Source organism: Bos indicus x Bos taurus, chromosome X, assembly GCF_003369695.1.
Source record: "Bos indicus x Bos taurus breed Angus x Brahman F1 hybrid chromosome X, Bos_hybrid_MaternalHap_v2.0, whole genome shotgun sequence".
Lineage (NCBI taxonomy): Eukaryota > Metazoa > Chordata > Mammalia > Artiodactyla > Bovidae > Bos > Bos indicus x Bos taurus.
This window is the reverse complement of record NC_040105.1, coordinates 145,861,877-145,933,965: the sequence shown is the minus strand read 5'-3', so window position 1 is coordinate 145,933,965 and position 72,089 is coordinate 145,861,877. Positions and strand designations below refer to the sequence as shown.

The 72,089-nt window shown below is 42.6% G+C and overlaps 1 protein-coding gene and 1 long non-coding RNA gene across 2 annotated transcripts; one reads left to right on the top strand and one right to left on the bottom strand.

Annotated features, from left to right (window-relative positions):
* Positions 1–32,768: 32,768 nt before the first annotated feature.
* LOC113888216 (testis-specific Y-encoded protein 1-like) lies at positions 32,769–37,357 on the top strand. Its single transcript, XM_027535491.1, is given in 5 exon segments — positions 32,769–33,107; positions 33,275–33,316; positions 33,318–33,343; positions 33,345–33,379; positions 33,475–37,357. Coding segments are annotated over 5 exon segments (435 nt in total). The 5' UTR covers positions 32,769–32,984; the 3' UTR covers positions 33,684–37,357.
* A 21,582-nt stretch (positions 37,358–58,939) lies between these two features.
* Positions 58,940–64,187, bottom strand: LOC113887627. Its single transcript, XR_003509774.1, has 3 exons — positions 63,777–64,187; positions 61,679–61,868; positions 58,940–61,366 (listed from the first exon to the last, which is right to left on the bottom strand). It is a non-coding gene; the product is annotated as an uncharacterized LOC113887627 (long non-coding RNA).
* Between the last annotated feature and the right edge of the window lie 7,902 nt (positions 64,188–72,089).

The following is a 72,089-nucleotide window of genomic DNA, read 5'->3' as shown; positions in this document are numbered from 1 at the left end:
CGTGTCCTGCCCTTTTGGGATCCCTGTCCATTTCTTCCCCCAGCTGTTCACCAACCAGCCTTAAGTTGTCTCTGGCTTTGTGGTGGTGGTGAGAGGTGATTCCGTGGATGTGTAAATTCACAGAAGACCCCAAAGTCAGCACAACAGTGCCAAGGCACAGTGGAGAGAAACCCATTCCAACTCGTGGTGGTTTCCAGGAGGAAGCTTGGGACTTAAGTGCCCAGGGGAATCTCAAACTCAGTGAGCAGCAGGAGGCTTTGGGGTGGCTTTATCTGGGGAAAGATGATTATGACAAAGATGCTTGATTCACCCTGACTCTATCAGAATCATTTAGGACTCTCATCTTGTAATCACAGCTTCTTTGAGTGAGACTTGGACACACCAAAGTCCCCAAGCCTCCAGTTTCAACTTGTCACTTGCTACCAGTATGACCCAAATCCAGGCTCCACATCCAGCCTGCATGAGCCCAAGCATCCTCATTTGGGAAAGGAGAGTGTCCCAGCCTCTACATGGCTGTCCCTTCAGGGACCACCTTTGATCCCCTCACAACCTGTGTTTCTGTCAGTAACCTCTCATGGCAGAATCTACCTCTATGGGAAGTACTGCAGGAGGTCGAGCCACAGGTCTTCGCTGATTATCTGCTGGCAACATGAACAAGGTCAGCATGGAGCTCACCTGGACCCGAGTGCTTCATGAACAGCGAAGAACTCCAACACAAATCGTCAATTCTGCAGAGGCCCAGAGTAACCCCATCTCAGAAATTCTGTTTGATCCTGGGCTGTTGTGATCCAACAACCAGTTGAGGAAGTTAAGGCTGCTGGTTTCCAGCCTGCAGCTTGGAGCTCCCCTTTTATAAACCCAGAACTAGTGGACTGGAGTGGAGTAACACAGCATGTATCCTGGAGGAAGACAAGGGAGGCAGGGAAGGATCATGCAGGAGGAGCATCCACTCTCTTCCCCACCCACCCACACCACCCTGGGAGGCAGGTTGTACCAATGATGTCAAGGTAGTACTCCTTAACGATGACTGTGTTCATGAAGTAGAGTTTGCTCTGAAAAGAAACTTAGCAGCATGCAGCAGGACCAGGGATGCCTCAGTTCCTGCACCTGACAGGACCAGGAGGAGGGGAAATGTGCAAGTTTCTAGGGTCCATAGCTTGCCTGCAGGACAGGCATCAACAGCTTCTGCTTCTCCACTCCAAGTGCTCACACCACATAAGATGATCCCCCACTTCCCTGCCCAGCTCCCCTATCCACCTTTCCTCATTCTCCCTCACTGTCCTTCAAATTGATCATGTAGCTCAGCAAGACTTCAACTTGTTCACTGATCATGATGGATAGTTGGCGGTTGTTCACAATCTGCTGCAGGTCAAAGAGCCAGTCATGCCACATGCAGGGCCAGGTAGAGCCACAAGCAATAGGTCTAGTCTGGGAGGGAACAAGTGAAAGGGTAAGAGGCAGGAAGGCTAGGAGCCTGGAAACGGAGAAAATAGGCTGCAAGTGTCAGACATTTTTATCTCTCTCTTAAGCAGCAGGAGGAAACAAACTACCCGTGTTAGATATTTTTTCCCCTTCTCTATACAAAATTAAAAGGAGGCTTCTTTTAAAATTCTGTGTTGGCATGAAGACACCTGGTTCCACCTGAACTTAACTTTTCTCAAACCTTGAGCCAACCAATGCTTTTTTCTTATGGAAATGTTTTTCTTAAGCTATGCTAATGAACTATTTATTTACCCTAGACTTCGTCTTTCTTCAAGTCCATTCCACCTAAGACTCAGAACGGAGAATGCCTCAACAAACCAGTATGTTTTGCTCATTCGTTTCTTCTCCTATTCTATGTTATTAAAACTATGTATTTGCTTGGAAACCTGCCTTTCTTCAAGATTCTTGTCAATCATTTTATGGCACAGGATGACTCACCTTGTGCCAATGTTATCTCAAGATACATGTTGTGGGTGAGGGGTCTCGTGCCACTCTGAGTGTTGAGACATTTCCTTGCTCTAATTAGCAGCCTGCTAGTGGGTATATAATGGTCATCTGAGTTAAATTCACCCATTCCAGTCCATTTGAGTTCGCTGATTCCTAGAATGTCGACATTCACTCTTGCCATCTCTTGTTTGACCACTTCCAATTTGCCTTGATTCATGGACCTGACATTCCAGGTTCCTATGCAATATTGCTCTTTACAGCATTGGACCTTGCTTCTATCACCAGTAACATCCACAACTGGGTACTGTTTTTGCTTTGGCTCCATACCTTCATTCTTTCTGGAGTTATTTCTCCACTGATCTCCAGTAGCATATTGGGCACCTTCATGGAATCTGGTCCCATCACTTCATGGGAAATAGATGGGGAAACAGTGAAAACAGTGTCAGACTTTGTTTTTTGGGGCTCCGAAATCACTGCAGATGGTGACTACAGCCATGAAATTAAAAGACGCTTACTCCTTGGAAGAAAAGTTATGACCAACCTAGATAGCATATTGAAAAGCAGAGACATTACTTTGCCAACAAAGGTCTGTCTAGTCAAGGCTATGGTTTTTCCAGTGGCCATGTATGGATGTGAGAGTTGGACTGTGAAGAAAGCTGAGTGCCGAAGAATTGATGCTTTTGAACTGTGGTGTTGGAGAAGACTCTTGAGAGTCCCTTGGACTGCAAGGAGATCCAACCAGTCCATTCTGAAGGAGATCAGCCCTGGGATTTCTTTGGAAGGAATGACAATAAAGGTGAAACTCCAGTACTTTGGCCACCTCATGTGAAGACTTGACTCATTGGAAAAGACTCTGATGCTGGGAGGGATTAGGGGCATGAGGAGAATGGGACAACAGAGGATGAGATGGCTGGATGGCATCACTGACTCGATGGACATGAGTCTGAGTGAACTCTGGGAGCTGGTGATGGACAGGGAGGCCGGGCGTGCTGTGATTCATGGGGTCGAAAAGAGTCGGACATGACTGAGTGACTGAACTGAAGTGAACTGGACTGAGTGGGTATATAACTTCCTGCTAAAGACTAGCGGGGGGGGGGGGGCACTCTTTCTGCCCCCTTTTGATGTGTATGTCAGAATCTTTCTCTATCTCTTTTATACTTTAATAAAACTTGATTATACAAAAGCTGTGAGTGATCAGACCTTGTCAGTGGCCCCAGATTGAATTCCTCTCCTCCCCAGGCCAAGAATCCCAGTGTCTTTCACGGGTCAGCAACAGCCTTTCACAGGGACACTGGAACAGACATCTGCAAGCGCTCTGGGCACTCACACTTGCCTGCCCGCCCCACCGATGTCCCCAACCAGTGCCATAACATCAAACATGCTCACGGCTCTTGGTCCCTGTGGTCTTTGGCTTCTGAAGTTGTCTGCATTCACCACGGGAGGGTCTGTTTCTGACCAGTTTTGATCTGTGACTGGCTGGTGTGTGCTTAGTAGCAGCATATAACTGCTTAAAACGTCAGGAACTGCAGTCCCTTTGACACATCTTGTCTGCGGGCAAGCGTGTGTGTTATATATGGGCATTTGTGTGTGTCTTTCTGTATATGTGTGTGTGTGTGTGTGTGTGTGTCTTTAACAAGAAAGCAGGTCTCTGACCTGCTCCCTGTCTTCACAAGGATGTGTGTGGTGTCATCTGGCACTCACAGCATACCAGACAGCAGCCCCTTCCATCTCCACCTTGGGTGTGGAAAACCTCCTGCTTCTGCACTGCACTAGTGGGAACAACTACAGGGGTTCTGACTGACCGGGAGGGGTTGTGGGACTCACACTGTCTATGTTACTTCCTGGGATTTTCCACAAATACAGTAATAATTCTCTGGGAATGTTACTCTGGCCTAATGTTTCAGGTCACTTCTAATATAGAATCCCCACCCCTGGGTACTGCTCCTTTTCAGATGCAGGCCAAAAGGTGTCACCCAAAGCCATGGTTCAGACACCTACAGGTGTTTTGGCCATGTCCGAATTCTGCTGCTGCTGTATCTTTGGACCTCCACACCCCCAGCACCCAGTTCCCTCAGTCACCACTCACATTGACTGTGTCCTTATCCCCACTCCTATTCCTGCTCCTGGTCCTTCTCCTCCTGAGCAGCTGACTCCGAGGAATAGCAGTCAGGATAGGTTTTGGAACCCAGAAGCCTGCAGTGCCCTGGAAGATGGCACATCTCTGAGCCAAGTGACCCTCCTCTGTCGGTTGTTCCACCTGATACGAACATAGGCCCTGTGGTCTTCCACATTCCCAGAGCTAAACTCACTGTCTGAAGGGCCGCCAGTGACTCCAGGCCCTTCAGCATCGGCCGGTATATCACTTGGGTCTCCTGGCCTTGCACGTTCCTGGCTCTGCTCCTCCTGCTTCTCCTCTGGCTCCTGCGAGGACAACTGCTCCTGTTCCACATCCGCCACCAACTCCACCTCCACCTCTTCTGTGCTGTCTTCTTCCACCAGCAGCCAGACCTCTTGCCCGATTCCCACCATCTCTCCCTCTTCCAGGGCCACACCTTCCTTTCTTTGCCTCCACACTGAAGAGAGCCGCCTCCTTGTTTGGTGCACCACCTGGTGCCTACAAGGTCCCTGACACACACCCACCATGAGGGCAGGACCCAGGACCTCTGTCCCCTGAAAACTTGGCCTCACAGCTAAGAAGTTCCAGAGCCCTGGGGTGCGCCTGCCATCCTCTGGAAGCGTCTCACTCTGGACGTGGCCCTGGCTGTGGCTCGAGCTGGTGCAGCTGTGAAGGGGTTGGACATGACAGCACAGCAGGTGGCCTGCACAGCTGATGCAATTGCTGCCATCACCCAGTAGCTATAGCTGCCTCCTTCTGGGATGCCCTGAGACTGAAGAATGTGGTGGTAGACCACCTGGAGCAAGCTGCGCAGGCCGCCAGATTGCCCAGGCTAAAGGGCCCTCAAGGCTACTGGAGCTGTGAACCACTCCCAGGCTGCTGGGCCCAATCTCAGCCATTGGCAGAGAGGGTAGTGGGCATCACGCTCCACGGACAGGCCCCTAGCCCAAAGGGAGTCACCTCTGGCCTACCCCCAACCCCTTACCCCAGGCCCAGCCCCGCCCACCTCCCACACCCCCACCCCACGGCTGCCAGGGCTCCAGTGAGTAACATGATGCCTCTGTTTCGCTGAGTGTCCGTCTCCAGGCCATTGCCTGTCTTTCATCTGGCAAAACCCAGGTGCAAGCTGCCACTTCCTTGGCTTCCAGAAATTCAAAGCATGAATTCCCACTTCCATATCCGAAAAGGACACTCCTGTGTCCCACATGACCTTTAATCTCTGGATGCTCTCCCAAAGTGTCCCATGAAAGGCAGGGGGGCAATGTGGCTGAATAGTTTCCTTCATTGAGCAGAGGCCAATGTGGTCTGGATGATAGGAGCGTGGTACAAACTCAGTTTGATACAGTTGAGCTCCTTTGCTCAGGGGCACCAGGGCCACAGGGTACAGAGCTCTCTGTGTCTCTGTCTCTGCTTCTGGCACGCACTGTTTCTCTGTCCATCTTTGTGTGTAGTAGGGGCTTGTGTCTGTGTGTCTCTGTCTCTCGGACTGGTGCTGCTGCCCTCTGCCACTCTCTGGACACCAGCACTCATAAAAGACACTTAACCTAGGCATAAAGCCAAATCTCTCTTCCTGTGTGAGCTGCACACATGGGAGATCTGACTTTGTCAGTTCACACAGCTGGGGAATGCTTTCTCAAACTTAAAGGCAAACACAGGCGATCTCTGGTGAATCACAGAAGGAGACAGGCATCCCTCCCTCCCTCCCTCCCTCCTTCACCTGGTGGACATGAACACTGCACAGGACTACGGCGGCTTGGCCACACTTTGGACAGGGGGAGAAATGGGGCATGCTGTAGCTGGCATAAGGTAACTCCCTGAAACGAGCTTGAATGCCAGTCACTAAGGACAGCTCTCCATTAAGGGCCATGACTCACCAGTGTCAGAGGCATTGAAGTCTGCCCATTTAGCATATACAGGCCTTTTCAAAGTGGTGCTGTTCTCGTTCAGCCTCCACGATGAGAACACACTGTTGCCTACCCTGTCTCCCCAGGCCTGTGGGGACGGCAGCAGTGATGGATCAATTGAAGCCATCCTTTGCATACTCCTGATATCCAAGCGTTCTGTGAAGAGTATAAAGAGTGATATTTTAAACTGGCAAACTCTGCAGGGAGCAGCTGCTTATGCTACAGTCCCATCAGTCAACCAAAGCTTACATAAAAAGCATAAATGTGTGTTCATGCCCCTGGTCATTTTGGGGAAAGAATGCTGCTACAGTTGAGAAGGACAGAAAGATCTTTGTAGCTGGGTGTCCAAGGGGCTGTAGCCCTGCCCACCTTCTGAGCCTGGGAATCCACCCCATTCTGTTTCATGGCTCCTTTCCATCGTCACTGACTTCCCACTGGTCCTTTCTACCTGCCTATCCTTTTGGCAAGGGATCCAGGGTACAGCAGCACACTCGGAAAAAGGAAGAAATTCACGTCAGGACATCTTTAAATGAGCAATGTGGTGTCTTCCTCATGACGGTTATTCACTGATGCCTGGAGCCTAAATACAGAAGGCTCTGAACTGGAACCTGTCTCTCACTGTCCCAGGGTCCCTTCATGCAAACAGCCTGCCATCCTTGCTTCATCCCTCTTCCCTCCCTCACAGACAGACACTAGCAGTGGGGCACTCACACACACCCCACACCTGCGCTTTCCTCACCTTTCTGCACTGCCAGATAGCTGGAAATGCCCGTCGGATTCCACGCTCACACCCCGTCTCTGCTAGGATGCCTGGGGGTTCACTCTGAGAGCCTAGCTTAGCATGTCATTTGTCTCACATGGTGCCAATATGTAACACCCTTAGAGAGGGAGTGTGCTGGCTGACAGGCTGATCCTAGGCAGCACTAGCCCAGGACTTTCCCAAATCTCCTTCTCACATGTGTGGAACAATCTGCAGTGAAGCTGGCTCTCATTCCATCCTCCTCCTTCCACTCTGTTCCTTTTTCCAAAGGACCTTGGCCGCTTCAAAATCGGGGGTCCTGTCCTAGCCTCGTCCAGTATTTCCACAGGGTAGCCAATGCACCACAGACTGAGGGATCCACAGACAGTGGTTTTAAACCCCACATCACTTGATTTATTTCCTCTGGGTGACTCCTCAAAACCCCCCACCACTGCTTACTGATACAAACACACAACACAGCAGAAATTGTGAGCTTGGTTATGCCTCTTGATGTAACTGCAGATTTGAAGAGTCCCTGTCCAGAGCTGTCACCTGTCATTCTTTCCTCATTCCTGTCCTGGACAGGGGCATCACAGAGATGCATGGACCAGTCTCCCCTAGTCTGTGAATGCCTCGTGCCTCCTCTTCTGGTTGCTCCACATCTCAGGACTATCTCATCATCACATGAGGTGATGTCACCTTCATCTCTGTGTCTGCAGTGGGCAGGACCCATACGCACGCACACACACACACACACACACATATGCAACACAAGCACACACGTGTAAGGGACAGGGACACAAATGCAAACAGGGAACATGTGGCAGTACATGAAGAACCACTTTTTTCATACAAAATATAGAGATTTCCATATTTCTTATAGGAAAATCTCCATTCTGATCTTCAAATGTGAACTATACCAAAGTCCAACTTCCATGAAGGAGCATTAGCACCTAGTTTTGATATAGGGAATATAGAGAATTCCATATTTCATGGTGGAAAATCGTTGTCTTGATATATGTATGAGAAATGCAAAGAATTCCATATTTCATGAAGAAACAGTGGTGCCGATATTTTCACTTGTGAAATAGGGGCAATACCAATACCATACTGGACCTCCATACCTTAAGAAAAGCAATGCCTAGATGCTCATGTGTGAAATGTAGAGTATCCCATATTTAATGTAAGAAAATCACTACCCAGGTTTTCATCTAGGAAGTATAAAGAATTCCATGTTTCATGTAAAAAACTTGGCATACAGATTTTAATAAAGTGAAATACAAAAAAAAAAATTCAACATTTCATGTAGTAAAACCAGGATTGAGATTTTCATATGTAACATATAGAGAATTATATTTTTAATAGAGTGAAAATGTCACAATGATTTTCGTTTCTGAAATATACAGAATTCCATATTTTATGTGGTAAAATTGGTACACAGAATTTGATAGATATCTTAAGCATACTGAATTCCAGATTGCATGTGGGGAAATTGGCGCTCAGGTTTTCCTATGTGATTCACATAGTGTTCAGTACTTCCTCTAGGAAAATTTGAGCAGAGATGTTCATGTGTGATACATAGAAAATGGATGGCCCTATTTCAAATATGTTACATAGAGAATTCCATATTTCATATGGGAATATTGGCACTCATATTTTCACATATGAAGCATAAAGATTTCTTTTTGTACAAATATCTGGGCTGAGATTTCCTTATATTAAATGTGAAAAATCTCATATGACATGTATGAAAATCTGTTCACAGGTTTCTATTTGTGAAGTGTAGAAATGTCCTCATTCATGTAGGAAAATCAGTTCCCTGATTTTTATAACATGAAATATATAAAATTACACACTTATGTCAGAAAATCTCAATTAAGATTTTCATATATGAAATATACAGAATCCCATATGTCAATATAGCAGAAAAGTCTTTGTTCCAATTATCATCTGTAAAACATATGTGATTCCATATTTCATTTAAGAAAATCTGCACACTGATTGACATGTGTGAAACATACAGAATTCCGTGTTCCACATTTGAAAATCTATGCCCACAAAAGCCATGCTAATATTTTCATATGTTTTTTAGAGAGAATTTAATATCTAATGTAGGAAAATGAATGTCCACATATTCAAAGGTTTAACATGGAGAATTCCATATATTGTGTAGGAAAATGTGCTCACAGATATTCATAAATGTAACATAAAGAAGTCAGTATTTCCATCGGGAAACCTTTTTCCAGATTTTCATAGAGTGCATTCCATATATCATGCAGGAAAATCTGTGCCTAGATTTTCAAATGTGAACTATAGAGAATTACATATATTTAGTGCAGCAATAACAGCACTCATATATTCATATGTGAAATAATAGAGTATTGCATATGTAGATCAAGGAAATCTGCACCCAAATGTCTTTGGGTGAAGTATAAAAATACCAAATTTCAGGTAAGATACTGTGTACCTAGATTTTCATTTTTGAAATGTACAAAGTTTCTGTTTCATGAGTGAAAATTTGCATCATGTTTTCATATTTGAACTATTGAGAATATACTTCATGTCAGAAGATCTTAATGGAGATTTTCATATGGAAAATATATAAAATCCCATACTTCAAGCAGGAAAATGTATGCTCAAATTGTCCTATGTGAGATATACACAATTCCATATTCATGTAGGAAAAAGTGTGCACAGACATCCAGATGTGTAACATCCCATAAGCCATGTATCATGACCAAAAATATACAGCTAGATTTTCAAAAGTGAAATGCAGATTTCGTATTTCACATAGAAAACTCTGCACCCATATTTTCATATGTGAAACATACAGAAGTACATATTTCATGCAGGAAAATCATCCTTCACGCGTACATATGCATGAAGCAGAGCATCCAAAGCCAGTGATCTGGAAGAACCCAGAGGAATAGGGTGGGGAGGGATGTGGCGTGGGCTTAAGGATGTGTTGGACACATGTGTACCTGTGGCTCACTAAGCTTGATGTATGGCAAAAACCGTCACAATGTTGTAAAGTAATCATCCTCCAGTTAAAATAAAGAAATCAATTTAAGTTACTGACAAAATAAGAAAGAAAAGCACAAGGAACTCTACTCAGTGCTCTGTGGTGACACACATGGGAAGAGAATCCAACATGAAGGGATCTATGTAAGTATACAATTGATTCACACTGATGTACAGCAGAAACTAATACAACAATGTAAAGGAACTATACTCAAATAAAAAATTGATTTAAAAATATTGCAATGCAACTATACCTCCAGCAGTGAATAAATAAATGGTTTCCCCATGTGCAATGTCTTTAGGGACATTATGCTAAGTAAAATATTTCAGCCGGAGGAAGACAAAAACTTTATCATCACGTGATATTGTTAGTTAAAATACCTGAGTTATAGAAACAGAGAGCTGAATGCGGTTATCGAGGGCTGGTGGAAATGGACCATGGTGGTCCAAGGTACCAACTTTAGTCATACGTTGAATAATCTCACCAAAGATGATACTATAAGAGGGCAGGAGGGATATGGAGCTGCACACTTAGCTCAGGTCCATTAGTGGATTTCAAAATCCAGCTCCACCAGAGTCAGCCTCTCAGAAGAGTTTAGTTAAAGATATATTGCAGGCTGTGCCCAGGGCCCTCCAGGTCCTGAGCCAGGGCACCTGAGGACAGGCTAAAGGCGGTGTCTTGCAGTGGCCCAGAGCTGCTTGCTAGAGCCACTCACTGGCCTGGCCCCAGGTTCAGAGCAATAGCCAAGCTCTCCCATCCCCACCTCCATGACCGAACGGTTGTGGCTTCTGCATGGGTCAGTTTACAGGACCCAGTCCCCACCCACTGGGTAGACTGAGGAGACTGAGGGCCAGCTGCATGCTGGAAACCTGGCTCCCTCATTGAAGATGGTTGGGCAAGGTATGGGGACCTTGGTAAGAGGAGGGCCCAGAGACTGAGAGCTGCCTCTTCAGCTGGGACTGGCCACTGGTGGGAGGATCAAGACTGGGTGCTGGATGAATGCTCCCAGTCAGGATTACCAGCCTGCCCAGGGACCTCCTCCTCCTAAAAGTGACCTAGGAGTGTGAAAGTCAAGCTTGGAAGCATTTTTTTTTTTCAACATGGGAGATAATATTTGTTTTGCTAGAGGCTTACATGGGAGAAGGCAATGGCACCCCAATCCAGTACTCTTGCCTGGAAAACCCTATGGACGGAGGAGCCTGCTAGGCTGCAGTCCATGGGGTCACTAAGAGTGGGACACGACTGAGTGACTTCACTTTCACCTTTCACTTTCATGCATTAGAGAAGGAAATGCCAACCCATTCCAGTGTTCTTGCATGGAGAATCCCAGGAAGGGGGGAGCCTGGTGGGCTGCCATCTATGGGGTCGCACAGAGTCGGACACCGCTGAAGCGACTTATTTCAGGATCTGACAGGGAGACGTTCGCAGCAGTTAACCACACCTCTCCCTCACCTCTCCCAGAAGTGTGTTTTGCTGAAAACTCTTGGGGGAGTTCAGGATTTTTAAAGCCATATGCCTCCCATCTCCTTTCATAGCCCTGCAATAAAACCTTCTCCGCTTTAAGCTCCAACGTTCTGATATCACTTGGCCTAACTATATTGGGTACATGGGTATTCATTAACACTGGCCCCTAAAGACTCATTTCTGTAGAGGGTAACTCTCTGAGAGAATGCCTCATTCCAAAACCACATTCAGTCATTAAATTATGTGCAATTAAACATTCTTCCATGGAAAGCAAGTTACCAAAACTGATGGCTACAACAAATTACCAGGTGAATTTAGGACAAAATAACTGTGGCAAATGTTGTCATCAGGTCTTATTTGAGGACTACATATTATTTTGAAAACTTTGTAATGACTGTACTTAATAGGATCCTTTCAGTCGCTCAGTCATGTCTAATTTTTTTGTGACCCATGTGTTTTTTGTGACCCATGCACGCCAGGCTTTCCTGTCCTTCTCTATCTCCCGGAGCTTGCTGAAATTCATGTCCATTGAGTTGGTGATGCCAATCCAACTTTAACTCAGTGTTGGACGTAAACAGGATGCACATTTTACTAATGATAACATATTAAATAGAAAAAAATATTCATCAGGCACAGTACCAGACACTCGAAAACAAGTGTCTTAGGATTTCTCTTCTCTTGAAAATCAAAAGCATATGAACAGGTTGATTAAAATATCTTCCCCCCAAAGAGAACTAGCATATTCTCTTTGCTGACACGAAAACAAGACTGTGGATAACTGAACTATAACAAGACTGTAAGTTGAGCTAGTTAAAACAGAACATTAGATTTTCTGTAAATCTATGTTCTATTGAGGTGCTTGCTAATTTATCTTCTCTGTTTATAGACTATATGCAAGAACATTTGGGCTTTCATAGTTGCAAAATACACTGAGAGAAAATTAATTTTGCTATCAAATAGCAAACTGTTTCATTACTGTTCTTTTGGAAATACATTTTATTCAATAACTATACTGGCATATTTTGATTGCTCTCTGTTTCAAACATTATATAAATGGATTCATTTGAATCTCAATGAAGAAGAGGCACAGACTGTTAAAAACAGAAATAATGAGCATATAGTTTATCAAAAAAACATGAAGAACACACATAATAAAGTGAAGATTCATATAAAATACACATACGCTTGTAATAAAATTTCATGATAAATGCAAAACTGCAACTGCAACTGGTATGAATACAGATTTGCTTATCTTCTAGTAAGTATAGAAGAGAATCAAAACAAACCAAAAAAAGAAAAAAAAAAAAAAAACGGGGAGAAATTCATGCTGAACTTAAAGTTTTGTGTGGAAGCACTAAACAATAGTGGACAAAGCAATACTCAAGAAAAGAAAATGTGCTCAGTGTTGTTCAATTAAAAATATTTTGTTTTCTAATATGCATGATTTCAACGTATGAGTCCTTCGTGAAAAAAATTATTTGGGGAATAATTAAGGAAAGTAATCACTGATGGCATAAACAGGCAGAAGTTTTGCTGAGCAGAAGATCTTTTTAAACCTCAGGTCAAAGGTAAAACACCTGAAGAATTTATGGGAATAAAACACAATGGAATTATAGAAATAAGATAACTTTTCAGAGTAGACTGGTGAAATTAGAACAATGAGATACAACTACAGACTTATTGGAATGGTCAAATACAAAATCTGAAAAACCATTTACCAGCAAAGATGAGGGACAACAGGAACTCTCATTCGTTGTTAGTGGGAATGCAATTTGGAAGCAATATCTTACAGTGCTAAATGTTGTCATACCACATGATTTAATAATTATGCTCCTAGATAGTTCAGCAAATGATTTGATAGCTACTGCCCACGCAAAAACATGTACATGAGTTTTATTACAGCTTAACTCATACTCTGTCTCTCTCTCTCTCTCACACGCACACAAATTGGAAGCAATCAAAGTGTCCTTTAATAGAATGGATAAACAAACTATGGTCCATCAACATAACAGAATATTATTCAAGAATAAAATGAAATGAGCTATCAAATCGCAAAAAGAAATGGATGAAACCTGAATGAGTGTTATTAAGTAAAATAAGCTAGTCTGGAAAAGATTATACACTGCATGTTGCCAATTATATGACATTCTGGAAAAGGTAAAACTACAGAGCGAATAAAAAATATCAGAGGCTTTTTCCTTTTGCTTCAGAACAGTTTTACTAGTTTGGATACGGTATGTCAACGCTCAACAATTCCTCTCCTACTTTGACTCACAAATCCGCTCAGTCAGATTCTTCATTGCCCTGGAGCTCATAGATCTGCAGGAACCTCCTCACTGAGGGGGTTGAGGTTACCACCAGTCGACGTGGTGAGTTTCAGATTCCGCACACTGGACACAAATTTCACAAGGTACGTCTCGAGCAGGGTTAAGGTATGGAACGTGTAGTCTTCTTCAGAGGAATACTTTTCCTTTTTCCTTCTGAGAGAGCCAAATGAACGGCTCTGACGGCCTGCAGGAGTCTGCACTTAACTCTCACCACTCTCTCCTGCCAACTTCACTGTCACGTACATCAGCACAATGAAGAAAAGCCAGAGCAACGTGCTCTCAAGCCGGTCTCAGGCATGCTCTTGTAGATTCTGCCGAATTAAAAAGTGCCCTCTGCAGAGCATCTTCCCTTGGATTTCTTCCACTTTCTCTCTCAGAGTAGTAAGCATTAAGACGTAGACACAGGTAACACCCATGGAAATGCACAGGAACGATTTGAGGGACCACATGGCGAGCTGAGAGGAAATGGCTCCTGGTGTGCTGGTCTGCCGTGGCACCTGGAGACTGAGGACCAGCCAGGGCTGGGCCCTTGCTGATGTCACAGAGGGCCCTGCCCCAGCCAGAACCCATGGACGGAGGATAAGGAGGCTTGCAGGGGTCAACAGGTAGTAGGGCTTAAAGGAAGATGGCAACATTTCCAGCGGGTAGTTGCAAAAGAGTTGAGGGGTGACAGAATGCCACCTCCTTGCCAGTGTATTCTTTCTGAACCTGGTGTTCTACCGGGAGGATAGGTCCATCTTTCATTTTTATTTTTCCTTGTTAAATCCAGACACTGGGTGAGCAGAGCAGACCCATGGGCATGTGGCCCTGTGGAGCAGAGGGCCAAGTGGGAAAGAATGATAGTAAAGGAGAGGCCACACACTAGGAGCCACTGATGTGTTTTGTGTGGCCTTCACTGTTCCTAAAAATGACTATGCTCAGTTGCCAAGTTGTGAGTGACTCATTGAGACCCCATGGACTGTAACCCTTCAGGCTCCTCTGTCCCTGGGATTTCCCAGGCAAGAATACAGGAGTGGGTTGCCAATTTCTTCTCCAGGCATAGAGGATGTTTCAGGGCAGGGAAACTTTTCTGTAGGATGTTATGGTAAATAGATGACACTGCCTATTTGTCAAAAGCCTTAGAATCTTACAGCACATAAAGTGAATCAATGGATGCGTATTAAAAAAAAAAAGATTTAACATCAAAAATGGAATACAAAACTTGACTAAACAATCTAGTTATATTATTGCAAATATTTAAAACTACCTCAATCAGATTCCCTGACTTAAGTAACTTTGGAAATGAATGGAGTCTGCAAGACTGAAAGCAAAAGATAAAAACACTGTAATCTAGTTGATAGTGTCCTTTCTCGTAGGGGTACAGGTTAACAATCTTGATACAGTTACACATGCATATGTGAATTAAACTGTTAAATAGATGGCACATGAGTATACATACATGTATTTCTCTGTTTTGTGAGCTGAAAGACTCTAAGAGAAATGATACTCCCCAAATCTGAAAGAAACAATGATGTGGAAATAAGCACAGATTTTGATTCCCAATACTTTTTCCAAGCAAAGGAACCAGGCTTCTAGGAGAAATTGCTGATTATAGTGCTCAGAGAAGAAATATAGAAGAGGAGTTGGGGGATCTTATCGTATCAGAAGGGAAGTGGAAAAAAAAAAAAAAAAAGGCCCACAGTAACGGCCTTATGTCAAAGAAGACAGTAATGAGCTTCTGATGGCAAAAACTAGAACAGAATGAGCAATGCAGTAAATTAAGTAAGTCATCCTTTGGAATTATACCCCAAAGTATAAAGCAACTATTCAAAAAGCAGTCCAGTGAGGTCTCTCAAGACAGGCATCCAAGATAGGGGGTCATGGTGCCATAGTGGGCCAGATGAGATGGTAGGGGTGAAGAGGATATCCGCGCAGACAACGTAGCCTAGTATGAGGTGTCAGAACTCAAATAGGGTGAAACGATAAGATCCACAGGAACAGGGAAGGGAGGTGTGTAGTATGATATGTGAGAACTTGAACAGGGAAAAAAGGATATCCATCCCAGGACGTATCATGGGCAGTCAGTGCCAAAGTGGGATTAAAAGTGGGATTCACAGAGCAGAGAAGCCTGACACAAGAGTCAGTTTAGTGCAGAGGATATCAAATAGGAGGCTTGCCAGGCATGCAGAGTAAAAACCTAAGTCCAGAGAAGTGGAAATCCACATGGAGGAGGCAGATTTGTGTAGAAGATCAGAAGCTAAGCACGAGAAGGAGGGCATCCATGCATGGAAGTGGGCAGCCCTGTGTGGGCAGTTAGAGGCTGAGTGGAACAAGGGGAGTAACTGAACGTGGGGGTATCGGATTGCAGAGTATCAAAGCCCAAGCAGGGTAAGGGGAGTAGGTTTATAAAACGGTTGCCTGGAGTGGGTGTCAGAGTCTGAATATGTTGAGAAAGGCACATGGGTTGGGGACAATCCAGAGTTTTGTGCTATCAGAGCCAGAATTATGCAGGGAGGATACTCACACAAAGGCATGCACATGCACATGTACACTTCCCAGACTCTGTCCAATGAGAGGAACTGGGAAATAATGAGTCTCATATATTGGATTCTAAATTCCATTTTCCACTAAAACTTTTTGGGATTTCTGGGAGAAATTGTTAATTCCATGGCAAGGTCAGGGAAAGTACAAGATGAGCCTGGAATACCTCGTACCAAAAGCATCAAATTGTTCAAAGAATGATGGGAAGATGTCGAAAGGACAGAGAACCTGGCTTAAGGAAGTTCCCACTGTCCGAGGCTGGAACAATATGAACATCAATATAAACAATGATAGTGACAAGTCATGATTCCCTTAGTAAAACAAGAGGCTATTGATCAAATAGATTTAATTAAATTAATAAATCTAAATTGTGGTGAGGAATTATATATACCCTTTAAAACACAAAAGAATGTTTCAATTACAAGATAGGAGAGAGTAACTTGACAGCGGAGAAGCTGGACAGCAACCACTTTAATCAAGTGATCCAAGTGAACGTCATCAATATTGCGACACACTGAAATCATGAACCACTTGATAAAATGAGATGATATGAACACAGTATCATTTCCGTCATTTTCCTGTCAACGATGCAAAACATGATATTCTTCATGAGCGAACACTGGATGGAGCAAAGTTGAGGAGAATTTTATAAAATAACTGGCCTCTAGTATGGACATTCGAGTAATACTGCCTCACAAAATGAGCTGGGAAATGTTCCTTTCCACTTCTATGGATACATTTAGAATGTATGTGTGGAGAATTGGCATGACTTTTAGTTTAAATATTTGGTAGAATTCAGCAGTGAGGCTATCTGGGTCCAGGTATGGTCGGGGGACTTTTGTGAGGTGGGTTGGGCAAGAAGTTTAAAACTGAATAATTCTATCTCTTTGCTATTCAGGTTTTCAGTTTCTTCTTGAGTCAATCTCAGGCATTTGTGTATTTCTAGAAATTTGTCCATTTCATCTAAATTTTCTAAATAGTGCCATGGTATTCCTTTACAATTATGTTTATTCCTCTAAAGTTGGTAGTAATTTTTCCTTTTCTTTTCCTAATTTTAGTGATTTGAGTCTTCTTCCTCCCTTGAACAATATCGCAAAAGTTGTGTCAACTTACTGACCTTTCTAAACAATGAAATTTTCATTTGTTGAGTACCTCTGTGGTTTTTCTATTCTCTATTTCATTTATTATGCTGCAATATTGATTGTTTACTATGGCTGTCTATTTGAGTTTGGTTTGCTACATCCCCTACCTTTCATTCTTCTCAAAGTGAAAAAGCAAGAGAGTTCCAGTAAAATATCTACTTCTCTTTTATTGACTCTGCCAAAGTCTCTGACTGTGTGGACCACAACAAACTGGAAAATTCTTGATGAGATGGGAATACCAGACCACCTGACCTGCCTCTTGAGAAATCTGTATGCAGGTCAGGAAGAAACAGTTAGAACTGGACATGGAACAACAGACTGGTTCCAAATAGGAAAAGGAGTATGTCAAGGCTGTTATTGTCACCCTGCTTATTTAACTATATATATGCAGAGTACATCATGAGAAACTCTGGGCTGGATGAAGCACAAGCTGGAATCAAGATTGCCGGGAGAACTATCAATAACCTCAGATATGCAGATGACACCACCCTTATGGCAGAAAGCAAAGAACTAAAGAGCCTCTTGATGAAAGTGAAAGTCAATGTTCATTGCAGCACTGTTTATAATAGCCAGGACAAGGAAGCAACCTGGATGTCCATCAGCAGATGAATGGATAAGAAAGCTATGGTACATATACACAATGGAGCATTACTCAGCCATTAAAAAGAATACATTTGAATCAGTTCTAATGAGGTGGATGAAACTGGAGCCTATTATACAGAGTGAAGTAAGCCAGAAGGAAAAACACCAATACAGTATACTAATGCATATATATGGAATTTAGAAAGATGGTAACAATAACCCTGTGTACGAGACAGCAAAAGAGACACTGATGTATAGAACAGTCTTATGGACTCTGTGGGAGAGGGAGAGGGTGGGAAGATTTGGGAGAATGGCATTGAAACATGTAAAATATCATGTATGAAACGAGTTGCCATCCAGGTTCGATGCACGATACTGGATGCTTGGGGCTAGTGCACTGGGACGACCCAGAGGGATGGTATGGGGAGGGAGGAGGGAGGAGGGTTCAGGATGGGGAACACATGTATACCTGTGGTGGATTCATTTTGATATTTGGCAAAACTAATACAATCATGTAAAGTTTAAAAATAAAATAAAATAAAATAAAATAAACCCTCAACATTCAGGAAACTAAGATCATGGTATCTAGTCCCATCACTTCATGGCAAATCGATGGGGAAACAGTGGAAACAGTGACAGACTTTATTTTCCTGGGCTCCAAAATCACTGCACATGGTGACTGCAGCCATGAAATGAAAAGACACTTGTTCCTTGGAAGAAAAGTTATGATGAACATAGACAGCATATTAAAAAGCAGAGACATTACTTTGCCAACAAAGGTCCATCTAGTCAAAGCTATGGTTTTTCCAGTAGTCACGTATGGAAGTGAGTGTTGGACTATAGAGAAAGCTGAGCACTGAAGAATTGATGCTTTTGAACTGTGGTGTTGGAGAAGACTCTTCAGAGTCCATTGGACTGCAAGAAGATCCAACCAGTTCATCCTAAAGGAAATCAGTCCCAAATATTCATTGGAAGGACTGATGGTGAAGCTCAAACTTCAATACTTGGGCCACTTATTTTGAAGAACTGACTCATTTAAAAAGACCCTGATACTGGGAAAGATTGAAGGCATGAGGAGAAGGGGATGACAGAGGATGAGATGGTTGGATGGCATCACCAACTCAATGGAAGTGAGTTTGAGTAAACTCCGGGAGTTGGCGATGGACAGGGAGGCCTGTCATGCTGGAGTCCATAGGGTCGCAAAGAGTCAGGCGTGACTGAGTGACTAACGCTTACTTACTTACATTAATCTAGGGCTTTTTTTTTTTTTTTACTATTTCCTTTTTGATACAATAAAATCCACCCAACTCCTCTTCTATAGTTCCTCTCTGAACCCTACAATCAGTAATTTCTCCAAGAAGCCCGCTCCCTTTATTGGAAAAGAGTATTGGGAACCAAGACCTGTGCTTATTTCTACGTCATTGTTTCTTTCAGATTTTCAGAGTATCATTCCTCTTAGACCCTTTCAGCTAACAAGACAAAGAAATATATGTATGTAAGTTATGACCAACCTAGATATAGCATATTGAAAAGCAGAGACATTACGTTGCCAACAAAGGTCCGTCTAGTCAAGGCTATGGTTTTTCCTGGGGTCATGTATGGATGCGAGAGTTGGACTTTGAAGAAAGCTGAGTGCCGAAGAATTGATGCTTTTGAACTGTGGTGTCGGAGAAGACTCTTGAGAGTCCCTTGGACTACAAGGAGATCCAACCAGTCCATTCTGAAGGAGATCAGCCCTGGGATTTCTTTAGAAGGAATGATGCTAAAGCTGAAACTCCAGTACTTTGGCCACCTCATGCAAAGACTTGACTCATTGGAGAAGACTCTGATGCTGGGAGGGATTGGGGGCAGGAGGAGAAGGGGACGACAGAGGATGAGATGGCTGGATGGCATCACTGACTTGGTGGACATGAGTCTGGGTGAACTCCGGGGGTTGGTGATGGACAGGGAGGCCTGGCGTGCTGTGATTCTTGGGGTCGCAAAGAGTCGGACATGACTGAGTGACTGGACTGAACTGAACTGAACTGATACTCATGTGCCATCTATTTACCAGTTCAATTCAATTATGCGTGTGTAAGACTATCAGGATGGTTAACCTGTAACCCAAGAGAAAAACCACTATCAACTAGATTACAGTGCTTTTATCTTTGGTTTCAATCTTGCAAACTACATTCATTTCCAAAGTTACGTCAGCGGATCTTAGTTAGGTGGCTTCATACATTTGTAATATAATTAAATTGATTAGTCAAATTCTGCATTCCATTCTTGATGTCAAAATGTGTGTTTTTTTTCTTTTTTTTAGATATGCATACACTGATTCACTTTTTGTGTTGTAAGGGTTTACAGGTTTTGACAAATACATAGTGCCATGTATTTACCATAACATCATACCGAATAGTTCCACTGTCCTTAAACATCTACTATGCCTGGATAGGAAATGGCAACCCACTCCAGTATTCTTGCCTGGGAAATCCCAGGGACAGAGGAGCCTGGTGGGCTACAGTGCATGGGGTCTCATAGAGCCAGACACGAGTTAGACTGTGACTGAGCACAGTCATTTTTAGGAACAGTGTTGGCCACAGAAAGCACATCAGTGGCTCTTAGTTTGTGGCCTTTTGTTTAATATATTTTTCCCACTAGGCTTTCTGTTCCACAGTGGCACATGCTCAGTGGTCTGCTCTGCTCAACCCAGTGTCTGGATTCCTCAAGTGGAGTAATGAAAATAGAAGACAGAACCACCCTCCCAGTAGAGCATCAGGTTCAGAAAGAATACACTAGCAAAGAGATGGCATTTTGTCACTCCCACCTCTTTTTCAATTGCCCGCTGGAAATGTCCCCATTTCCCTTTAAGCCCTACTCCCAGTTGCCCCCGAAAGCCTCCTTACCCTCTGCCCTGAAGTCATCACAATGGCCACATGGGTTCTGGCTGGGGTGGGGCCCACTTTGGCATCACCAAGGGCCCAGCCCTGGCTGGTCCTCAGTCTCCAGGTGCCAGGGCAGACCAGAGCACCAGGGGCCATTTCCTCTCAGCTCACCGTGTGGTCTGTCAAATGGTTCCTGTGCTTCTTCATAGTTGTGTTACCTGTGTCCATGCTTTAATGTTTACTTCTCTGAGAGACAAAGCTGAAGAATTCCAGGGGAAGAAGCTCTGCAGAGGACACTTTCCAATGTGGCAGAATCTACCAGAACATGCCCAAGACTGGCTTGAGATCACATTTTCTGGCTTTTCTTCATTGTGCTGATGTACCTGACAGTGAAGTTGGCAGGAGAGAGTGGTGGGAGTAGTGTGCACACTCCTCTTGCCCGTCAGGCCGGTTCATTTGGCTTTCAGGGAAAGAGAAAGAAAGAGGTTTCCCCCAACAAAGAGTGTACGTTCAATACCTTAACCCTGCTGGAGATGGACCTTTTGAAATTTGTGTCCAGAGTGTGGAATCTGAAACTCGCCATGGCAACCAGTGGTAACCTCAACCCTCCCAATGTCAAGGTTCCTGCAGATGCACCCGATAACATTTCAGTACATGAGCCCTGGGCCAACGAAGACTCTGACTGAGTGGATTTGTGTGTCAAATTAGGAGAGGAATTGTTGAGCCTTGACATACCTTATGCAAACTAATAAAACTATTCTGAAGCAAAAGAAAAAAAAGCCTCTGATATTTTTTATTCACTCTACAGTTTTACCTTTCCCAGAGTGTTGTACAATTGGCAGCATGCTGTGTATAATCTTTTCCAGACTAGCTATTTTACTTAATAACATTCATTCAGGTTTCATTCATTTCTTTTTGTGATATGATAGCTGACTTCTTTTTATTCTTGAGTAATATTCTGTTATCTTGATGAATCATAGTTTCTTTATTCAGTAGTCTATTTAAGGATACTTTGGTTACTTCCAATTTGTGTGTCTGTGTATGTGTGAGAGAAAGAGAGATATTATGAATTAAGCTGTTATAAAATTCATGTGCATGTTTTTGTGTGGGCATTAACAAATCATTTCCTGAACAGTCTAGGAATGTAATTGATAGATCATGTGGTATAACAATGCTTAGCTCTGTAAGAAATTGCTTCCAAAGTGACTCTACCATTTTGCAATCCCACTAACAACGAATGAGAGTTCCTGTTGTTCCTCATCTTTGCCAGTAATTGGTTTGTCAGATTTTTGTGTTTGACCTTTCCAATAAGTGTGTAGTGGTATCTCATTGTTTTAATTTCACCAGTTTACCCTAAAAAGTTATCTTATTTCCATATTTCCATTGCAGCATTTCCATAGTGTTTTAATACCATCAATTCTTCAGAAGTTTTATCTTTAATCTGAGGTTTAAATAGATCTTCTGCTCAGCAAAACTTCTGGTGCTATTTATACCGTCAGTGATTACTTTGCTTAAGTAGTCCTAATAATTTTTCATGAAGGACTCATAACTTGAAATCATGTTTATTGGAAAATATGCATTTTTAGTTGAACAACACTGACCACATTTTCTTTTCCTGAGTATGGCTTTGTCCACTAATGTTGAGTGCCTCCACACAAAAGTTTAAGTTCAGCATGAACTTCCTCTCCCCATTTTTTTCAGTTTGTTTAGATTCTCTTATATGCTTGCTAGATGTTATCCAAATCTGGATTGGTACCAGTTGCAGTTGTAGTGGTACATTTACCCTGAAATTTTATTTGTATTTTATCAGATTTGTATTTTATCAGAAGCAAATATGTATTTTATCAGAATCTGAGCTTTATTATGTGTCTACTTCATACAGTTTTGAGAAACTACATGCTCATTATTCAAGTTTCTAATAATCTGTGCCCCTTCTCCATTGAGATCCTAATGAGCCCATATATAATGATAGAACTAGAGAACAATCATAAAATATGTTGGTATAGTTATTGAAGAAATTGTATTTTCAAAACAGCAATAACTAAACTGTTTGTTATTGGTAACAATTAATTTTCTCTCAGTGTTTTTATTTTTTTGTAATTTTGAAAGTCCAAATGCCCTTCCATATAGTCTATAAACAGAGAATATAAATTAGCAAGCACCTCGATTGAACATAAATTTATAGAATATCAAATGATCAGTTTTAACTAGTTTCACTTAGCGTCTTGTTTTAGTTCAGTTATAAACATTCTTGTTTTTCTGTCAGCAAAGAGAATATGCTAGTTCTCTTTGGGGGAAGATATTTTAATCAACCTGTTCATATGCTTTTGATTTTCAAGAGAAGAGAAATCCTAAGACACTTGTTTTCGAGTGTCTGGTACTGTGCCTGATGAATATTTTTTTCTATTTAATATGTTATCATTAGTAAAATGTGCATCCTGTTTACGTCCAACACTGAGTTAAAGTTGGATTGGCATCACCAACTCAATGGACATGAATTTCAGCAAGCTCCGGGAGATAGAGAAGGACAGGAAAGCCTGGCGTGCATGGGTCACAAAAAACACATGGGTCACAAAAAATTAGACATGACTGAGCGACTGAAAGGATCCTATTAAGTACAGTCATTACAAAGTTTTCAAAATAATATGTAGTCCTCAAATAAGACCTGATGACAACATTTGCCACAGTTATTTTGTCCTAAATTCACCTGGTAATTTGTTGTAGCCATCAGTTTTGGTAACTTGCTTTCCATGGAAGAATGTTTAATTGCACATAATTTAATGACTGAATGTGGTTTTGGAATGAGGCATTCTCTCAGAGAGTTACCCTCTACAGAAATGAGTCTTTAGGGGCCAGTGTTAATGAATACCCATGTACCCAATATAGTTAGGCCAAGTGATATCAGAACGTTGGAGCTTAAAGCGGAGAAGGTTTTATTGCAGGGCTATGAAAGGAGATGGGAGGCATATGGCTTTAAAAATCCTGAACTCCCCCAAGAGTTTTCAGCAAAACACACTTCTGGGAGAGGTGAGGGAGAGGTGTGGTTAACTGCTGCGAACGTCTCCCTGTCAGATCCTGAAATAAGTCGCTTCAGCGGTGTCCGACTCTGTGCGACCCATAGATGGCAGCCCACCAGGCTCCCCCCTTCCTGGGATTCTCCATGCAAGAACACTGGAATGGGTTGGCATTTCCTTCTCTAATGCATGAAAGTGAAAGGTGAAAGTGAAGTCACTCAGTCGTGTCCCACTCTTAGTGACCCCATGGACTGCAGCCTAGCAGGCTCCTCCGTCCATAGGGTTTTCCAGGCAAGAGTACTGGATTGGGGTGCCATTGCCTTCTCCCATGTAAGCCTCTAGCAAAACAAATATTATCTCCCATGTTGAAAAAAAAAAATGCTTCCAAGCTTGACTTTCACACTCCTAGGTCACTTTTAGGAGGAGGAGGTCCCTGGGCAGGCTGGTAATCCTGACTGGGAGCATTCATCCAGCACCCAGTCTTGATCCTCCCACCAGTGGCCAGTCCCAGCTGAAGAGGCAGCTCTCAGTCTCTGGGCCCTCCTCTTACCAAGGTCCCCATACCTTGCCCAACCATCTTCAATGAGGGAGCCAGGTTTCCAGCATGCAGCTGGCCCTCAGTCTCCTCAGTCTACCCAGTGGGTGGGGACTGGGTCCTGTAAACTGACCCATGCAGAAGCCACAACCGTTCGGTCATGGAGGTGGGGATGGGAGAGCTTGGCTATTGCTCTGAACCTGGGGCCAGGCCAGTGAGTGGCTCTAGCAAGCAGCTCTGGGCCACTGCAAGACACCGCCTTTAGCCTGTCCTCAGGTGCCCTGGCTCAGGACCTGGAGGGCCCTGGGCACAGCCTGCAATATATCTTTAACTAAACTCTTCTGAGAGGCTGACTCTGGTGGAGCTGGATTTTGAAATCCACTAATGGACCTGAGCTAAGTGTGCAGCTCCATATCCCTCCTGCCCTCTTATAGTATCATCTTTGGTGAGATTATTCAACGTATGACTAAAGTTGGTACCTTGGACCACCATGGTCCATTTCCACCAGCCCTCGATAACCGCATTCAGCTCTCTGTTTCTATAACTCAGGTATTTTAACTAACAATATCACGTGATGATAAAGTTTTTGTCTTCCTCCGGCTGAAATATTTTACTTAGCATAATGTCCCTAAAGACATTGCACATGGGGAAACCATTTATTTATTCACTGCTGGAGGTATAGTTGCATTGCAATATTTTTAAATCAATTTTTATTTGAGTATAGTTCCTTTACATTGTTGTATTAGTTTCTGCTGTACATCAGTGTGAATCAATTGTATACTTACATAGATCCCTTCATGTTGGATTCTCTTCCCATGTGTGTCACCACAGAGCACTGAGTAGAGTTCCTTGTGCTTTTCTTTCTTATTTTGTCAGTAACTTAAATTGATTTCTTTATTTTAACTGGAGGATGATTACTTTACAACATTGTGACGGTTTTTGCCATACATCAAGCTTAGTGAGCCACAGGTACACATGTGTCCAACACATCCTTAAGCCCACGCCACATCCCTCCCCACCCTATTCCTCTGGGTTCTTCCAGATCACTGGCTTTGGATGCTCTGCTTCATGCATATGTACGCGTGAAGGATGATTTTCCTGCATGAAATATGTACTTCTGTATGTTTCACATATGAAAATATGGGTGCAGAGTTTTCTATGTGAAATACGAAATCTGCATTTCACTTTTGAAAATCTAGCTGTATATTTTTGGTCATGATACATGGCTTATGGGATGTTACACATCTGGATGTCTGTGCACACTTTTTCCTACATGAATATGGAATTGTGTATATCTCACATAGGACAATTTGAGCATACATTTTCCTGCTTGAAGTATGGGATTTTATATATTTTCCATATGAAAATCTCCATTAAGATCTTCTGACATGAAGTATATTCTCAATAGTTCAAATATGAAAACATGATGCAAATTTTCACTCATGAAACAGAAACTTTGTACATTTCAAAAATGAAAATCTAGGTACACAGTATCTTACCTGAAATTTGGTATTTTTATACTTCACCCAAAGACATTTGGGTGCAGATTTCCTTGATCTACATATGCAATACTCTATTATTTCACATATGAATATATGAGTGCTGTTATTGCTGCACTAAATATATGTAATTCTCTATAGTTCACATTTGAAAATCTAGGCACAGATTTTCCTGCATGATATATGGAATGCACTCTATGAAAATCTGGAAAAGGTTTCCCGATGGAAATACTGACTTCTTTATGTTACATTTATGAATATCTGTGAGCACATTTTCCTACACAATATATGGAATTCTCCATGTTAAACCTTTGAATATGTGGACATTCATTTTCCTACATTAGATATTAAATTCTCTCTAAAAAACATATGAAAATATTAGCATGGCTTTTGTGGGCATAGATTTTCAAATGTGGAACACGGAATTCTGTATGTTTCACACATGTCAATCAGTGTGCAGATTTTCTTAAATGAAATATGGAATCACATATGTTTTACAGATGATAATTGGAACAAAGACTTTTCTGCTATATTGACATATGGGATTCTGTATATTTCATATATGAAAATCTTAATTGAGATTTTCTGACATAAGTGTGTAATTTTATATATTTCATGTTATAAAAATCAGGGAACTGATTTTCCTACATGAATGAGGACATTTCTACACTTCACAAATAGAAACCTGTGAACAGATTTTCATACATGTCATATGAGATTTTTCACATTTAATATAAGGAAATCTCAGCCCAGATATTTGTACAAAAAGAAATCTTTATGCTTCATATGTGAAAATATGAGTGCCAATATTCCCATATGAAATATGGAATTCTCTATGTAACATATTTGAAATAGGGCCATCCATTTTCTATGTATCACACATGAACATCTCTGCTCAAATTTTCCTAGAGGAAGTACTGAACACTATGTGAATCACATAGGAAAACCTGAGCGCCAATTTCCCCACATGCAATCTGGAATTCAGTATGCTTAAGATATCTATCAAATTCTGTGTACCAATTTTACCACATAAAATATGGAATTCTGTATATTTCAGAAACGAAAATCATTGTGACATTTTCACTCTATTAAAAATATAATTCTCTATATGTTACATATGAAAATCTCAATCCTGGTTTTACTACATGAAATGTTGAATTTTTTTTTTGTATTTCACTTTATTAAAATCTGTATGCCAAGTTTTTTACATGAAACATGGAATTCTTTATACTTCCTAGATGAAAACCTGGGTAGTGATTTTCTTACATTAAATATGGGATACTCTACATTTCACACATGAGCATCTAGGCATTGCTTTTCTTAAGGTATGGAGGTCCAGTATGGTATTGGTATTGCCCCTATTTCACAAGTGAAAATATCGGCACCACTGTTTCCTCATGAAATATGGAATTCTTTGCATTTCTCATACATATATCAAGACAACGATTTTCCACCATGAAATATGGAATTCTCTATATTCCCTATATCAAAACTAGGTGCTAATGCTCCTTCATGGAAGTTGGACTTTGGTATAGTTCACATTTGAAGATCAGAATGGAGATTTTCCTATAAGAAATATGGAAATCTCTATATTTTGTATGAAAAAAGTGGTTCTTCATGTACTGCCACATGTTCCCTGTTTGCATTTGTGTCCCTGTCCCTTACACGTGTGTGCTTGTGTTGCATATGTGTGTGTGTGTGTGTGTGTGCGTGCGTATGGGTCCTGCCCACTGCAGACACAGAGATGAAGGTGACATCACCTCATGTGATGATGAGATAGTCCTGAGATGTGGAGCAACCAGAAGAGGAGGCACGAGGCATTCACAGACTAGGGGAGACTGGTCCATGCATCTCTGTGATGCCCCTGTCCAGGACAGGAATGAGGAAAGAATGACAGGTGACAGCTCTGGACAGGGACTCTTCAAATCTGCAGTTACATCAAGAGGCATAACCAAGCTCACAATTTCTGCTGTGTTGTGTGTTTGTATCAGTAAGCAGTGGTGGGGGGTTTTGAGGAGTCACCCAGAGGAAATAAATCAAGTGATGTGGGGTTTAAAACCACTGTCTGTGGATCCCTCAGTCTGTGGTGCATTGGCTACCCTGTGGAAATACTGGACGAGGCTAGGACAGGACCCCCGATTTTGAAGCGGCCAAGGTCCTTTGGAAAAAGGAACAGAGTGGAAGGAGGAGGATGGAATGAGAGCCAGCTTCACTGCAGATTGTTCCACACATGTGAGAAGGAGATTTGGGAAAGTCCTGGGCTAGTGCTGCCTAGGATCAGCCTGTCAGCCAGCACACTCCCTCTCTAAGGGTGTTACATATTGGCACCATGTGAGACAAATGACATGCTAAGCTAGGCTCTCAGAGTGAACCCCCAGGCATCCTAGCAGAGACGGGGTGTGAGCGTGGAATCCGACGGGCATTTCCAGCTATCTGGCAGTGCAGAAAGGTGAGGAAAGCGCAGGTGTGGGGTGTGTGTGAGTGCCCCACTGCTAGTGTCTGTCTGTGAGGGAGGGAAGAGGGATGAAGCAAGGATGGCAGGCTGTTTGCATGAAGGGACCCTGGGACAGTGAGAGACAGGTTCCAGTTCAGAGCCTTCTGTATTTAGGCTCCAGGCATCAGTGAATAACCGTCATGAGGAAGACACCACATTGCTCATTTAAAGATGTCCTGACGTGAATTTCTTCCTTTTTCCGAGTGTGCTGCTGTACCCTGGATCCCTTGCCAAAAGGATAGGCAGGTAGAAAGGACCAGTGGGAAGTCAGTGACGATGGAAAGGAGCCATGAAACAGAATGGGGTGGATTCCCAGGCTCAGAAGGTGGGCAGGGCTACAGCCCCTTGGACACCCAGCTACAAAGATCTTTCTGTCCTTCTCAACTGTAGCAGCATTCTTTCCCCAAAATGACCAGGGGCATGAGTGTACCTTGCTTTTTATGTAAGCTTTGGTTGACTGATGGGACTGTAGCATAAGCAGCTGCTACCTGCAGAGTTTGCCAGTTTAAAACATCACTATACTCTTCACAGAACGCTTGGATATCAGGACTATGCAAAGGATTGCTTCAGTTGATTCTTCGCTGCTCCCAACCCCACAGGGCTGGGTAGACAGGGTAGGCTGCAGTGTGTTCTCAACGTGGAGGCTGAACAAAAACAGCACCACTTTGAAAGGGCCTGTATATGCTAAATGGGCAGACTTCAATGCCTCTGGCACTGGTGTGTCATCGCCCTTAATGGAGACCTGTCCCTAACTTCTCACTGACGCATTCAAGCATGTTTCAGGCAGTCTCCTTATGCCAGCAGTAGCATGTCCTATTTCTCCCCCTGTCCAAAATGTGTCCAAGCCACCATAATCCTGTGCAGTGTTCATGTCCACCAGGTGAGGGAGGGAGAGACGTCTGTCTCCTTCTGTGGTTCACCAGAGATCGCCTGTATTTGCCTCTAAATTTGAGAAAGCATTCCCCAGCTGTGTGAACTGACAAAGTCAGATCTCTCATGGGTGCAACTCACACAGGCGAATAGATTTGGCTTTATGCCTAGGTTAAGTGTCTTTTATGAGTGCTGGTGTCCAGAGAGTGGCAGAGGGCAGCAGCACCAGTCAGAGAGACAGAGACACACAGGCACAAGCCCCTACTACACACAAAAAAAGATAGACAGGGAAACAGTGTGTGCCAAAATCAGAGACAGAGACAGAGAGCTCTGTATGCTGTGGCTCTGGTGTCCCTGAGCAAAGGAGCTCAACAGTATCAAACTGGGTTTGTACTCACTCTCCTATCATCCAGTCTGCATTGGCCTCTCTGCTCAGTGAAGGAAACTATTTAGCCACATTGCCCCCCTGCCTTTCATGGGACACTTTGGGAGAGCACCCAGAGATTAAAGGTCCTGTGGGACACAGGAGTGTCCTTTTCAGATATAGAAGTGGGAATTCATGCTTTGAATTTCTGGAAGCCAAGGAAGTGGCAGCTTGCACCTGGGTTTTGCCAGATGGAAGGTAGGCCTGGAGACAGGCACTCAGCGAAGCAGAGGCATCACATGGCTCACTGGAGCCCCGGAAGCCGTGGACTGGGGGTATGGGGAGGTGGAGGGTGGTGGGTCCAGGGGAAGGGGCTGGGGGTGGGCCAGAGGTGACTCCCTTTGGGCTAGGAGCCTGTCCATGGACCGTGACATCCACTACACTCTCTGCCAATGGCTGAGATTGGGCTCAGCAGCCTGGGAGTGGTTCACAGCTCCAGCAGCCTCAAGGGCCTGTTAGCCTGGGCAATCTGGCCGACCTGCACACCTTGCTTGAGGTGGTCCCCCACCACATTCTTCAGTCTCAGGGCACCCCCAGAAGGAGGCAGCTATGGCCACTGGGTGATGGCAGCATTTGTATCGGCTGTGCAGGCCACCTGCTGTGCTGTCATGTCCAACCCCTTCACAGCTGCACCAGCTTGAGCCACAGCCAGGGCCACGTCCAGAGTGAGACCCTGCCAGAAGATGGTGGAAGCACCCCAGGACTCTGGATACTCCTAGCTGTGAGGCCAAGTTTTCAGGGGACAGAGGCCCTGGGTCCTGCCCTCACGGTGGGTGTATCGGGGACCTTGTAGGCACCAGGTGGCACACCAAACAAGGAGGCGGCTCTCTTCAGTGTGGAGGCAAAGAAAGGAAGGTGTGGCCCTGGAAGAGGGAGAGATGGCGGGGATCAGGCAAGAGGTCAGGCTCCTGGTGGAAGAAGACAGCACAGAAGAGGTGGAGGTGGTGGTGGATGTGGAGCAGGAGCAGGAGCAGTTGTCCTCGCAGGAGCCAGAGGAGAAGCTGGAGGAGCAGAGCCAGGAACGGGCAAGGCCAGGAGCCGCAAATGATTTACCGGCCCATGATGGAGGGGCTGGAGTCACTGGCGGCCCTTTAGACACTGAGTTCAGCTCTTGGAATGTGAAAGATCACAGGGCCTACGTTCGTACCAGGTGGAACAATCGTCAGAGGAGGAAGGGTCACTTGGCTCAGATATGTGCCATCTTCCAGGGCATCACAGACTTCTGGGCCCAAGCCCTATCCTGACTGCTATTCCTCGGAGTCAGCTGCTCAGGAGGAGAAGGACCAGGAGCAGGAATAGAGATGGGAACAAGGGCACAGGCAAGTTGAGTGGTGGTTGAGGGAACTTGGTGCTGGGGATGTGGAGGTCCAAATATACAGCAGGAGCAGAATTCGGACATGGCCAAAACACCTGTAGGTGTCTGAGCTGTTATTTGGGGTGACTCTTTTTGGCCTGCATCTGAAAAGGAGCAGTACCCAGGTGTGGGGATTCTATATTAGGAGTGACCAGAAACATTAGGCCAGAGTGGCATTCTCAGAAAGTTATTATTGTATTTGTGGGTAATCCCAGGAAGTAACAGAGACAGTGTGAGTCCTACAACCTCCCCCCACCTCGGTCAGTCAGAGCCCCTGTAGTTGTTCCCACTAGTGCAGTGCAGAAGCAGGAGGTTTTCAACACCCAGGATGAAGGAAAGGGCTTCTGTCTGGTATGCTGTGAGTGCCAGACTCCAGACACATCCTTGTGAAGACACGGAGCAGGTCAGTGACCCAGGGCTTTCTTGTTAAACACACACACACACACACACACAGAAAGACACACACACATACCCATACACAACACACACGCTTGCCCACAGACAAGGTGTGCCATAGGGACTGCAGTTCCTGATGTTTTAAGCAGTGACATGGCACTACTCAACACACACCAGCCAGTCAGAGATCAGAAGTAGTCAGAAACAGAGCCTCCCTTGGCAAATGCAGACAACTTCAGAAGCCAAAGACCACAGGGGACCAAGAGCCGTGAGCATGTTTGATGTTACAGCACTGGCTGGGGACATACATCAGTGGGGCGGGCAAGCAAGTGTGAGTGCCCAGAGCGCTTGCAGATGTCTGTTCCAGTGTCCCTGTGAAAAGCTGTTGCTGAGCCATGAAAGACACTAGGATTCTTGGCCTGGGGAGGAGAGGAATTCAATCCAGAGCCAGTGACAAGGTTTGATCACTCAGAGCTTTTGTGTAATCAAGTTTCATTAAAGTATAAAAGAGACAGAGAAAGATTCCAACATAGACATCAGAAGGGGACAGAAAGAGTACCCCCCCCCCCCCACCGCTAGTCTTTAGCAGGAAGTTATATACCCACTAGCAGGCTGCTTTGCTGGTGGCTCAGAGGTTAAAGCATCTGCCTGGAATTCAGGAGATTCAGGTTCGATCCCTGGGTCAGGAAGATCCCCTGGAGAAGGAAATGGCAACCCACTTCAGTACTCTTGCCTGGAAAATCCCATGGACAGAGGAGCCTGGTAGGCTGCAGTCCATGGGGTCGCAAAGAGTCGGCCATGACTGCGCGACTTCACTTTCTTTCACTTAGCAGGCTGCTAATTAGAGAAAGGAAATGTCTCAACACTCAGAGAGTGGCACCAGGCCCCTCATCTACAACATTTATCTTGAGATAACATTGGTACAAGGTGAGCCATCCTAGGCCATAAAAGGATTGACAAGAATCTTGAAGAAAGGCAGGTTTCCAAGCAAATACATAGTCTTAATAACAGAGTAGGAGAAAAATTGTATGAGTAAAACATACTGGTTTGTTGAGGCATTGTCTGTTCTGAGTCTTAGGTGGAACCGACTTGAAGCAAGACAGAGTCTAGGGTAAATGCATAGTTCATTAACATAGTGTAATAAAAACATTTCCATAAGAAAAATGCATTGGTTGGCTCAAGGTTTGAGAAAAGTTAAGTTCAGATGGAACCAGGTGTCATCATGGCAACACAGAATTTTTAAAGAAGCCTCCTTTTAATTTTGTATGCTGCTGCTGCTGCTGCTGCTAATTCACTTCAGTGGTGTCGAACTCTGTGTGACCCCATAGACAGCAGCACACCAGGCTCCTCCGTCCCTGGAATATCCAGGCAAGAATACTGGAGTGGTTTGCCATTTCCTTCTCCAATGCATGAAAGTAAAAGTGAAGTCGCTCAGTCATGTCCTACTCCTAGGACCCCATGGACTGCAACCTACCAGACTCCTCCATCCATGGGATTTTCCAGGCAAGAGTACTGGAGTGGGTTGCCATTGCCTTATCCCACAATAAACCATAACTGTGTAAAATAACCTAATTTGTATACTTTTCCTAAGTAAAGTCTATATTTTCTATACAGAAGGGAAAATCTGACACATGCAGTTTGTTTCCTCCTGCCCCTTAAGAAAGAGAGAAAAATGTCTGTCACTTGCAGCCTATTTCCTCCGTTTGCAGGCCCCTAGCCTTCCTGCCTCTTATCCTCACTTGTTCCTTCCCAGACTAGCCCCGTTGCTTGTGGCTCTACCTGGCCCTGCATGTGGCATGACTGGCTCCTTGACCTGCAGCAGATTGTAAACAACCGCCAACTATCCATCATGATCAGTGAACAAGTTGAAGTCTTGCTTAGCTACATGATCAATTTGAAGGTCAGTGAGGGAGAATGAGGAAAGGTGGATAGGGGAGCTGGGCAGGGAAGTGGGGGATCATCTTATGTGGTGTGAGCACTTGGAGTGGAGAAGCAGAAGCTGTTGATCCTGCCCTTCAGGCAAGCTATGGACCCTAGAAACTTGCACATTTCCCCTCCTCCTGGTCCTGTCAGGTGTAGGAACTGAGGCATCCCTGGTCCTGCTGCATGCTGCTAAGTTTCTTTTCGGAGCAAACCCTACTTCAGAAACAGTCATCGTTAAGAAGTACTACCTTGACATCATTGGTACAACCTGCCTCCCAGGGTGGTGTGGGTGGGTGGGGAAGGGAGTGGATGCTCCTCCTGCGCAATCCTTCCCTGCCTCCCCTGTCTTCCTCCAGGATACATGCCATGTTATTCCACTCCAGTCCACTGGTTCTGGGTTTATAAACGGGAAGCTCCAAGCCGCAGGCTGGAAACCAGCAGCCTTAACTTCCTCAACTGGCTGTTGGATCACAACAGCCCAGGATCAAACAGGATTTCTGAGATGGGGTTGCTCTGGGCCTCTGCAGAATTGACGATTTGTGTTGGGGTTCTTCAATGTTCATGAAGGGTTCAGATCCTGGTGAACCCCATGCTGACCTTGTTCATGTTGCCAGCAGATAATCAGCGAAGACCTGTGGCTCGACCTCCTGCAGTACTTCCCATAGAGGTAGATTCTGCCATGAGAGGTTACTGACAGAAACACAGGTTGTGAGGGGATCAAAGGTGGTCCCTGAAGGGACAGCCATGTAGAGGCTGGGACACTCTCCTTTCCCAAATGAGGATGCTTGGGCTCATGCAGGCTGGATGTGGAGCCTGGATTTGGGTCATACTGGTAGCAAGCGACAAGCTGAGATTGGAGGATTGGGGATTTCGTGTGTTCAAGTCTTACTCGAAGAAGCTGTGATCACAAGATGAGAGTCCTAGGTGATTCTGATAGAGACAGGGTGAATCAAGCACCTTTGTCAGAATCATCTTTCCCCAAGTTGAGCCACTCTAAAGCCTCCTGCTGCTCACTGAGTTTGAGATTCCCCTGGGCACTTAAGTCCCAAGCTTCCTCCTGGAAACCACCACGAGTTGGAATGGGTTTCTCTCCACTGTGCCTTGGCACTGTTGTGCTGACTTTGGGGTCTTCTGTGAATTTACACATCCACGGAATCACCTCTCACCACCACCACAAAGCCAGAGACAACTTAAGGCTGGTTGGTGAACAGCTGGGGGAAGAAATGGACAGGGATCCCAAAAGGGCAGGACACGGTGCCTACTGACACCATCTCCCATATTGCTGGACACTGGCTTTTTCAGTTACTGAAACACCTGTGTTCCCTGTTTGTGTTTGTGTCATTGTGCCTTCCTCGTGTGTGTTTACACAGGTATGCTTATGTTGCCTGTGTTTGCATGTCTTTCTGTGTGTGTGCATGTGTCTGGCTCACATCAGACGCAGAGTTGAAGGTGACAGAACATGAGACTTGGAGGAACAAGAAGAGGAGGCACGAGGCATCCACAGGCTCGGGGAGACTGGTCAGTGTATCTCTGGCCGCCCCTGTCCAAAACAGGAACGAGGAAGGATGGCCAGTGACATCTCCAGACAGTGGTTCCACAAATGTACAATTACATCAAGAGAGATAAACAAGCTCACAGTTTCTGCTCTGTTGACCCGTTTTTGACTACCGGCCTTTTTCCATGACTGATCTTAACTGGAAACAGCACATGCCTTCATACTCTGAAAAGCTCCAAGTGGTGATTGGTCTCTTAGAATCCATCCTCCAGACACAGTGCCCCACCTGGGGAGACTGCCTGCAGTATCTCCTCACCCTATTCAATACAGAGGAATGAGGATGAGTCATGACAAAGGCTAGAAAATAGCTCCAGGCCAGTGCCCCAGGTGGCCAATTAGATGTGGAGAAATGGGCTTGGGAGAACTTCCCAGAGGAAGAGCCTCGCTGGTACCCCAATATGGAGGGGGGAAGAAACCAGTTGGAGAGATATCCACAGGTCCTCTCTCCTACAGGGGGTAAAGGATGAGGCTAAGAAGCCTACTAACATGGTTAAGACCACTGAGGTGCTACATGAACCAGATGAAAGTCTGGCTGATTTCTACGAAAGGCTGTGTGAGGCCTTCTGAGTTTTCACCCCTTTTGATCCTGAAACCACTGAAAATCAACAGATGATAAATTCAGCCTTTGAGGGACAGGCCCAAGCGGACATGTGAAAAAAAAAAAATTACAGAAGTTAAAAGGTTTGCAGGTAAAAATGCCACAGAACTGCTTTGCCAACAAAGTCTTTGTCAATCACAACTAAACAGCAAAAAGCGAATGAAGCAAAAAGTTGCACCCTTGGCAGCGGCCCTGTCAAAGCGTGCAGTGTTGTTGGGACCACACCGTAAGGCAAGGGGTCCAGATCCAACAAGAACAATTCCCCTCAGCCACGATCAGTGTGCCTATTGCAAGGAAAAGGGACACTGGAGAAATGAGTACCCCAGTCGCCCTGAGAAGAAAACCAAAGCAACAGCCCACTGAGCTGGTATCAACCCAAGCCACTAATCTGATCAGGCTAGCTCAAGCAGAATCCAACTAGAGGGGAATGGACTCTCTCCAATTGGGTCCCTGAGAGCCCATGGTCAGAATTCAAGTAGGGAGCCATCCAATGGACTTTATGTTGGACACTGGTGCTGAGCATTCCGTGGTCACCCAGGATATAGTCCCCTTATCTGGAAAAGAAACTATCACATCACTGGGGGCACAGGCACCCAGACCCACAGGCACCCAGACCGGCAGGCCATTTTGAAGTCCTTGACAATGCCGACTTGGGGGCCATGAGGTAGAGCACGAGTTCCTCCCCTTGCCCAACTGCCCTATTGCCTTGTTGGGAAGAGACCTGCTTGCTAAGATGGGGGCCCAGATTTCATTTTCTGCTGATGGGTAACCTCTCCTAAAGCTAGCAGGCCCACCCTCCTCCTTGATTATGACTCTTGCTGTAAGGTGAGAAGAAGAATGGCGCCTGTATTCCTCCCTTCCAAGAGAAGGGACCATTCCTCCGGAATCATAGACTGAGTACCCACCAGTTTCAGCCAAGGAAAATGCTCTGGGCCTGGCAAAACCCCTTGGTCCCATCCTGATTGATCTGAAACCAGGAGTTCAGCCTGTAAAACTATAACAGTATCCGATTCCCCAGTAGGCCTGCCTGGGAATCCAGGCTCATTTATATTGACTACTCCAACACGGACTTCTGATTAAATACCAGTCACCTTGGAACACCCCACTACTACCTGTGAAGAAGCCAGGGACACATGGCTATCACCCGGTTTAGAACTTAAGAGCTGTAAATGAGGCAACAATTACTCTGCATCCGGCAGTGCCTAAACTGCACACCCTACTAGGACTGATCCCTTCCACAGCTGAATGGTTTACTTGCTCGCACTTGAAAGATGCCTTCTTCTGCCTCCAGCTTGCACCTGTCAGCCAACCACTATTTGCCCCTGAATGGGAAAACCCACATATGGGAAACAAGGAACAGCTCTCCTGGATGAAGCCTCCACTGGGTTTCAAGAACTCCCCTATTCTTTTCAGCGGAGCTTTGGCCACTGACTTCGTGAAATTTCCTGGACAGGAGTTAGACTGTGTCTTGCTGAAATAGGTCATTGAGCACAACACAGGCTGGATGCATAGAAGGAACAAAGGAACTTATCTCCTTGTTAATGGAAGCTGGGCTCTGGGTATCAAAGAAAAATGCACAAATCTGTAAAAGACAAATCAAATATCTAGGTTTTAACATCATCTGGGGCCAGCGAATGCTGGGAACTGAAAGGAAACAAGCAGTTTGTGCCAATGCTGCCCACATTACTCGCCAGAAGGTCCACAAGCTCCTGGGAGCAGCAGGATTCTGCAGGATATGGATCTCTGTATTTTCAGACCTGGCCAGACCCCTATATGAGGCCCTGGAAGGAGAAGAAAAAGCTCCCCTTGAATGGAAGCCAAGATGTGGCGTTTCAAACAATTAAGGCCAAAGTCTCTGATGCCTCCGCCCTAGAGCTCCCCAATATAACCAGAGTGTTCAATCTCTGTGGTCATGAAAAGTACAAAGTGGCCTTAGGAGTCTTGACCCAAAAATTCAGGCCTTGGCAAAGGCCAGTGGTCTACTTGTCCAAATAGATGGCCACCTTACCTCTGAGCAATAACAGCCACTACCTTGCTACTGAGCAAGGCTGACAAATTAATGTTGGGGCAAAATCTAAATGTTAAAGTCATACACTCAGTTGTAACCCTGATGGATAGCAGAGGCCACCACTGGCTCACACATGCACGGATGACTCAGTATCAAGGGTTACTATGAGAAAATCCACAGTAAAACTGCAAGTTGTATGAACTCTAAAACCAGGTATCTTTCTACCAAAAGAAGTAGTGCCCTTGGAACATGATTGCTTGGAATTACTAGATGAACTATTTTCTAATAGACCAGACCTGACTGACAAGCCAATCCACAACCCAGACCTGGTCCTATATAGTGATGGTAGAAGCTACATGGAAACAGGAAGAAGATGGCTGGGTATGCTGTAGTGTCTGACTCTGAAGGGGCGGAAGGAGAAGCGCTTCCTCAAGGATGGTCAGCACAGAGAGTGGAGTTATGGGTATTAATCAGGGCCCTGGAACTCAGTTGAGAGCAGCGAGTCAATACCGATACAGACTTGTGGTATGCTTTTGCTACTGTACATGTCCGCCGAGCCTTATACAAGGAAAGAGGACTCCTTACAGCAAGAGGGAAAGGCTTCAAAACCCAAGTCAAAATCCTGAAACTTCTGGAAGTAGTATGGGAACCAAAGGAAGTGGCAGTTGTCCACAGCACATGTCACCAGAAGGGAGGTGACCCAGTGGCCAAAGGGAACACAGCCTCCAGACAAATCGAAAGTCCTGCTAGCCCTGGAGATACCAGCTGCCCCCAGGTCCTCTCCCAAGGAGGAAAAATGGATGAAACAGAAGGGGGAACCAAGGCCAAGATGGGATGGTGGCTCACACAAGACCACAAGTCTATGTTCTGGCACAACTTGCCTAAAGCTGTTGCACCAGAAACATGAACTGACCCATATGGGCAGGACTGCCTTAGAGACTTTGCTAGGCCCATACTATTTTGTTGCTCACCTCCCTGCACTCTGTTCTGTCTCCCAGCGATGTGTAATCTGTTTACAAAATAATCCTCGCCAGGGGCCTAGTAGGTTGGCAGGGACAAAACATTGTGGACTATCCTCCTTTGAGGATATGGAAGCAGGTTTCACTGAAATCACTCCAAATCAAGGATTTAGATACCTTGTAATTTTTATCTGTACCTTTTCAGGCTGGGTGGAAGCCTTTCCTACCGGAACTGAAAAAGCAAGACAAGTAACCAAGGCACTCCTGAAAGACGTTGTCCCCAGATATGGAATGCCTCTGACCATAGGGTCAGACAATGGACTGGCATTTGTAGCTGACACAGAATAACAGGTGGCAAAGGCTTTGAAAATCCAGTGGAAATTGCATACTACCTACCATCCCAAGAGCTCAGGGAAAGTGGAATGCGTGAATCAAACCCTCAAACAAACCCTAGCAAAACTATGCCAGGAGACCAGCTTATCTTTGGTAGGCATGTTGCCTGCGGCCCTCTTAAAAGTGAGGAGTTTGCCCTGGGCAGGGATAGGTTTTTTTGCCATTTGAAATCCTGTATGGACGACCACCCTCGCTAATCAACTTAAGGGGAGACACCAGAGAGCTGGGGAACTTGGACTTATATAGGCAGCTACAAGGGTTAGGACACACAATCTCTCGAATACATACATGGATAATTGATGGACTACCCATTTCCTTAGGCATAACAGTACATCCTCACCAACCAGGGGACCGAGTATGGGTAAAGGATTGCAAAAAAGAGCCTTTAAACCCATGTGGAAAGGGCCCTATTCTTTAAACTTAACTACCCCTCTGATCTCAAGGTGGCAGGAATAGACGCTTGGATCCATTATTCCAGAGTCAAACCTGCAAGTCTGGCTGATAGCCAAGAGAAGTGGGAAATGACCCTTAGTCTGGAGGAACCCCTGTGCCTGACCTTGTGGAGAAGGAAAAACCCACCCCCAAAACCCCACCCTGACCACACTGGAAGCTGGTCAATAAAAGCACGGCTGAAGCTTGAGGAACCAATAGGACCAACAAAAAGCAGATGTATTGGTTATTAATTGGTCTAGGACTCCCCCTATTCATCTTATTTGGAATAGGGCTTTACTCTCTCCCCAAGAGTGGACTTGAATCCAAAAACTCTCTCTCTGCTTTGCCTACTTCTTCATAGTTCTTGTTTTTTTTTTTTTTTTTTGAGTATCCTCCTAGTGTGAGCAACTTAAGTATGAAAACAGCATATTTTTGCCTTACAGTTCTGTTAAGTTGTAAAATCCCCTCCTCATCTGAGAGCCAGGAAGATTGTTCTGAATGTATGGTGTCTTTCTACCATGAGGGTAAATGGGTCCAAGGATTCACTGACTATAGATACAAACCATCCACATGATATAGTTCAGCTTTCCCATGCACTAGGGAAGGGAAGAATTACTGGGAGGGAGAAATTAGAGCCCACACAGTGAATGGCCTAATGTGCTATGGCACCCCAAAACAGATGGCTGGCTGGGCTCTACAGACTCATTCTGGGATGTCAGATGTTGGGGGAGGAGGGGGCAAGACCAGGCTAGGAAAGAACCAGCCCAAGAGGTGGTCAAACGGTTAAAGGCCCAAATAACCAAGCCAGACCCATTGGCATCAGATCCAAAGACAGGGTGCTCTGGACTGTACAACCAGCTTTGAGCCTCCCTCAAATACAAGTTAGAAATGCCCTCTATTAGTAATAATCCCTTTATCCATCTAGCCAAGGAGTTGGCCCTGGAATTAAATGTCACTAGCTGCTGGGTTTGTGGAGGTTCTCTGATGTTTAAAACATGGCCCTGCAAGTGTATTGGATCAGATGTCTTTCTGCTGTTGATGGAGTCGAACAATTAGCAGGAGGGCAGGGGGTCCTATTCAGAGTTGGACCCTGTCCAAGAAAACAGTAGTCAAAGAATGCCTAAGCCGAGAAGGGATACATTATACCTGGGTCGGAGAAACAAAATACAGAAGAGCCCTGGTCTATAATGATACCTGTAAGAAACTTCCATTGTGGCCAGGGGCCCCAACCTAGTATTGGGCTCTCCAAAAAGGAGGGAATGGAAATCACACTTGCACTCCCTTCAACTCCACTTCTGGGATTCTAGAGCAAGACTGTACAGGAAATCAACCTGATACAAATCCCTTTCTTGCAATCCCAGGCATTAGCCCATATTGGAAGCATCTGTACTCCACAAACCCAGACTTATGGTAGCCCTGAGGGGGACTTTTTGGAATTGTGGGAGAAGGGCTTACTCAGCGTTCCCATCCAGATGTGGAGGAACCTGCACCATAAGAATAATTCAGTCTGGTTTCTTCCTCTTACCCAACATCAGGGGATACGCTGGTGTTCCCAATTTACGACAACCTGAGACACAGAGAAAAATGATTCCTTGAGCTAGGGGGAAAACAAAACTGGGGCAAACATGGGAGTTGGTGGTACAGGACCCCCATTTACATGCTCAACCAAACAATCTGACTGCAGGAGGTATTTGAGATTATAACTAACGAAATTGCAACTGCATTGGAACTGTCACAGCAACAATCCCAGATGAGGACTGCTATCTATCAATATCAAACAGTGGAGGAAGGAAGAGCTTGTGGGAAATTCAACCAAAGTGACTGTTGTATCCAAATAGATGACAGTGGAAAAGTTCTGACAGACATAGCTAAAAATATCGGGAAGATTGCCCATGTTCTGGTTCAGACAATGTTTCTGGTTAAGACAATGATTGGGATTGTCATAGTCATACTCACTGATGTCTGCTTATTCCTTGCTTCATACCCGTCCTAATCAAAAACATAACAGAGTTCATTTGTAGAAACAGTTGTCGAATGGAGAACAGCCACCTAGCTGTTGCTTTTAAAGGGCTACCAGCCAGTTCTGGATGATAATGTTCTCTGACAGCTACAAATGCCCCTGAACATCAAAAGTGGGGAATGAGATAGAAGCCAGATCAAAGCCCCCGATTAAAGTAACAACCTTTTGCTTTCCCTTCCTTTATCTTGTGTTAACAGCTGCTGCGCATTAATCACCACTTCCGCATCTGATCTCTTGCTTGCTCGTTACCTCCTCTCCTCAGGAACTAGGGCTACCTGGAGAAGGGAGGGATCTGAGCTGTTTGAGCGGGAAATTTACGGTGTATAAAAGATACCCAGAACAAAGACGGGACACTCAGTTTTTGGAGGGACTCCACTGAGCCCACACTGGTGCTGAATAAACATGGCTGTTCTGCATCTTTGAGTGCCACTTATCTCTGATGCCACAGATTCTATAACAACACTACTATGTCAGCCAGCCAACTCATGGCCTGCTTTCCCATGGCCTTTCTTTATTCAAACAGTCCTCAGAAACTTGGCTTGTCTGTGCTTTTGCATTCTATCTGCCTTTTCTTTTTTTGAGAGATTCTTGTATGGCAGGAGGAATTACGATAAACTGGGCCATCTTTAGTGGTAGGAAGTCATTTAGCACAATTGGTACAGTTGGAAAAGTGAGAGGAAAGTCCTAATACAAACATGTAACTTCCAAGTTAGTGCTATCTTCTGGTAGTATGAGTAGAGAAGTAGGCAACGAGAAAGAAAATGAAATCCCAGATACGTGGTTATCTCGTTATGATCTCAAAAATGAAATATGCTTAAGAGAACAGTCTATATATAGGTGAATCCCGAACCCAGCTCTATTAACTATTCACACTGTTAGAACAAGTGTGACTGAGCAAGTCTCTGTTAAGTCACTGCTCCCCTTCCCCCAAACAATAGCTCCTGAATTTCTAAGCCATTGCACTGCAGTTGGTATAGTCTAGTATGCTGAGGCATTAAGATTGTCAAAGCTCATTGAGGCCAGAGACCACATAGTTTATTACATTTTGAAATATGTCCCCAAGGCTTGCAGGCAGGTCTGGAGCAGCTCCCACCACCCCAAAAAGCCAGATCTTAGCTCTGAAATCTCCCCTTCATTCTCCAGTCAATCTTTCCTTCATCTTATTACCAACCTGTAGCATTCTGTGTTCACTCCCCTGGAAAGATGCTCTGTTCTTGCAGTCTTCATCATCTTCCACTAGTGCCTGCCCATTCTCCATATTTCAAACTGTCTGCTGATTGAATGAAATCATTTGAGGAATGGAAATTAGAGGCTTCATACAGGCTTGCATGGGAAGTTCTTTATGAAGTTCCATAGAGGGACCTTGCATTGCCTTGTGGCTGATTTGAATATTAATAGTGATTTGAATCCTATCGACTGCATCATCTGGAAGATGAACAGTTTCTCTCTGAAAGTGGCACAAAAGACTTTTACATGATTTCACTCTTGGTGCACATCTTCTCTACAATACGCTGTATCTGGTACTCTTACATACAAATATTCTCAGTTGATCATGCATTTGTCCTGATGTGCTTCACTACAGACTCTGTCTTCTAGGCTTGGCTAAGATGGAAGTGGAGAGATCTTGTTGGCATAATTTCTCCAGTCTGTAGAGGACATAAAGTCTGCAGTCTTTAAGTACAGAACTTGTGACATAGCTCTGGCATGGCTGTAGGTGTTAATGCTGAGGTTGCCTGGAACTGTTGTTTTGCTGCTCATACAGCCCTTGTTGGGATTGAGAAGCCTCTATATCTCCATGGGTTGGAGCCCTTCAATTTGTACTGGATTGCATTCCTTTTTTTTTTCTTTTAAGATATGTACTTTGCAAGTAGGAATGGTGGTCTCTTGGGGTTCTCAGGAAACCGGAGGACTGCTGATAAGTGTGGAGCACATAGACCACAAATTCTGCCATGGAGAAGGTAACACTAACACACCTGGCAAACTCTAGGGGAAAAGCCCACATGGTTTCAATGGTTTGGGAGGGCTTGTGATTCTCTAGGCTTCCCCATGGCTACCAGAGCCTAGTGTCTTGGTTAGGGGAGATTTAGGGAGGCATGGTTGCCATGACATCACGACTCCGTGACATTACTAAAGCAATAGGTAGACTGCTTTGGTCACTTCCCTTTGCCTCTAACAGATGAAAGGAGAGGACTGTATCTATTTTTCAAGGTGGGGCTGCCTTCATGATAGACTTATTTTCTCCTACCACTTACTGTAAATGATGCTCATTCTAGTACTTCCTAGGCCAACTTTACCCATGAAACAGGAACAATTTCTAGCCCAGTTGAATCTCTAAAGAAACTGTGAAAACTCTCAGGGAGTGTTAAGTATCTGTGAGGGTCGTCAGTTTATGTGTTAGAGATTCCAGTTTCCTTTCCATGAGAACCTAGATAAGAAAAGGAGGCCTCATTTGAAACTGAAAGCCTCTTTTCAAGAGGAAGTGGGTGTATTGGTTTTCTAGGTTTGCCAGAACAATGAGAAACATACCAGATAACTTTAAAAATGTTTTTTCAAGCTTCTGGGGATCAAATCAATAATCAAAGGGTCAGGAGATTTGTTCTGTTCTGGATTGTGTCAGTCCAGAATTTTCTGGCTTTGTCTTCACACAGTAATGTCTCTGTGTTTTCTGTGACTGATCTCCTTTTCTTATAAAGAATCAGTCGTATTAACCCAATTACCTATTTAGAGGCCCTATTTCCAAATAGGGTCAGAAGAAAAGACAATCTACTCACATTTTGACTAAATATAATGAACAGAGAGTTATGTCTTCAGCATACAAATTTTGAGAGGATGCAATTTATCTTAACATTCATTTTCTTCTCTCAACTTGGTCCTGCTAAATATTCACCTGTATCCCAAAGTTCACCCCACTAACTAGCTTGCCTGAACCCAAAAAGCAGCTGCTTAAGAAAAAATGGGTTCTTTAAGAGTAATACAGATGAAAACAAAATTCAAAATTTCTTACCAATCCAGAAATCCTCTCCACAAAGACAGAATGGATGGGAAACATTTGTATTATTGAATAAGTATTAAACCATAATGTGATGCACATGATAAGCAAACTACTAAAAGACTGCAAAGAGAAAAGAGATATTATAAATATGTTTCCTAGCAAAGTGTTGACTACGCTAAAGCCTTTGACTGTGTGGGTCGCAACAAACAGTGGCAAATTCTTAAAGAGATGGAAATACCAGACCACATTACCTGACTCCTGAGACATCTGTATGCAGGTTAAGAAGCAACAGTTAGAACCAACCATGGAACAACGCACTGGTTCAAATTGGGAAAGGAGTACGTCAAGCCTGAATATTGTCACCTTGCTTAATTAACTTACATGCAGATTACATCATGGGAAATGCAGGACTGGATGACACACAAGCTAGAATCAGGACTGCAGGAAGAAATACCAATAACCTCAGATATGCAGATAACAACAATCTAATGGCAGAAAGCAAAGAGGAATTAACTCTGTTTGAAAGTGAAAAAGGAGACTGAAAAAAGCTGACTTAAAACTTAACATTAAAAACACTAAGATCACAGCATTTGGTCACATCACTTCCTGCCAATAGATGTGGATGCAGAGGAAACAGTGACAGACTTTATTTTCTTGTGCTCCAAAATCACTGCAGAAGGTGACTGCAGCCATGAAATTAAAATAGTTTTGTTGTTTCAAAGAAATCCTATGGCACACCTAAACAGCATATTATAAAGCAGACCCATTTCCGTACAGTCAAAACTACGGTTTTTGCAGCAGTCATGTATGGATGTGAGAGTTGGACCATAAGGAATGCTGAGTGCCAAAGAATTGATGCTTTTGAACTGTGGTGTTGCAGAAGACTTTTGAGAGTCTCTTGAACATAAAGGTGATAAAAACCAATCATTTTAAAGGAAATCATTTCTGAAAGTCATTGGGAGGACTGATGCTGAGGCTGAAGTTCCAATACTTTCGCCAACTGATGCAAAGAACCGACTGCTTATAAATGACACTGATGCTGGGAAAGATGGAAGGCAGGAGAAGAAAGGGATGATAGAGGATGAGATGGTTGAATGACATCACTGACTCAGTGGACATGAATTTGAGCAAGCTCCAGGAGATGAAGAATTACAGGGAAGCCTAGCATGCTGCAGCCCATGGGGTTGCAAAGATTCAGAAATGACAAGGAGACTTAAATGATCCTAGCAAGCACAGTTTATTACAAAATTTTCAAAATAAGAAGCAGTCCTCAAAAAGACCCGATTAAAACATTCATCAGAGTTATTTTGTCCTAAATTTACATAATAATTGGGGTAACCATCACTGTTTTATAATCTGTTTCTAGAGAGAAGGATAAACACATAATTTTATGACTGAATGTGGCTGTGGATGAGGAATATGCTCAGATGGTCTGTTAACCTCCACAGAATTGAGAGATAAGATGCTACTATTAACAGTTGAGAGATAAGATGCTACTATGAACAAATACCCATGTACCCATGGGCAAATCACTTCAGTATTCTTCCCTGAGAACACTATGAACGGTATGAAAAGGCAAAAAGCTAGGACACTGAAAGATGAACTCCCCAGGTTGATAAGTGCCCAAAATACTACTGGAGATATCAGTGGAGAAAAAAACTCCAGAAAGAATGAAGAGTCGAAGCCAAAGCAAAACAATACCCAGTTTTGGATATGACTGGTGAGGGAAGTAAGGTCTAGTGCTGTAAAGAGCAATATTGCCTAGCAACCTGGAATGTTAGGTCCATGAATCAAAGCAAATTTGGAAATGGTCAAATAGGAGATGGCAAGGTGAACATCAATATTTTAGGAATCAGAGAACTAAAATGGATTGGAATGGGTGAATTTAACTCAGATGACCATGATATCTACTACTGTGGGCAAGAATCCCTTAGAAGAAATGGAGTAGCCATTATAGTCAAGAAAAGATTCCAAAATACAGAACTTGGATGCAATCTCAAAAATGTCAGAAGGACCTCTGTTCATTTTCAAGGCAAACCATTCAATATCACAGGAATTCAAGTCTATGCCCCAACCAGTAATGCTGAAGAAGCTTAAATTGAACGATTCTATGAAGACCTACAAGACCTTTCAGAACTAACACCCAAGAAAGTTCCCCTTTTCATTATAGGGGCCTGGAATGCAAAAGTAGACAGTCAAGAAACACCTGGAGTAACAGGCAAATTTGGCCTTGGAGTAGAGAATGAAGCAGGGCAAAGGCTAATATAGTTTTTGCAAGAGAATGCACTGGTCATAGCAAACACCCTCTTCCAACAACATAAGAGAAGACGCTACACATGGACATCACCAGATTGTCAACACCAAAATCAGATTGGTTATGTTCTTTGCAGCCAAGATGGAGACACGCTATAGAGTCAGTAAAAACAAGATCAGGAGTTGACTGTGGCTCAGATCATGAACTCCTTATTGCCAAATTGAGACTTAAATTGAAGAAAGTAGGGAAAACCACTAGGCTATATGGGAATGACCTAAATAAAATGCCTTATGATTAAACAGTGAAAGTGACAAACAGATTCAAGGGGTTACATCTGATAGACAGAGTGCCTGAAGAACTATAGATGGGGGTTCGTGACATTGTCCAGGAGAGACAGATCAAAATCATCCCCAAGAAAATTAAATGCAAAAATCAAAATGGCTGTCTGAGGAGGGCTTATAAATAGCTATGGAAAGAAGAGAAGAAAAAAGCAAAGGACAAAAGGAAAGATATACCCATTTAAATGCAGACTTCCAAAGAATATCAAGGAGAGATAAGAAAGCCTTCCTCAGTGATCAGTGCAAAGAAATAGAGGAAAACAATAGAATGGGAAAGACTAGAGATCTATTCAAGAAAATTAGAGATACCAATGGAATATTTCATGCAAAGATGGGCTCAATAAAGGAAAGAAATGGTATAGACCTAACAGAAGCAGAAGATATTAAGAAGAGGTGGCAAGAATACACAGAAGAACTGTACAAAAACGATCTTCACAACCCAAATCTTCACAATGGTGTGATCACTTACCTAGAGCCAAACATCCTGGAATGTGAAGTCAAGTGGGCCTTAGGAAGCATCACCATGAATAAAGCTAGTGGAGGTGATGGAATTCCAGTGGAGCTATTTCAAATCCTAAAAGATGATGCTGTGAAAGCAGTTCACTGAATATGCCAGCAAATTTGGAAAACTCAGCAGTGGCCACAGGACTGGAAAAGGTCAGTTTTCCTTCCAATCCCAAAGAAAGGCAATGTCAAAGAATGCTCAAACTACCATACAATTGCACTCAACTCACACACTAGTAAAGCAGTGCTCAGAAATATCCAAGTCAGACTTCAACAATCCGTGAACTGTGAAATTCCAGATGTTGAAGCTGGTTTTAGAAAAGGCAGAGGAGACAGATAACAAATTGGCAACATCCACTGGACCATCGAAAAACCAAGAGGGTCCCAGAAAAACATCTATTTCTGCTTTATTGACTATGTCAAAGCCTTTGACCTGTGGAACACAACAAACTGTGGCAAATTCTGAAAGAGATGGGAATCCCGGACCACTTGACCTGCTTCCTGACAAATCTGTATGCAAGTCAGGAAGCAACAGTTAGAACTGGATGTGGAACAACAGACTGGTTCCAAATAGGAAAAGGAGTACATCAAGGCTGTATATTGTCACCCTGCCTATTTAACTTATATGCAGAGTACATCATGAGAAACGCTGGACTGGAAGAAACACAAGCTGGAATCAAGATTGCCAGGAGAAATAACAATCACCTCAGATATGCAGATGACACCACCTGTATGGCAGAATGTGCAGAAGAACTAAAGAGCCTCTTAATGAAAGTGAAAGAGGAGAGGAAAAAGTTGGCTTAATGCTCAACATTCTAAGATCATGGCATCTGGTCCCTTCACTTCATGGCAAATAGATGGGGAAACAGTGGAAACAGTGGCAGAGTTTTGTTTTTTTTTTTGGGGGGGGTGGGGGCTCCAAAATCACTGTAGATGGTGACTTCAGCCAGGAAATTAAGACGCTTACTCCTTGGAAGGAAAGCTATGACCAACCTAGACAGCATATTAAAGAGCAGAGACATTGTTTTGCCAAAAAAGGTCTGTCTAGTCAAGGCTATGGTTTTTTCTAGTAATCATGTATGGATGTGAGTTTGACTATAAAGAAAGCTGAGCACTGAAGAATTGATACTTTTGAACTGTGGTGTTGGAGGAGACTCTTGAGGGTCCCTTGGACTGCAAGGAGATCCAACCAGTCCATCCTAAAGGAGAGCAGTCCTGAGTGTTCATTGGAAGGACTGATGTTGAAGCTGAAACACCAATACTTTGGCCACCTGATGAGAAGAGCTGGCTCATTGGAAAAGACCCTGACGCTGGGAAAGATTGAAAGCTGGAGGAGAAGGGGATGACAGAAGATGAGATGGTTGGATGGCATCACTGACTCAAAGGACATGAATTTGGGTAAACTCCAGGAGCTGGTGATGGAAAGGGAGGCCTGGGGTGCTTCAGTGCATGGGGTCGCAGAGAGTCAGACATGACTGAGAAACTGAACTGAACTGAACTGTTGTACCCATGGGTTATATCAGAACATTGGAGTTTAAAGAAGAGAGCATTTTCTGCAGGGTCATGCAAGTAGATGCGTGGCTTATGCCTGAGGGTATGGGGAAGGAGGAGGGAGGAGGGTTCAGGATGGGGAACACAGGTATACCTGTGGCGGATTCATTTTGATATTTGGCAAAACTAATACAATATTGTAAAGTTTAAAAATAAAATAAAATAAAAAATCCTGAACTTCCCAAAAGCTTTCAAGAATGTCCACTTAAACAAAACTTGTTGGAGGGATGTGATTATCTGTGACAATCTTCTTGCTGTCAGATATTTTGTTCTTGAAGAAAAGTCATGGTGAGATAACTGTGTTCCTGTAAACCTCTAGCAATACAAATATTATTCTGTATGCTGAAAGGTAAGATTCCAAGCTTGACTTTCACATTCCAAGGTCCTGGTTAGGAGGGGGTTCCTGGGCAATCTGACTATCCTGCCTGAGAGCATTCATCCAGCACCCTGCCTTGGTCCTCCCACCCGTGGCCAGTCACAGCTGAAGAGGCAGCTCTCAGTCTCTGGGCCCTCCTCTTACCAAGGTCCCCATACCCTGCCCAGCCTCCTTAAATGAGGGAGCCAGGTGCCGACCCCACAGCTGCCCTCAATCTTCTCAGTCTACCCTAACTGGGGGGGTGGGGAGGGCGGGAACTGGGTCCTGTAGACTCTGACCCAATCCGATTGCCACAAGCATTAGGTCATGTAGGTGGGGATGGCAGAGGTAGGTTGCCTATTGCTCTGAACCCTGGACCAGGCCAGTAAGTGGCTTTAGAAAGGTCTCTGGACCTCTGCAAGACTCGGCCTTTAGCCTGTCCCCAGGCTCCATACCTTGCTACCAAGACCAAGGCCAGAGCACCTGGAGGGCCCTGGGTGAAGGCTGAAATATGTATTTTACTACACTGCTGAGAGGCTGACTATTGGTGGACTTGGTCTTCTAACCTCTATGATCTTTAGCTAAGGATGGCAGCTCCATGCCCCTCTTGCCCCTATTATGGTATCTTCCTTGGTGAGATTATTCAACATTTGACAGAAAGTTGGTAACTTAGACCATCATGGTCTATTTCCACTAGCCCCAGATAATCACATTCTACTTTGTTTATATAACTCAGGTAAATTAACTAACAATATCATGTGATGATACAGTTTTTATCTTCCTCTAACTGAAATATTATACTTAAAAAGCATAATGTCCCCTAGGACATATATATTGCAAATGGGGGAACTGTGTATTCATTCACTGCTGGAGGTATAGTTGAATTGTAATATTTTAAAAACAATTTTTATTGGAATAGAGTTGCTTTACCATCTTATATTAGTTTCTGTTGTACATCAAAGTGACTCTATTATAGGCATACATAGATCCCTTCATTTTTGGATTGCCTTCCCATTTAGGTCACCACAGAGCACTGAGTAGAGTTCCTTCTACTTATTTATTTTTTTCTTTTTTCTAATTCAAAGTAATTTATTTGTTTTAACTGGAGGATAATTACTGAACAATATTGAGATGGTTATTGCCATATATCAACATTAACGAGCCATAGGTATACGAGTGCCCACACATCCTTAAGCCCCACTCACCTCCCTTCCCACCCTATTCCTATGGGTTGTTCCAGAGCACTGGTTTTTAATGCCCTGCTTTTGCATATATAAACCTGAATGATGATTTTCCTGCATGAAATGTGCAATTTTCTCTCTCACATATGAGTTATGGGTGTATATTTTTCTACATTAAATTTGAAATCTGTATTTATGTTTGGAAATCTAGCTGTATATTTTTGGTCATGATAGATGGACTATTGTATGTTTCACATCTGGATATCTCTGTACTCTTTTTCCTACATAAATATGGAATGCTGTATATTTCATATAGGAAAATTTGAGCATATATTTTCCTGAATAAAGTATGAGTATTATGCATTTTTTAAATGAAAATCTCAGTTAAGATTTTTGGACATAAAGTATATAATTCTCCATAAGTCAAATATGAAACACTAAGGCAAATTTTCATTACTGAAGTAGAAAATTTGTATATTTCATAAATGATCATCTAGGTACAGATTTTCCTACATGAAAGTTGGCATCTTTTATATTTCACATAAAGAAATATGGACACAGATTTCCTTGTTTTGGGATACTCTATATTTCACATATTAAAATATGGGTGCTGATGTTTCTAAATTAAATATGTAACTCTTTATATTTCCCATTTGAAAATCTAGACACAGGTTTTCCTACATGAAACATGCAATATGCTATATGAAAATCTGGAAAAAGGTTTTCCTGCTTAAATATTGAATGTTTTATTTTACACTTATTACAATCAATGTAATTACAACTCTGCACATGATATATGGAATTCTCTGTGTTTAACTTTCGAAAATATAGACATTCATTAATCTACATTAAATGTTAAATTCTCTATAGAACTCATATTAAAATATTAGCATGAGTTTTGTGGGTCTAGATTTTCAACTGTGAAAATATGTAATTCTGTACAATTCACATGTGGAAATCTGAGTGCAGTTTATCCTAAATGAAGTATGAAATCATATATATCTTACAGATGATAAGTGTAGATTTTCTGCTATATTGCTATATGGGATTCTGCATATTTCATATAAGAAAACCTTAATTATGATTTTTTGACATAGAATATGTAATTCTAATTTCACATATAGATATCTGGGAACAGATTTTACTACATGAACTATGAAATCTCTATATTTCACATATAGAAATCAGTGTACAGATATTCAGGCATTGCATATGAAATTTTTCATGTTTCCTATGTGGAAATCTAAATCCAGATATTTTAGAAAATATATGGAACTCTCTATATTTCCCAAGTAAAAACAAGATGAGGAATTTTTGAGATGAAATATGGATTTTTGCTCATTTCTCATATGAAAACCAGGGTACAGGTTTTCTTACATGACATATGAACAGTGTATATCTTAGGTATGAAAATTTGAGTTCAGATTTTTTTATATGAAATATGACTCTTAAGAGTCCCTTGGACTGCAAGGAGATCCAACCAGTCCATTCTGAAGGAGATCAGCCCTGGGATTTCTTTGGAAGAAATGATGATAAAGCTGAAACTCCAATACTTTGGCCACCTCATGCGAAGACTTGACTCATTGGAAAAGACTCTGATGCTGGGAGGGATTGGGGGCAAGAGGAGAAGGGGACGATAGAGGATGAGATGGCTGGATGGCATCACTGACTCGATGGACGTGAGTCTGGGTGAACTCTGGGAGTTGGTGATGGACAGGGAGGCCTGGCGTGCTGTGATTCATGGGGTCGCAAAGAGTCGGACATGACTGAGAGACTGATCTGATCTGATCTGATGGAATTTTCTATGTTTCAAATATGGAAATCTTACCTTAGATATGCTTCTATGAAATACATAATCCTTCTATTTCCTATATGCATGTGAACCCTGATTTTGCTCCATAATATGTGCAATTTGCTACATGTCACATAGGAATATCTTGGTCTAGACTTTCCCACATGAAATATGGAATTCTCTGTATTTCCCTTATCAAAATATGAGGACAGGTTAACTTTATGAAAGATGGCATTCTTTATATTTCACATTTGAAAATCTAGGTCTAGATTTTCTACATGAAATATGAAATTCTGTACATTTCTTGTATTAAAGTATTAGTGCAGATTTTCCAGCTTAAAATATGGAATTCTCTATATTTCATATAGGAAAGCATGAATGATGACTTTCCTACAGGAACTATGTAATTGTCTATATTTCACACATGAAAATATGGGTGCAGATTTTTCTACATGAAGTATGAAATCCGTGTTTCATGTTTGAAAATTTAGCTGTATATGTTTGGTCATGATATATGGAATATTGCATGTTTCACATATGGATATATGTGCACATATTTTCCTGCATGAATAGAGAATCCTGAATTATTCACATAGGAAAATTTGAGCATACATTTTCCTGCTGAATTATGGAACTCTACTTTCATAAATGAATTTCTCAATTAAATTTTCTGACAAGAGATATGCAATTCTCTAAAGTTCAAATATGACATTCCAGAAGCAAATATGCATTCCACAAATACAAAATGTGTACATTTCACAAATGAAAATCTAGATAGAGGTTGTCTTACATGATGTCTTAACATTTCATATAAGAGATCTGAGCACAGATTTCCTTGATTTAAATATAGACAAATTTATATTTCAGATATGAAAATATGGGTACTGTGTGTTCTACAATATATGTATTTCTCTATATTTCACAAATAACATGTTGAATTTTTCCTATTGCATTTATAAATATTGGTTGCACATTTTCCTACATGGTATATGGAATTCTCTGTTTAGCATTTGAAAATATAGACATTCATTTTCCTACACTAAATAATAAATGCCTTAAACTTCACATATTAAAATATTAGCATGGGTTTTATAGACATAGATTTTCAAATGTAAATGGGGAATTTTGTGTTTTGCATGTGGACATCACATTAGTTTTCCTAAATGAAATATGCACTTCTGTATATTTTACAGATGATAATTGGAGGAAAGGTTTTTCTACTATACTGATACATGGGATACTGTATTTTTATATGTGAAAATCTCAATTAATATTTCATTACATAAATATGTAACTGTCTATATTTCATATTATATAACACTGGGGAAAACTTGACCTACATGAAATATGACATCTCTACTTTTCACATATATTAATCAGTGAATAGATTTTCATACATAAGAAATTTTTCATGTTTCATATAAGGAAATCTCATCCCAGATATTCATACAATAAAACACTGAGCTTTATATTTCATATATGAAAATATGGCTGCCAATTTTCCAACATGAAATGTGGAATTCTCTATATATCACATTTGAAACCTGGCCACCCATTTACCATAAAATATGAAATATTCTGTATATCATATATGAAAATCTTTGCTCAAAGTTTTCTGTAGGAAGTACTGAACATGATGTATGTCACACATGAAAAACTGGGTGCTAATTTACCCACGTGCAATCTGGAATTGTGTATATTTTCAATATAAAAATCTGTGCACCAATATTACTACCTAAAATATAGAATTCTCTATATTTAACATGTGAAAATCAGGGTGAAATTTGACTCAGTTAAAAATGGAATTCTCTATATTTTGCATATGAAAATGTCACTGCTGAATTTATATCATGAAATATTGAACTTTTTGTATTTCACTTTATGAAAATCTGTATGTTGAGTTTCCTACATGAAATATGGTATTTCTAAACTTCATATATGAAAATCTGGGTGGTGACTTCCTTACATTAAATATGGAAATCTCTATATTTCATAGATGAAAATCATGGCTTTAGTTTTCTTCAGATATGGAGAACCAATATGGTATTGGAGTTATCTTTATTTTACAAATGAAAATATGTGCACCACTGTTTTTTCATGAAACATGGAATTCTTTGTATTTCTTATATCAAAATCTAGGCTTGAACACTCTTTCATGGAAGTTGGAATTCTGTATATTTCACATATGAAGATCAGAATGGAGATTTTCCTATAAGAAATATGAAAGCACTGTATTTCATATGAACTACTGGTTCTTTGGGTACTGACACACTTCTTCCCTGTTTGTGTCCCTGTGTCTTGCACATGCATGTGTACAGTTGTTACTTGTGTCACCTATGTTTGCGTGCATGTGCGTGGGCCCAGGCCCCTGCTGACACGGAGATGAAGGTGAAAGAAGATGAGATGTCTAAAAACAAGTAGAGGAGGCAGGAAACGTCCACAGACTAGGGGAGACTGGTCCACGCATCTCTGCGAGCCCCTGTCCAGGACAAGAATGAGCAAAAGATGGCCAGTGACAACTCTGGGTAGTGAGTCCACAGATCTGCAATTACCTCAGGAGACAAAGACAAGCTCACAATTTCTGCTGTGCTCTTGTATGTGTTTTTATCCATAAGAGGGGTTGGAGGGTTTGCAGAGTCACCCAGCGTAAATCAAGTGGTGTGGGGCTCTAAAATCATTACCTGTGGACCCCTCAGTCTGAGGGGCCATTGGCACTGATTAAAACTCTTCAAGAATGGGCATAGAAGGAACCTACCTCAACATAGTAAAGGCCACATATATTAAGCCCACAACAAATATTATTTTCAATGGTGAAAAACTGAAAGCATGCCCCCTAAGATCAGGAACAAGACAAGGGTGTCCACTTTCACTACTGTTATTCAGTCTAGTTTTGGAAGTCCTAGCTACAACACTCATAGAAGAAAAAGAAATAAAAGGAATCCAGATCAGAAGAGAAGTAGTATAGCACTCACTGTTTGCAGATGATGTGATGTTGTACATAGAAAACCAGGATGCTATCAGAAAATTACTAGAGTTAATCAGTGAATTTAGCAAAGTTGCAGGATAAAAAAAAAAATCAATACACAGAAATCATTTGTGTTCCTATATACTAACAATGAAAAATCAGAAAGAGAAATTAAGGAATCAATTCCATTGACCACTGTAACAAAAAGAATAAAACATCTAGGAATAAACTTACCTAGGGAGACAAAAGAACTGTACACAGAAAATTATAATTTGATTAAAAAAATCAAAGATGACATAAACAGAGAGATATTCCAGGTTCCTGGGTAGAAAGAATCAATATTGTGAAAATGACTATACTACCAAATGCAATCTACAAATTCAATGTGATCCCTATCAAATTACTAATGGCATTTTCCACAGAACTAGAACAAAAAAATACCACAGTTCATATGGAAACACAAAAGACACTGAATAGACAAAGTAATCTTGGGAAAGAAGAATGGAGCTGGAGGAATAAACTTACCTGATTTCAGATTATACTACAAAGATACAGTTATTAAGATAGTATGTTACAGGCACAAAAACAGAAGTATAGGCCAATGGTACAATATAGAAAGCCCAGATAAAACCCCACACACTTATGGGCACCTTAACTTTGACTAAGGAGGCAAGAATATACAATGGGAACAAGACAGCACTTTCAATAAGTGGTGCTGGAAGAACTGGACAACTAAGTGCAAAAGAATGAAATTAGAACACTTCCTAACACCATACACAAAGATAAATTCAAAACGGACTAAAGACCTAAATGTAAGACCAGAAACTATAAAACTCTTGGAAGAAAACACAGGCAGAACACTGTATGACATAAATCATAGCAAGATCCTTTATGACAAACCTCCTAGAATAAAGGAAATAAAAACAAAACTAAATAAGTGGGTGCTATTTAAATTTAAAAGTTTTTGCATAGCAAAGGAAACTAAAAACAAGGTGAAAAGACCACCCTCAGAATGGGAGGAAATATTAGCAAATAAAACAACTGACAAAGTATTAATTTCCAAAACATACAAACAGCTCATATAAGTCAATACCAGAGAAACAAACAACCCAGTCCAAAAGTGGGCAAAAGTTCTAAACAGATATTTCTCCAAAGAAGACATAGAGATGGCTAATAAACACATGAAGAGATGTTTGCGATCACTCATTATTTAGAGTGTTAGTTGGTCAGTCGTGTCCAACTTCTTGCAAACCCATGGACGGTAGCCTGTCAGGTTCCTCTGTCCATGGAATTTTCCAGCAAGCATACTGGAGTGGGTTGCCATTTCCTTCTCCAGGGGATCTTCCTGACCCAGGGATTGAACCTGGGTCTCCTGCACTGTAGGAAGACTTTATACAGTCTGAGGCAGCAGGGAAGCTCATTATTACAAAAATGCAAATCAAAATTAAAATGTGATATCACCTCACACCAGACAGAATGGTCATCATCAAACAATACACAAGAAACAAGTGCTGGAGAGGGAGTGGGTAAAAGGGAACCCTCCTACGCTGCTGGAATGTAAATTGATATAGCCACTATGGAAGACAGTATGGTAATTCCTTAAAAAAATAAAAAAAAAACTAGGAATAAAACCGTCATCAGTTCAGTTCAGTTCAGTCGCGACCCTATGAATCGCAGCACGCCAGGCCTCCCTGTCTATCACCAATTCCCGGAGTTCACTCAGACTCACGTCCATTGAGCCAGTGATGCCATCCAGCCATCTCATCCTGTCGTCCCCTTCTGCTCCTGCCCCCAATCCCTCCCAGCATCAGAGTCTTTTCCAATGAGTCAGCTCTTCGCATGAGGTGGTCAAAGTACTGGAGTTTCAGCTTCAGCATCATTCCCTCCAAAGAAATCCCAGGGCTGATCTCCTTCAGAATGGACTGGTTGGATCTCCTTGCAGGCCAAGGGACTCTCAAGAGTCTTCTCCAACACCACAGTTCAAAAGCAACAATTCTTCGGCGCTCAGCCTTCTTCACAGTCCAACTCTCACATCCATACATGACCACAGGAAAACCATAGCCTTGACTAGATGGACCTTTGTTGGCAAAGTAATGTCTCTGCTTTTCAATATGCTATCCAGGTTGGTCATAACTTTCCTTCCAAGGAGTAAGCGTCTTTTAATTTCATGGCTGAAATCACCATCTGCAGTGATTTTGGAGCCCCAAAAAATAAAGTCTGACACTGTTTCCACTGTTTCCCCATCTATTTCCCATGAAGTGTTGGGATCAGATGCCATGATCTTCGTTTTCTGAATACTGACCTTTAAGCCAACTTTTCTCTCTCCACTTTCACTTTCATCAAGAGGCTTTTGAGTTCCTCTTCACTTTCTGCCATACGGGTAGTGTCATTTGCATATCTGAGGTTATTGATATTTCTCCCGGCAGTCTTGATTCCAGCTTGTGCTTCTTCCAGCCCAGAGTTTCTCATGATGTATTCTGCGTATAAGTTAAATAAGCAGGGTGACAATATACAGCCTTGACATACTTCTTTTCCTATTTGGAACCAGTCTGTTGTTCCATGTCCAGTTCTAACTGTTGTTTCCTGACCTGCATACAGATTTCTCAAAAGGCAGATCAGGTGGTCTGGTATTCCCATCTCTTTCAGAATTTTCCACAGTTTATTATGATCCACACAGTCAAAGGCTTTGGCATAGTCAATAAAGGAGAAATAGATATTTTTCTGGAACTCTCTTGCTTTTTCCATGATCCAGCAGATGTTGATAATTTGATCTCTGGTTCCTCTGCCTTTTCTAAAACCAGCTTGAACATCAGGAAGTTCATGGTTCACGTATTGCTGAAGCCTGGCTTGGAGGATTTTGAGCATTACTTTACTAGCATGTGAGATGAGTGCAATAGTGCGGTAGTTTGAGCATTCTTTGGCATCGCCTTTCTTTGGGATTGGAATGAAAACTGACTTTTCCAGTCCTGTGGCCACTATTGAGTTTTCCAAATTTGCTGGCATATTGAGTGCAGCACTTTCACAGCATCATCTTTCAGGATTTGAAATAGCTCAACTGGAATTCCATCACCTCCACTAGCTTTGTTTGTAGTGTTGCTTTCTAAGGCCCACTTGACTTCACATTCCAGAATGTCTGGCTCTAGATGAGTGATCACACCATCGTGATTATCTGGGTGGTGAAGATCTTTTTTGTACAGTTCTGTGTATTCTAGCCACCTCTTCTTAATATCTTCAGCTTCTGTTAGGTCCATACCATTTCTGTCCTTTATCAAGCCCATCTTTGTATGAAATGTTCCCTTGGTATCTCTAATTTTCTTGAAGTAATCTCTAGTCTTTCCTATTCTGTTGTTTTCCTCTATTTCTTTGCATTGATCGATGAGGAAGGCTTTCTTATCTCTTCTTGCTATTCTTTGGAACTCTGCATTCAGATGCTTATATCTTTCCTTTTTTCCTTTGCTTTTCACTTCTCTTCTTTTCACAGCTATATGTAAGGCCTCCCCAGACAGCCATTTTGCTTTTTTGCATTTCTTTTCCATGGGTATGGTCTTGATCCCTGTCTCCTGGACAATGTCATGAACCTCATTCCATAGTCCTAAAAACGATTATATGACCTAGCAATCCCACTATTAGGCATATACCCTTCAAAAACCAAAGCTGAAAAGACGCATGTACCCCAGTGTTCAATGCAGCACTATTTACAGTAGCCAAGACACGGAAGCAAGCTAGATGTCCATTGACAGAGGAATGGATAAATAAGCTGTGGTGCGTATATACAGTGGACTGCCACTCAGCCATTGAGAAAAAGGAATGTATCTGAGTCAGTTCTAAGGAGGTGGATGAACCCAGAGCCTATTATATAGAGTGAAGTAAGTTAGAACAAGAAAAACAAATCCCATGTATTAATGCACATATATGGAATCTAGAAGGATGGGACTGATAAACCTGTTCACAGAGCAGCAATGGAGATGCAGACATAGAGAACAGACTTATGCCCAAGGGTAGGGGAGAAGAGGGAGTGGGTGAGGAAACGGAGAGAGCAGCATGGATGCATATCCATCAACGTATGTAAATAGATAACCAACTGGAATTTTTTGTATGATTCAGGGAACTCAAATTTGGGCTATGAAATAACCTAGAGGGGTGGGAATGAGCGGGAAGTGGGAGGGATTCAAGAGGGAGGGGGCATATGTACATCTACAACTATGGTTAATTCAGGTTGATGTGTGACAGAAATCAAACCAATACTGTAAATAATCAATCAATGAAAAATATTTTTTCAAAAGCTAAAAAATGGTGATTTGGAAATTATCTAGAATGTCACACTTGAGAGAAAAAATTAAAAAAAAGAAAACTTAATATGTGGTCTGTTGCCTTCCAGGTTCTGTTCTCTTCATTTTTAAAAAGTATGAGATAGGGGAGTTAATGTCTTCATGATACTGTATCTGTTATTTGGAGCAGGAACTGTTCTCTGTGATGTGTGCATGTTGACATGACACCCCATGGTCTTTCATGCACTTAGGAGACACTGTGTTCAAACAATACACAGATCCATACTCAGTAAAGTTTCCTGCAGACAGACATGTTGATTTGCCTTTTGATCCAGAGTATACTAGACACTGCAATGTATTCCAGAGTGGGGGTCAGATACAACACATCTCTGTTCCTCTCTGGCCTGGGCACCAATCTGACTCAGCTCTTGCCAGGGAGGTGACTTTGAGCAAATTCATTCACCTGTTAACTGCTACGTGTTTCTGCATCCTCAGCTACCAAAATGGATGATAGCATCAAAAATGCTTAATTCATAGTGTTGTGATGAGTACTCAAAGACTTTATTATACGTATACATATGGAGAGCTAACCACAGATCAGAAGGGTGAGCTTATCTTCTTGCCTCTCTTCACTTCCGTTCTGCTTGTACTCACACCCCCCTGTTCCTGCCCCCACACTTTTCCCCTCCCACCCTAACTCTGGTGTCTCTCACCTGTGCCCCATCCTCAGATTCTCCATCCAAAAACATGGATAACAATCTCCTCATGATTTACTTCAGAAAATATCCATACCATCACCCTTGGATTAAAAATCATGAATATTAGCAGAAGAAATGAAAAAACACACTAAAACGGGCAATGTGAAAACTTGACAAGAAATAAAACATTACTATGAAAGTCTGACTATTAACATTTTCTTATCTTCAATAGATTCAGATTTTCAGAATTTGATACAGGAGAAATAGACTTGATAAAAAGAATGCCAAAAAAAAAAAAAAAAAAAAACACACAAAAAACAAAAAACTATGTGATGAGGGATCTCAGCCTTTAAATTTCCCTCTATAAGCTTTATAAAACTATATATTCATGTTCTATAACGGTCCAGTGACTACTTATTTCCTGTTATTATACAGATCATATGAAGGGGTTATTGGACTTGTACTTTCATAGAAAATATGCACTAAACTTCTCCATACGAGCACATGATGAAACCTCAGTGTTGCATTTAGGCTTCACAATATCCCCATAAGAAGAGGCGACTACTCATTATGCTAAAAAAAAAAAAAAAAAAATCCTTCCCCCATGCCTCATACACTCCGTTCTTGAGGCCCTGAAGGGCTGAAGTGATACCGCAAGGTCCATGCAGTGAGTCAAAGGTGGTATTGACACTGTGTCCCTGGAACACTATCCAGGGAAATGTGGAACAGCAATAATATTAACTACAGTAATGACAACAGCTAGAATGGACAGGGAATGCACCATATGGCACATACTGTTCTGACAATTTCCCATGTCTTAACATGGTCAGTGTTCTACAGTGCCCCATGAAGTAGTTAAATTTACTCCAAGCTAGAGCTTCTATGTGGCTAATGGAGGAACTGAGGCACAGAGACACTACGTAACTTGCTCAGTGTCACCCAGCAGTAAGGGAGCCACCGGTCTGGAGGCATTGTGGAAAACTCAGTGTGTTCTGCATTTACAGTCAAGGGTAAGATCCAATGGCTATGGCAAAATATGTCGAATAAGAGCTACCACATAACAAAAATTGATCTTGCATCATGGAAATGCACAGTAAATAGAAATCTGATTTCTTCGGAAATCTTTCAGATAGAGGCTTGGCAAGACTGGAATCCAGATGTTTTGTAGAATCCATGCTCTCAAAGCCTCCTCAGAACAGCAGACAGCATGTCAGTGAGTCTCCTAGACTGGAGGTCGTGGGTTTGTGCATCAGAGAAGGCAGCAAACCCCTGTCACCTACACAGCTCCCAGTGGAGACAGAGCCTGGGAGGAGGCAAAATAAGACCATTCCTCTGCTCTGGTAGTGCCTAGACAAGTTGTCCATGTCAATCATAACTGAGGAATTCTAAAAAAAAAAAAAAATGCAGATTTCATGATTTGCTCTCCGTGAATCTCAGTGCAGCTACAATAGTGCCCTAGAATCTGTCACTTTTCATTATGCTTAGGAAACTCTCAGGGACTTTATTAAACCCCTTTAGTAGTAAGACTGCCAGCAAAGTAAGGGAAATAGCCATCAGAACAGATATGAGAAAAAAAAAATAGAGATGATCAACAAAACTCAAAGCTGGCTCTTACAAAAGCTCAATACAAATTCATAAACTTCTACTTAAACTTCTTCTACAACAAAGAAAGCAAGATAACTAAAGACAACACTTACCAATATCAGGAGTAAAGTAGATTTCAGACCCCACAGAAATTAAAAGGATTCTGTGAATAATTCTACATAACGACATCTGGCAATTTTGGCAAAAGGAACTAAGTTCAGCCAAAAAGAAACAGATAATCTATTGAAAAACCAAGCTTGTAGTTGAAAAATTTACAGAAATATCCAGGCCCAGTTGGTATCCCTGGAACAAAAGAGAAAGGGAGGGAAAAAATGGGTAGGGAAAGAGAAAATGTGACTATATTCTAACACAGTCAGTTACTAAAGGTAAAATGGGGCAAATCCAAGCAATGTGATGAAGCCATTGGTTTTTATTTTCTCATTGTCCTCCAGCTTCCCCTTCCTGCCTCCCTCCTTTGCCCCAGTTGCTTTCTCCTTCTTAACTCCTGCCCTCCACCAAGAGTAGCAATATTATGAGGCATGATTCCCACATTATAACTGATATCTGCTGGTTACTGACATTCAGCATGGATGCCAACAGCTGGTATACTCAAGCTCTCTGTCTCTCATCATGGACCAGAAGGTTTCACTCCCAATTTCAGCTATAGCTAGGAAAGAAGGTGCAGGGCACATATTGGAGCCTTGAGTCCTTCATCTGTGAAATGCAGATGACCACAAATTGTGGGATAAACAGAGATAGCAGCACAAGACCCTTTCAATGAGTGCTAAACCAAACAAAACATGCCAAACCCAGAGCATCACAGGATTCCTTGACATTCAGAAGCATGTCAAGTAGATTTCCCTGCCAGGACTGTTGTATTTATTGTTCCCTCTGCCTGGAATCCTCTTTCCTTAGGTAAGCCCACAGCCTGCTCCCTCACTTCCTCCAGATCTCTGCTTAATTGCCATCTTTCAGGGAGACTTTCCCTCATTATCTTGAATAAAATAATAACATCATACCTTCACACATCCTTTACCTTGATCTAGCATTACTGTTCTTCATAGTGCCTGCCACCCTTGATTTACTTACTGACAATGAGGTCTATGAAATGAGAGACTTGGTCCACTTTGTCTTGTCACAAACTCCTTGAATTAGGGCTCTGGTATATGGCAGGTGCTAAGAAAACATTTGCTGAAGGACAGTCGGGAACCAGGCCCTTTACACACAGTGCTAACATGCACAGGTACCCTCTAAGATGGACACTGGTCCCACTGTATTGATTATCATACATAATGAGATTCCAGGGGACGAGTGACACGCTCAACAACACACATTGGCATGTCAGGCTCCAGGCTTCGGAATCATATCTGCCAGCTTCCAAATCCTCAGTTCCTGGACAGAGGCCTCACAGCCAAGAACGCAAGAGGCTTTACTTCTAACACAATGACTCCAAACAGCTCAGGTAGATACCCAGAGACACCAAAAACAGGTCACTGAGTATCTGCACAGAGAGCTCACATCTTGAGTCTCAGACCCTCAAAAACGACGGAGACCAAACCCACTGAGAGCCTCCAAACAGACCAAGGTCTTCAAGACAGAAACAAATGAGAATTGCACAGATACTTCACATCATGGAGACTGACTTCTGAACCACTCCGGACACTTACTAACCTAATACAGAAACCCCTAAACAGAAAGTCAGAACTTTGAGTAACTCAAGAACATTATACAACCTGAAGATAAAGTTCCCAGACAAATGGAAAACCTGCACCCTGTACACAGACCCCAAGCAGCTGATAGTTTATACCTTAAGACAAACCCCTACTGAAAGCAGCTCAGAGACGTCACAACTTGGGACCCAGAATCAAAAGCTCAGAGATCTCACATTCTGGGGCACGGACATCTAACACAGAGATCTCACACCCAGGGCCTCAAATGCGCGAAAGCGCCAAATATACACATCCCGGCATACAGGCACACACATCCTAGAGGCTTTGGACTACTCGAAAAATCCATTCAGATCAAATATCCCATCACCCACGATCCTAGCCAATGACTCAGAGATCAAATGAACCAAAAACAGCATCTGTGATGTCATATGTAGCCATAACAACCCCAAGCTCCCTGACACAGGTACTCTCCAGCGAGAGGCATGAAACAAGCCCAGAGACCTCTCCCTGGTCATGAATTGCATGCATCTGTGTGACTTACTGCGCGTTGCCATATGATCCAGATTGAGTGAGAGCTAAGTAAGACTGAAACAGCGTCACCCTGCACAGCCACTGAGTGTGCCAAACCTCGCTACTAACCAAGGAAGCTATTCAACCCCTTCGGGAAAAGCGGTAAAACTCGGAGAAAAATTGCACTCTCTGAAAAGCCGCGAAAGCGAAAGCAGGCGCACTGGTATACACACGCCTCGCCCAGAGTTCTAGCTCCGCGACCTCAGTGCCTGTCTAAGACAGGCAGCCAATGGGAACTGAACAGGAGACGAAGGAGGGCGGGAGTAGCCGGACTTCCCCCTGTACTCGCACCCTGGAAGAGCTAATTCCAGCAATCTCCCGGTCGCGTATCCTCAAAGTGGCAGCCAATCTCTCGCTCTATAGCCATCCCCAAGTTGGTTGAGACCATGTATAAACGAAGGGGTGGAGTTGGAAAAGAGACAAAGAAGTTTGCAGCTTAATATCGGTCTCCACTCGAATTCAAATGCGGCGGGAAGACGGAGTGGATCGAATGCGGTTGGACCCAGTGGCGCCATGAGTGCCTCCGCTGGGAACTGTGGTCGATGTCCGACGCGGCGTCAGGGCACCCTCTTTGTTCTCACACGCACTCTCCCAATGGTACCTTCCAGAGTGGGTGGTCCTACCGCTACGCCTCAGCAGTATATATTAGAACTGTTTCATCTCGAGCGCCCCTTGGTGGTGAGATTGGGAAACAACAGAAGTACATGCCCCTACCATCCCAGGATGATATGCAAAGGGTGGAAAGACAAAGTCAGGATGAAAACCTCACAGATCGCCACACTCTTGAACTCCGAAAACAATCTTCATAAACTGAAGATTACTCTTCTGTGGTGGCCACTATTGTAACGAGAAGCATTCAAAGAATTTTCTCTGTGCTGGGCAGTGGCGTTTGTGCTTCCTGTTTAATACAGAATAGGTCTCATGGGGAAAGCCAGCCACAGTCCCCCAACTGGCAGGAGAGATAAAGCTTCTGAGAATGGGATCTGAAGCCCTGGCGTGGGGACGGCCTCTGTCGCTGACTGCGAGTGCTATGTGAAAGGACAACAGGACTTTACATTCTGTTAGGAAAGGGGTCATCTCCAAGGGGACCCAAGGACACCATGTAGGTGAGATAAAGAACACAGCTTTGTCATCATCTTGTCATCCCTGAATGTGTTCCCTAGCAGAATCCTCATCCTGTCTAGCTGTGCCTCTCTCACCAAGTTTAAATTTATTCATTCTGACATTCATTCATGGTCTCCACAGTATGCTTGAAGCACAACTATGAGTGTTAGGAAGGAGAAAATCAACCTTGCCATCATGGAGTGTACATTCTGTTGGGATCATATAGCCCCAAACTCTAGGTAATTTTTCAGGTGTTTGTAACTGCCGTGATTAAAATGAAATCAGGATAGTCAAGTAGAGAGAGGGGATCATGTCTAGAAAGAGTGGTCAGGGAACTTCTTTCTAAGACTGTGACATTTGAGCAAAAGCCTAAAGGAGATGCCTATGTGGGGGAAAATTACCCCAGACAGAGATAATGGCAAGTTGAAAAATTGGAGAGTAGAACAACGTGTCGTGTATGTGAAAACAGTGAGGAGGCCAATGTGACTATCACAGCGTGATGGAGGGAGAGCCAGGAGATCGGATGAGAGAGGTAATGAGGGGCAGGTCCCATAAGGCCTACTGGCCATGGGAAGGTGTATGACTTGAGCCCCAGGAGGGTTCATACAAGAGAAGCCCCCATGTCTCCTTCAGAGGCCCAGACTACACAACGATTGTTGAGGAACACCTGGTTCACCCCAGGATAACCATAGGTCCTCTGAAGCTGAAATTGCCTTTCCTAGAATACCCCACTCTCAAGGGGAATCGCCCTTACTGCTCCCAGTGAACATCCATGTCGATTGATGATACCCTCAGGAGAGACAGAACAAGGACCCTCCTGGTGTGAGTGAGGTCACATTCAGTCTTGCAAAGGCAAAGAGGGACGATGTGACAGGCACTGAGTTGTCAGGGAGAGAGACAAAGCTAGAGCATTAGACAGGAGCAGAGAGACTATTTCTGGAAACAAAGTGTCCCCACTTAGTTAGCACCCACCTATGGGCCCCCAGCACTGCTACTGGATGATGTACCTGTCTCTACAGGAGAAAAGAGGCCCCTCCCCAGGGACTGCCTCTAGGGAATGACTCAGTTGCCCATGGCCTGGGCCTCAGGCATGCCCCCTTGACACACATCAGGGGCCTCTGCCCATCAAGACAAGGACATGTTCCAGTCATGGAGAGGTTCATGCTGTACACAGAGTCCCTCACAACCTGTTCTGTCCAGACTGCCCTCCTTCTGAGCTCAGTGCCAATGAATGCTTTAATGGGGAAAAGAGAGGCAGGGATCTCTGCATTTGTGGTGGAGCCTCATACAAATTGGTGAATGTGAGGTTTCTCCACACCTGCTTGGAGGCTCACCTCTGTGACTTTCAGCACCACATCCCAGGGAATGAGAAGGTTACATTCCATATATCTGATAATGAGCTGGGTGTGTGATGGGGAGACACAGAAACATATCCTGATAGTGCATCAGTCACAGGGTCCTTGTGTCCCTGTGCAAACGCCCCCCTCCCCCACTACCTAGACAGGGTTGTGCTGAGTCTTCCCTGCCTCCTACAAGGAACCCAAGCTTACATCCAGTTCCTCCCCTCCTCATGTGCTGAGACCTTACATCTGCACTGGGCTTTGGCCTGGGCTCCCATCTGCAGATGGTGCCCTTGTATGCAGGTAAAGAAACAACAGTTAGAACTGGACATGGAACAACAGACTGGTTCCAAATAGGAAAAGGAGTATGTCAAGACTGTATATTGTCACCCTGCTTATTTAACTTATATGCAGAGTACAACATGAGAAACACTGGGCTGGAGGAAGCACAAGCTGGAATCAAGATTGCTGGGAAAGATATTAATAACCTCAGATATGCAGATGACACCACCCTTATGGCAGAAAGCAAAGAAGAACTGAAAAGCCTCTTAATGAAAGTGAAAGAGCAGAGTGAAAAAGTTGACTTAAAACTCAACATTCAAAAAACTTAGATCATGTCACCTGGTCCCACCACTTCATGGGAAATAGATCGGGAAACAGTGGAAACAGTGATAGACTTTATGTTTTTGAGTGCAAAGTCGGCAGATGGTGACTGCAGCCATGAAATTAAGATGCTTGTTCCTTGGAAGAAAAGTTTTGACCAACGTAGACAGCATATTAAAATGCAGAGACATTTCTTTGCCAACAAAGTTCCATCTAGTCATAGCTATGGTTTTTCCAGTAGTTATGAATGGATTTGAGAGTTGGACTATAAAGAAAGCTGAGCACCCCATGCTGTTGGAGAAGACTCTTCAGAGTCCCTTGGACAGCAAGGAGGACTCAGCCATCCATCCTAAAGGAAATCAGTCCTGAATGTTCATTGGAAGGAATGATGCTGAAGCTGAAACGTCAATAATTTGGCCATGTGATGCAAAGAGCTGACTCATTTGAAAAGACCTTGATGTTGGGAAAGATTGGAGGCAGGATGAGAAGGGCATGACAGAAGATGAGATGGTTCAATGGCATCACGGACTCAATGGACATAGTTTTGAGTAAACTCTGGGCATTGGTCATGGACAGGGAGGCCTGGCGTGCTGCAGTCCATGGGGTCACAAAGAGTCGGACAGGACTGAGCAAGTGAACTGAACAATGTTGTTTAGTTTATATCACTATTTTTGTCTTCTGAAAAAGTTTATTTTCTTTTTTTAATGCTTTATTTTATACTGGAATATAATTGGCTAAAATGCTGTGTTAGTTTACAGTGTACAGCAAAGTGATTGAATTGATATATATATTCCTATTCAAATTATTTTCCCATTTAAGTTCTTACAGAGTATTCAGCAGAGTTCCCTGTGCTATAGAGTTTTTCGGTTATCCATTTTAAATAGAGCAGTGTGTACATGTCAATCCCAAACATACTTAATTGATATATGTCTTTTATCATATGTCACTTTAAATCAGCGTGGGAAGTAATCAGAATGTACCTTTTACTAATGGTAACATTAATTAGTAACATACTCCTTAAGCACAATACCAGACATTCAAACACAAGTGTCCCAAGTTTTCTCTTCTCTTGAAAATCAAAAGCATAGTAAAGTATTGAGTAAAATAGTCTTCCCCCAAAGAGAACTAGCACATTCTCTTTACTGACAGGAAAAACAAGAATGTTGATAACTGAACTAAATTGAAAACTTTAAGTTAAACTAGTTAAAACCGAACATTAGATAGTCTATAAGTTGATGTTTGACTGAGGTGCTTGCTAATTTATCTTCCCTGCTTATAGACTACAGGCAAGAGCATTTGGACTTTCATAATTACAAAATATCCTGAGAGAAAATTAATTTTACTAGCAAATATCAAATAGTTTAGTTACTGTTCTTTTTGAAATATATTTTCTTCAATATCTATCCCAACATATGTTATGATTGTTCTCTCTTTCTAACATTATATAAATGGATTCATTGGAATCTCAGTGGAGAAGAGGCACAGACGATTCAAAACTTGAATAATGAGCATGCAGTTTTTTAAAAACAATATGTAGAAGAAACATAATAAAGTCAAGATTCTGATAATATATATAAATGCTTGTAATAAAACTTCATGATAAATGTGCCACTACATCTACAACTGGTATTGATATCTATTTAGTTAACATCTAGCAAATATATAAGATAATCAAACAAACCAAAAAGAAGGGGGAGAAGTTCATGCTGAACTTAAACTTTTGTGTAGAGCCACTAAACAATAGTGGATAAAGCAATACTCTGGAAAAGAAAATGTCAGTGTTGCTCAATTAAAAAATTTTTTTTTCCAAACCACATGATTTCAAGTTATGAGTCCTTGATGAAAATATTATTGGAAGACTAATTAAGCAAAGTAAGCACTGATGGCATAAACAGCAGCAGAAGTTTTACTGAGCAGAAGACCTATTTAAACCTCAGATTAAAGATAAAACAACTGAAGAATTGATGGTAATAAAACACATTGGAAATGTTCCAATGGAAATAAGATCACCTTTTAGAGTATACTGGTGAAATTAGAGCAACGAGATACCACTACACACTTCTCGGAACGGTCAAATACAAAAATCTGACAAAGCATTTACCGGCAAAGATGAGGTACAATAAGAACTCTCATTTGTTGTTAGTGGGATTACAAAATGGTAGAGTCACTTTGGAAGCAATCTCTTAAATTGCTAAATATTGTCATACCATATGACCTAACAATTACACTCCTAATTAGTTCACCAAATGATGTGATAGCTAGTGTCCACATAAAAATATGCACAAGAATTTTATAACAGCTTAATTCATACTCTATCTCACTTTCTCAGTCTCTCTCTCTCTCTCTCTCTCACACACACACACACACACACAAATTGCAGGCAACCAAAGTGTCCTTTAATAGACGTATGGATAAACAAAGAGTGGTACATCAACATAATGGAGTATTATTCAAGAATAAAAAGAAACAAGCTATCAAATCACAAAATAAAGAGTATTAGAAACTAAAAAAAAGAGAAAGAGAGAGAGAAATGGATGAAACCTGAATGAATGTTATTAAGTAAAGTAAGCTAGTCTAAAATAGGTTATACACTGCATGCTGCCAATTGTACAATATTCTGGGAAAGGAAAAACTGCAGAGCAACTATAAAATATCAGAAGCTTTTTTGTACTGCATCACAATAGTTCTATTAGTCTGGATAGAGTATGTCAACCTTCAACAATTCCTCTGCTACACTGACACACTAATCCACTCAACTGGAGTCTTCATTGCCCCGGAGCTCATATATTGTAATGTTATTCTGTGCATCTGCAGGAACCTCGACATTGGCACGGTTGAGGTTAGCACAGGTTAGTAGTTTCAGATTCCACACCCTGGACACACATTTCACAAGGTCCATCTCAAGCAGGATTAAGGTATCAAACATATAGTCTTTTTCTGGGGAAGCCTTTTTTTCTTTTTCTTTCCCAGAGAGCCAAATGAACCACCCTAACGGGCAGGAGGAGTCTGCACATTACTCTCGCCACTCTCTCCTGCGGACTTCACTGTCACATACATCAGCACAATGAGAAAAAAGCCAGAACAACGTGACCTCAAACCACACTTGGGCGTGCTCTGGTAGAATCTGCCAAATTAGAAAGTGTCCTCCACAGAGGACCTTACCCTGGAGCTCCCTTGAGGCAAGGGGAAATGGCTCCTGGTGCATTGGTCTGCCCTGGCACCTGGAGACTGAGGACCAGGAAGGGCTGGGCCCTTGGTGATGTCATAAAGCGACCATGTGGCCATTGTGAAAGGAGGTTTGCAGGACCAACTGGAAGTAGTGCTTAAAGGGAAATGGGAACATTTTCCTCTGGCAATCGAAAAAGAGGTGGGGAGTGACAAAATGCCATCTCCTTACCAGTGTACTCTTTCTGAACCTGATGTTCTACTGGAAGGGTGGATCCGTCTTCTATTCTCATTATTCCTTTTGTTGAATCCAGACCAGGGGCTGAGCAGAGCAGAGCCATGGGCATGTGTCCCTGTGGAGCAGGAAGCCAAGTGAGAAAGAAAGATACTAAAGCAGAGGTCAGAAACTAGGAGCCACTGGTATGTTTTGTGTGGACTGCTGCTGCTGCGGCTAAGTTGCTTCAGTCATGTCCAACTCCTTGCGACCCTTTAGACAGCAGCCCGCAAGGCTAGTTCGTCCCTGGGATTCTCCAGGCAAGAATCCTGGAGTGGGTTGCCATTTCCTTCTCCAGGCATAGGGAATGTTTTAGGGCAGTGAAATTATTCTATATGATGTTATGGTAAATACATGGCACTATATATTTTTCAAAACCCATAGAATCTTACAGCACAAAAAGTGAATCAATGTATGCATATTAAAAAAAAAAACAAAAACAACTTTTTGACATCAAGAATGGAATGCAGAATTTGACCAAACAATCAAATTATATTACAAATATATGAAACCACCTCACTAAGATGCACTGAATTTAGTAACTTTGGAAATGAATAGATTTTGCAAGACTGAAAGCAAAAGGTAAAACCACTGAAGTCTAGTTGGTAGTGTTTTTTTCTCATAGAAGTATAGGTTAACAATCCTGATACTGTTACACATGCATACTTGAATTGAACAGTTTCATAGATGGCATATGAATATTCATACATACATATATTTGTTTGTCTGGTTAGCTGAAAGGGTCTAAGAGAAATGATACTCCCAAATAATGAAAGAAATAAGCACAGATCTTGGTTCCCAATACTAATTTCCAATAAAAGGAAGCAGGCTTCTTGGAGAAATTAGTGATTGTAGGGCTCAGGGAGGAAATATAGAAGAGGAGTCTGAGGGAACTTACTCTATCCAAAAGGAAATGCTAAAAATATAATTTAAAAAAAAGCCCCAGAGTAATGAAGTTATGTCAAAGAAGACAGGGATGAGCTTCCAATGGCCAAAACTGTAACAAGATGAGCAATATAATAAATTAAGTAAGTCATCTTTTGGGATTATACCCCAAAGTATAAAATGAATATCTATGGGCCATCCTGATATAAATAAATGATTGAATACATGTGAGACAATAGACCAATTTCCCACACAGAAGAATTTCAGATAGTTGACATAGGTAATTCAGCTCTCAGGGAGGTGGAGTGTAACTTCCTGTTCCTGAAGAGTGAGTACACATAGTGACTTCCTTCCAAATACTACAACAATATGGAGAGGGATAAAAAAGAGTAACTTGACAGTGGAATAACCTGGCAAACACTACTTCAGCCAGGTAGTAAAGATCAGCATTACCAATGATAAGGCTTGTTGATTGTATCACATGATTAAAAGGACATTCCACCTCTGTAGTATTCCTCCCCCAAAATCCATGAAGTGACAGTGAAAGTGAAAGTTGCTCAGTCGTGTCCAACTCTTCAAAACACCATGGACTATACTGTCCATGGAATTCTCTAGGCCAGAATACTGGAGTGGGTAGCCTTTCCCTTCTCTAGGAAATCTTCCAACCCAGGGATCAAACCCAGGTCTCCTTCATTGCAGGTGGATTCTTTACCCTATGAGCCACAAGGGAACCTCCCCCCCACCCAAAATCCATAGGTCCAAGCTAATAGGAAAATCATCAGACAAATCCAAACTGAGAAACATTATATAAAATACCTAATAGTACTCCTCAAAAGTACCAAGGTCATAAAAAATAAGAGAAGTATGAGAAATTGTCACATTCAAGAAGAACATGAAAGACATGGCTACTACA